The sequence below is a fragment of the Mustela erminea genome, chromosome 6 (assembly GCF_009829155.1).
Source record: "Mustela erminea isolate mMusErm1 chromosome 6, mMusErm1.Pri, whole genome shotgun sequence".
Taxonomy (NCBI): Eukaryota; Metazoa; Chordata; class Mammalia; order Carnivora; family Mustelidae; genus Mustela; species Mustela erminea.
The window spans coordinates 88732972-88804307 of NC_045619.1; the positions used below are offsets into that span (position 1 = coordinate 88732972).

The window sequence follows — 71336 nt, forward strand, 5'->3', positions numbered from 1 at the left end:
CATGCATTTTGGACTTCACTTGACCAATAAATCAATTTCTATTCATTACAACACTAAAATTTTGGGCTTTATGTTTTATAGTTATGTAAAACACTATGAAATAGGAGCGCCTGGGTGGCTCAGTGGGTTAAGCCTTTGCCTTCTGCTCAGGTCAAGATCTCAGGGCCTTGGGATTGAGCCCTGCATTGGACTTTCTGCTCAGTGGGGTGCCTGCTTCCCCTCTGCCTGCCTCTCTGCCTACTTGTGATCTCTCTCTCTCTCTGTCAAGTAAATAAATAAAATTTTAAAACCTTATAAAATAATATATAACTTAAATAATATTTAACTATGTAGTTACAGTTTATGTTTTCCCAAGCAATACATCAGGTTAAAAAGTTTGGATTTGATTCATATTAGGAATAGGAAGTTAGTCTCTGATGATTTTTTAAAAGACTTTATTTATTCATCTATCTGAGGGGTGTACAGAAGGAGAGGAACAAGCAGACTCCATACTGAATGCAGAGCCTGACGAGGGGCTCGATCCTACCACCCTGAGATCATGACCCAAGCCGAAACCAAGAGTCTAATGCCCAACACTCAGGTGCCCCAGATTTTTTTTAAAGATTTTATTTATTTTTAAAAACATTTTATTTATTTGAGAGAGAAAAAGATTGAGAGAATGAGTGGGAAGAAGGGCAGAGGGAGAAGCAGACCCCTGCAGAGCAGGGAGCCTGACATGGGACTTGATCCCGGGACCCTGGGATCATGACCTGAGCCGAAGGCAGATGTTTAACCAACTGAGCTACCCAGGTGCCCTAAAATATTTTAAGCAATTAATTTATTTGAGAGAGAGAGAGGGCATGTGCAGGAGCAGGGGCGTGGCAGAAAGAGAGACAGAATCTCAAACACGCTCTGCACTGAGAGACCAGCTGGACATGGGGTGGTCTCACGACTCTGAGATCATGACCTGAGCTGAAACCAAGAGTCCCGGCACTTAACCCACCGAGCCACCCAGGCGCCCCCGATGAATTTTTTAATAAGGGAAATAATACTGTGAAGACCAGTGGAAGTGACAGTTAAAGGATTGAAGAATGCTTCCTGAGTGAGATTGTGGGATCTTGGGACTGTTGGTATTGTCAGAACACAGGGAAACTCCTGACTGGGGCTAGGGTTAGATTGACATGACCTTGAAAGTCTCTCTAGTGAGTGTAGTAGGAGCTGCTGCAAGATGAATCCAATCATCCTGAAGATTAAGGTCTCTTTTCTCTTTTGGTAAAAGTCCCGTCTCTCCAGTATTGTTCCATCTAGCCCAGTGCCTGATACGTAATAAATGTTTATTTGAAGCCTGTCCCGGACTCTTGGAAGGCTTTGAGGAGTTACCTCTAGCTGAGTGCCAAGAGTATGGAGAGGGCTTATTCTCGCACAGAATCATCACAACAACCATGCAAGGTGCTAGCAAATTTTACAGCTGAAGAAACTGAAATTCTGAGAGTAACTTGCTCAAGGTCTCTTGGAACAACCTTATTCTGAACTCCATACCTTTTTCAATATAACAGGCTGCTTTCTCAGAAAATCATAATGGCTAGTATTTACCAGGTGCCTGCCCTGTGCCAGGTGCTCTGCTGGGTGCTTTACAAACATACAGAAGCAGCTGGTGTATCAGATATTGTAGGCTGTTACTAGTGTTTCCAAACTGTGGACTCTGTGGGAAGTAGGTGTCAGAGTCAGAGTTGCTCAGAGTCAGAGTCGGCTCGGGCTGCCTTAACAAAATATCAGAAGCTCAGTGGTGCAAACAGCAGGAATTTATTTCTCTGATTTCTAGATGTTGGGAGGGAAGTCCAAGATCAAGGTGCTGGCTGACTTGGTTCCTGATGAAAAATCTCTTTCTGGCCTGTGGACAGCTGATTTCTCATGGTGTCCTCTCAAGGAGGACGGTGAGAGAAAGCAGTGTCTTTGGTCTCTACTTGGAAGGGCACCAACTCCATCATGAGGGCCTCAGGCCCAGACCTCATCTAACCTGAATTACCTCCCAGAAGCCCATCTCCAAATCCCATCACATTGTGCTTTAAGGCTTCGGCACATGAATTTTGGGGGGACACGAACATTTAGTACATAGCAGTAGGGAAAACATTAACATAATTTGGGGGTAAAGTCTGATTCTCTTGGACTTTTCTTTAGGGCCCCTGTCCCATTTTCTTTTGTCTCCTTAGTTCTTTGGCTCCATTTTTCTTAGACTGGGTAGAAGGGTGCTTTAGCGTTCTCACTAAGACTCAGGTCCTGCAGCTCCTGCTTCATCCCACAGACCTACCTCATAGTGTTCAGATTGCCTTCATCTTTCCTCTACTAGTAGGGAGCAAGATATGGCTCTGAGTACTCATCCATCTATTTATTCAACAGATTTTTAAAAAAATTTTATCTGAGAGAGAGAGAGAGATAGAGAGAGAGAGAGAATGAGCCCGTGTGGGCAGACAGAGGAAGAAATAGGCTCTCCACTGTGTAGGGAGCCTGATGGGGGACTCTATCCCAGAACCCTGAGATCAAGACCTGAGCCAAAAGCAGAGGCTTAACTGACTGAGCCACCCGAGTGCCCCTTATTCAACAGATTAAAAAAAAAAAAATCTGGGGCGCCTGGGTGGCTCAGTGGATTAAGCCGCTGCCTTCGGCTCAGGTCATGATCTCAGTGTCCTGGGATCGAGCCCCGCATCGGGCTCTTTGCTCAGCGGGAGCCTGCTTCTCTCTCTTTCTCTGCCTGACTCTCTGCCTACTTGTGATTTCTCTCTCTGTCAAATCTTTAAAAAAAAAAAAAAATCTGTTCCTATTTTTTAGTTTTTATTTATTTATTATTTATTTATTTTTTAAAGAGTCTCCACACCCAGATGTGGGGCTTGAACTCATGACCCTGGAATCAATCAGGAGTCACATGCTCTACTGACCAAGCCAGTCAGGCACCCGTATTCAACAGATTTTTTTACTAAGCATTATGTATCACTTGTTGCAATATTAGCTGACATTTGCAGCCCTCTGGTGTCAAAAGCCTTTTACATTCTTGGATTCCCCTGATCCTCACAACAAATACCAGGAATCAGGTCGTGTTATTATTATGCTATTTTTATCATGGAAGAAACCAAGTTTCAGAAATATTAAATATTGCCTAAAGTCACACAGCCAGGATGAGAGTCAAACCAAGAATTTCTGACTTCCAAGTGATCTCCTCTTGCCCTTCATGGCCACCACAGTCCAAATTCTACAGTGCCCTTGGTCTTGCTGCTTGCAATGATGATCTTACTTTGCTTTGTGTATTAGTGTGTATGTAACAGGTGCAAAGGACAACCCTCAGATTTCAGTAGCTTAACATGATAAAGATTTATGTATCGTTATAGTCCAAAGTGGATATTTGTAATCAGGTAACTCGAGAATCCAGACCTGTTCAAGCTGTGGATCTGCCATATTCAATAAGTGGCCTCAGGTAGCACCCAACCAGCAGGTGACACCCAACCAGCAGGTGGGGGAGACCTCACCACTCTCCACTTCCTCAGCCTGGACATTTATATTCCCTTTCCGATAACCAGTTATATGGACTCACCTCACTGCACAGGGGCTGGTGATCAAATTTAACCACTTTCTATCAACACTGGGTTGAGTTAAAGTTCTAGAGTTGATGTAGTTTTCCTGCCTCTGGAAGAATGATTCTAATCTGCCCCCGTGTTCACGCCCCTTTTTGGGTCTTATTCATTCCACCAGAACTCACGGGGTACCAACTTTGTGAGCCACTCACAGTCAAAGATCTCCTGGCTGAAGGACAGATTGGAGTCCAGTCAGTCAAAACGATGGAAGGGCATCAGGCCACAGGCTGATTGGTGATGGAAGTGGTCTTTTCCCTTCAAGAGGCTGTTTGCAGGGGGGCACCTGGGTGGCTCAGTTGCTTTAGTGTCTGTCTTCAGCTCAGGGTCCTGGGAGCAAGTCCCTTGTCCGTCTCCCTGCTCAGTGGGGGAACCTGTTTCTCCTTCTCCCTCTGCTCCTCCCCCTGCTTGTGTTCTTCTCTCTCTAAACAAACAAACAAACAAACAAACAAACAAACAAACAAAATCTTAAAAAAAAAAAGAGGTCATTTTTCCTTCCTATAGTTTTTCTTTATTTTTATGTTAAACTGGGAAGTTTGAAAATGTTTACTCTTCACCAAATAAACAGAGCTTTGTTGTGGACTCAATTGAAGTAGTTGATTTCATGTACTTAACAGTTCTATTACCTTTCTAACATTTTCACAGTACTTCTCTCTGAGAAACCGTGGGTGGGCATATCCCATTTGCTTCCTGGGCCTCCCTAGTACAGTGGGAAGGGAGAAGGTTGACTTTGGAACCTGGGAAAACAGGAAGCAGGTAACTCAGTTATCTTGCTGAGAACTCACTCTCATCAGCTAGAGAATGGAGCAAAGTGGATAGACTCAAGAGTTATTGAGGAGGTAGCATGGGTAGGGAGTGGGGGTAGTGAGGGAGAGGGGGACAGGTACACTTTGATTTGTGAAGTCATTTTGATGCCTGTGGATGTGTGAACCTAAAAAAGTCCAACTTCTAGCTTTTCAAAAAAAAAATCATCAATTAAGTCACTTAATGTGTGCAACAGAGGACCTCGATTCATCTACAACCCAAGGAGAAGGAAGAGTCAATCATGGCTGATCACAGGTTCCTGGTTGGAGATATGTGGATGGTACTCCCTCCTTGAGTTGGGTAACTTGGTGGGAGGAGCAGGTTTTGGGATAGGTCTGGGTGGGATTGGGATGGGGGAAGTTGTTCCTCTACTTCTGGATATAGAAGGTTTGATATACTCCCTGGTGTTCAGAAAGCCATTTCTTGTACTGTAGAGTTCAGCCTCCCCAGGCATCTTTCTTTATATTTTAAAAAATTTGGGGGGTGCCTGGGTGGCTCAGTGGGTTGAGCCTCTGCCTTTGGCTCAGGTCATGATCCCAGGGTCCTGGGATTGAGCCCCTCATCGGGCCCTCTGCTCAGCAGGGAGCCTGCTGCCTCCCTCTCTCTCTGCCTGCCTCTCTGCCTACTTGTGATTTCTGTCACATAAATAAATAAAATCTTAAAAAAATTTTAATTTAAATTTTTATTTTATTTTAAGTAGTCTCCACACCCAACGTGGGGCCTGAACTCATGACCCCAAGATTAAGAGTCACATGCTTTACTGACTGAGCCAGTCAGGCACCCTTCTGCCCCATCTTTTTGCAGCTCCACACTTGCTCTTAAAAAAGATGAAGGATGGGGGCGCCTGGGTGGCTCAGTGGGTTAAAGCCTCTGCCTTCGGCTCAGTTCATGATTCCCAGGGTCCTGGGATCGAGCCCCGCATCGGGCTCTCTGCTCCACAGGGAGCATGCTTCCCCCCCACCTTCTGCCTGCCTCTCTGCCTACTTGTGATCTCTGTCTGTCAAATAAATAACTAAAATCTTAAAAAAAAAAAAGATGAAGAATGGTTCAGAAATTTAGGTTCTGGGAAAAGCAGAGGAGCCAAACATAGGTAAATAGGTAAAGTGTGTGTGTGTGTGTGTGTGTGTGTGTGTGAATACCGTTAGGAGCAGGTTGGGATCACAAAGACAATAGATGTTGATTTACACTGTGCATAACATTTGCACGCTAATTAGCACACATAAGGATGCCTGGGTGGTCCAGTCCATTAAGCTAAGTGTCTGTCTTTGGCTCAGGTCATGATCCCAGGGTCCTAGGATCCAGTCCCTCATCAGGCTCCTTGCTCAGCAGGGAGCCCGCTTCTCCTTCCGCCTGCTGCTCCCCCTGCTCGTGCTCTCTCTTTTGTGCTCTCTAAAATCTTAAAAACAAAACAAAACAAAACCCCAAAACAAAACCCCAAGACACCCACAAAGAACAACCAGACTGGTGGTAAGTTCCTCCCCCAAATAATTAGCACACATAAAAATGCATGGACACCCCTCCAAGTCTCAGTCCCTCTCCTAACTGTAGAATCATCCTTCTCCTCTATACTAGTCATACCCCAAAGCCCCTAGTTCTTGCTGTTTAAAGTAGGGCTGGTCATACTTGAAAAGAAACAATGGTTGGGATCACTCCTGTCAGTATAGAGTAACTTCCCTTTGTGCCTGGGTCAGAATTGTGGGGGAGGAAGTGGCTGTTAAGGGGCAGGATGGGGACAGAGACTAGCTAGCTTAGTCTGGTCTCAGGGGATGTCGTTGTGTCTACCTATCTGGGTCCCTCTTTCTGTCTCTTTCCACTCACAGATTGTGTGGCATTTTGGAGGGTGGAGTGCCTGGGCACCTAGCCCACTACTTCCCACCCCAATCTGGCCCTGGGCACAAGCCACATGGTGCTGTCCATCAGCCTGGCCTCTTGCCCATCCATTATAGCCTCAGCTGCCAGGCTGGCACAGGTATTAAAAGGAACTTAGACTAGGTTCTGCCATCCCCCCAGTTCTGTTCCCGAGGCCAAAGTGGTGGAGAGTCACAAGAAGAGAGTACACACCAGGGCCAGAAACCAATGTCGACACCAACTCCTGGATGCTGGAAAGGGGTGTCTGTGCCTGGGGGAGGACTGCGGAGGCAGGAGGCTATAGCCCATAGAGGAGGAGCACCTTCCCGTGTGCTTGGGCTTGGGCAATGTGGCAGGAGACAGCAGTGGTTGCCATGGTGTAAAGGAAGACTCCCTACTAGATCCTGGGGGAGGTTTCTTCCTCTCCCTCCGTGTCTGTGCACAGCACGTGGACTTGGGCATGTATCCCTAGGTGGGACTGTGGGCAGGGCTCCGATCCCGGAGGGAGGGGCGGTTAGCTGTGCCCAGGCAGTGCCTGGGTGACCCTGGAGTGAATCCTGCAGGTCCGGACATCTGAATCTGTCCCATGTGGGCGTGACAGCTGTGAGATTGCTGTTAGGGCACAGATGCATGCCTGAGGCAGGGACCTTTCTGTCTCATGGTAGGGACCCACTGTATCTGCTCTATGGTGCATAGGAGTATGGCATCCGTGGACCCTCGCTGTGGAAGCCTATGGCAGCAGCCTGGCCCAGGTCTAGCCTGCATCTACGCATGCGCCGTGAGGGGTGGTCTTGGCGAGTGGGATATCCGTGGGAGAGCTGGTCATGCCTCGCCTTTACATGGCCGTGGTATGTTCACATACGTGAATCTTCCGAAGAAATGTTGGGTGGTGAGGGGGCGGGAAGTCTGAAAAAGATGGAGAATTTATGAGCTGCTTTTGTCGGGAGACAGTCGTAATGAAGAAAATTCAATTTTCTGCAGCTCGGAGAGTCAATATGCTAAATCTCGGAGAAGCTGTGGAGTGACAGCGGAATGGCAAAGTCAATGGGACGTGTGTGGGGGGAAGCTGTCTATCTGTGTCTGCAGTGAAGCTGCCTCCTCTCTGTACCCTTGAACTGTACCGGGGGACTGGATGCAACTAGATACTTGTGTTCCTGGGACTGCCCCTTTCTCTCTTCCTCTTCCACTTCAGCGGCCATCTTCTCTTGCGTCCTGCTTATACGGAGAAAGGCTGCTCTTTCCCAGCCCGATCCTACACTAGCAACTCCTTGGGAAGTCCTTCTCATAGTCTAACCAGGACTCCCTCTTGCTGAAGTTACTGTTTGTTTTTTTTTTGGGGGGGGGTGCTGTTTAAGTGTTGTGTAGGAAAATTCTCTTTTCTTTCTAACTTCATTCCCAGTCTCCCTGTAGCTACTCTAGCTGGCCTCCTGTTCTCCAGCAAGTTCCAACTTTTTCCCAGTCAGTTTTCACTTCCTCCCCTTCAGCATCCCGTTCTAGGAGGCAGGAGGGGTGGGGTGGGGGGATGGGACGAGGGAAGCTGGGGATTCCTCTGTGAGCCACAGTGTCACCAGAAGCAGTGATTAGCCGAGCTGCTGGCTGTGTAATTGGTGTGTGCCCGCGTCCCAGGGGTCTGGTGTGTTAACAGCGGGTCCCTGTGGTGAGTAACGAGATCGTGCCTATGGCTGGTTGCACACGCTAATTAATTAGTGCTCCTCTGGTGTTGAGGAATGAGGAGGATCTGGGGGAGGTGGTGGTGGTGGGGCTCAAAGCCCCAGAGCCCAGCTCTTCAGAGGCCAGAGGTCACCTAAGATTCTGCCAGAACCCCGGCGTGTTCAGGTTGGTGTGTAAGGTTAGCGGTCAGAGCTCTGGAAGCCGTAGCTGAAAAGAGGGTATGGATGTGTGGCCTGTACAGTGTGGCCTGGGCTGTTGAGCTGGTCCTGAGCTGGGCTGGGTGGAGGTGGATGGAGCGGGGAGGACAGCCTCCCTCAGCTTAGGGAGGACTCCTTCTCAGGGCCTGTGTTAGAGCACATTCTCTCCAGGTGGCCCAGAGAGGATGGGCAGAGAATGGGGAGGAGACATTTCAGACTCATTCCTGCCCTCTCTACCCTTCCTTCCCTTGCTGAACCCAGCTTCTCAAGAGGCCATTTCACTCTCACTGGGTACACAGAGCTCCAAAGCGCTCTTTGGCATTCTCCCCGAAATAACCATTGCCTTCCCCTTACTGCCCACGCAGATACCCAGACTTCTCAACCCCTGGGCTGATCGATCTCTGAGCCCAGAAGCCTCCTCTGAAGCCTGGGATTCAGAACCTAGATATTCGGGACATACCGGAGGACACGAAGAAGTGGGAGGAAGGGGAGGGTTGGAACAGACCCCCACAGTTTCCCCGGACGGTATGATTACTTATAACAGCAAGAAAAATTAAAGTGAGAGCAGAGGAAGAACTTCCAGGGATCCGACCGCACTACTTGTTTTCTGAAGCAGGAATCAGCCGCCTCACACAGGGAGGGATCAGGCTGCAAGGATCCACAGAGGGAGATCCTCTCCCGTAGAGTGTTGGGATTCAGCAAGGTGTGGCGGGCAGGGGGAAGAGGAGGCAAAATAGAGCAAGCAGGCAGAGGGGAAGAGGAGACTGCGGCGGGGAATCTTTGGCTTCCATGTGGAGGCGCGAGTCCCGTTCCTGCACACGGTAATTGCTAAATTACCCGCCATCTGCTCGGCTCTCAGACATAAATTATCTGCGAGGAGAAAAGACGCAGAGGCGGCGCAGTTTCCTTTCTCTCCTCCAAACCCGCGCTAGGAGCTGGGGGTGGGGGTCGGGAGGGGGAGCCTTCCCTCCAGCCGGGGTGGAAGCGGAGGTGTGGGACGCCCTGATTGGGAATATTCACTATTTGCCTCCTGAGAGGGAGTGGCTTTGGAGTGACCAAGTAACCAGGCCCACCACCCAGGGTCCCAGGGCTGCCAAGGGTCCCAGGGCTGCCGAGGGTCCCTATGGACCCTGGGCAGGGCGGAGCCAAGAGCTGGCGGGGCCCGGCCTCCCGAGGCTACTCAGGAGGGGGCGGGGCTCGCCGTGGTGGGCGGGGCTTCCCCCAGGTGTGACTGAATTGCCTCGCAAGTTTTCCCCTGGTCACCCTGTTCCTCTGCGCACCCCGCCCATCACTTTGCTGAGGAGAGATCTCTTCAGCTCTCGTTAACACCCGTCCGGGTCTCTCAGAACGAAGACAGCAGGGAGGATAAGCAGAGGACATGAGGAGAGAGAAGGGGACAAACTTCCCTTCATTCGTCTCTGAGCCCTGTTCTTCCTCCCTATAGACTCTGAAGGGTGGTGGCGGGGAGAGGTGTGAAAGCTGATGTAGAAATTACTTGAAATGGGGCAAAGTGGTAGGATGCAGCAGGTTAAAGAGATAGAGGTAATGGGAAGGTGGAGCCCGCTGGGAGATGGGGTTGTTCGGGGAGGTGAGCCAGGAGGGGACAGAGGCAGGCTAGGGAAAGATGGTAGGTTGTCCAGGTGGGAGGGACAGCGTGGTTGGTGGGCGGGGGAGGGGTGGGTCGGAGAGATAGAGGTGGGCGGGGTGGGGAGGTGGAGGAACCGGGACGGGGCAATGCCAGATGGGAACTCGGAGATGGTAGGGTAGTGAGTTGTCTTGGAAGGAGAGCTGGAGGAGGATCAGAGTGTGAGAAGGGGAAGGCAGACAGCAGTTCCGAGGCAGGTCAGAGCCTGGGAGGAATCTAGTAGGGAGTAAGGGCTGTGGCAGGGACAGTAAGGGGGTTTGTGGGTCCTTGGAGGGTCCCAGGAAGGTGAGAGTAAGACCTCCAGAGCCTCTTCCCACTCAGGTTGAGGCCTGACTCTGGAGGGGAGCTGCGGAGGCCACCTGAGAGGCAGGGGTAGGGGTGCGGTCCCGTCTGCCCCTGGCCCAAGGCACCTGCCGGGTGTGCCCAACAGGGTGGGGGTGGGCTGGGCCGCTTCCCAGCTCCGAGCGCAGAAGCGAGCGGGGTTTCTTCCGAGCGATTGTTTAGTATTCATGGGGCGACGCAATCTCTCCCACATCTGCTTAGCACAGCAAGTCCTGTCATATAACTGTCTCCCGCACTGTCTGTCCATAAAGAATGTCTCGGAATTGGTGTAATTCAGAGAAATTAATGACGACTTTCCGCGGGACGGCTCCCTGGGGGATGATTAACACTTCATCGTCCATCTGATGCGCGGGGCCCAGCGCTCCATCGCGAACATTTGGGCCGTGGCCAGCCGCATTAAAGGTTATTACGGAAAACGCGACCTGCAAACGGGCGAGAGGCATGATGGACTAGGAGGGTGGGGGCTGGGGTGGGGGCAGGGGAGTCGGATGGAGCCGGCCAAGTCCGAGATCAAGTTTCCCGAGGTGTGCGCACCTGGGGGTCTGAGGCTGAAGGAGACTGGGTTTCTGTTTCAGCGACAGTAGGATTGGAAATGTGTTGGGGAGACGCTCACCGCAGGGGCTAGGGAAGGGAATGCGGTGGCTTTCTATGGACGGACACATTGCTGGACACATTGCTGATGGAAGATTTCCCTGTCTTTCAATCCTCACAGAATGCTTGGGTAAATTTAATGAACCCCTCCTTACAAGTGATAAAACTGAGATTCAGAGAGGTTACATAAAGTGCCCGAGGTAACACAGCTTATTAAAACGGGCAGAGGCAGGATTTGAACTCAGGTCCTTGACTCCTTAGTTCTTCCCCACACCACTGGGCAGAAGGTCTCATTCTCTTTTGTGTCTGCCTCAACTTCAGGCCTGGGGATGGGGGGTGAGGTGGGTTGGGGGGAGGTGCTCAAAAATGCTCAGGAAGGAATGAATTCTCTTTGCAGGTGTCACTTCCATGGTGTGGCCCATGGTCTTAGCAACTCTGGTGGCAGGAAGAGGAATATAGCAAAAGAGTTCCAGTGTGGGGTCAGGAAGCTAGAAATAGGTTTCCCATGGGGTTCCGTGCTTTCTCCTGGATTCTAGACCTCTAGAATCTAGAGGATGGGGCTCTGGATCCTTAGAATCAAGGAGTAGAGATGCATATGGATATGTACACTCGGGGGTTTGAGTGTGTGTGAGTGTGTGTAAGTGTGAGTGTGCATGCCTATCTGTAAATGTGTTTGTGAGTGTGTGTTGCATGCATGTGAGAATGCTCATGACCCCTGGGTGTGTATATGTGTGTATTTTGAGAGTGTCTGTGTATACGTTTGTGTGTGAGCATCTGTGTGTGTGTCTGCATGTGTGTAGGTAGATGTGGACGTGTGCATGTGTGTGATGTCCCAGGGGAGCCTGAAGACTCCTCGCTGAAGATGTTTTTGATTTGAATTGTCCGAATTTCTAGCAGGTTGGGGGCTGTGGCATGTGGTCGGGGGAGGTGGGAGGCCAAAAGAGGAAGGCTGTTGGTGCTGGGGTGCGGAGGCTAGGCCAGCCTGAGCAGTGGGTGACTCTGTCCTGCCAGGCACAGGAGGGAGGGCGTCAGGGTCCTGGGTATGAGGCTGGGGGGGATACCGGGTCCTGAGACCTGCACTCAGGGCTTGCATTGGAAGTGCTTGGAGGCCCTGCTCTGACCAGGGAGGGCCATAAAGAGGTGCAGTCAGGATGGGAGAGTGGCTAGACAATGGAGGGTTCAGGCCAACTCTCTTCCCCCCACCAGGTTTTGGGAATGATTTACAGAGGCTGCAATTCCTAACTGAAGGCTCCATTCCTTCTGCCTTAGGGCAATAGAGTCCACAGAAGTCCTTGTGTGCAATCTCTGACACTGGGAGGGTTATAATCACAAGGAAAGTTCTCTCTCTCGTCAGTACAACCCAGACAGTTCCAAAACAAGTCCTTGTCTCTTGGGGGGCTCTAGTAAGGCCAGGTAAGCATTGTTACTGAGTTTCACAAAAGCTTTCAGACCCCTTGTGCTGGGAAGTTCTTACGGAGTCTAACCTGAAATCCTCTTGCTGCACTTTGTGCCAAATAAGTCCAGGCTGAGTCTGGGAAGTTGGAACCCAGCACCAAGTTTGGATATAGTTTCTTCTGGGTAGGAAAGGGAGTCTGGAGTATAGGGATACTGAGAGGATGTGGGCTAAAGCCTGGTGGCTCACAGATGGGTCAGATGCATCTGTGGCAGGGGGGCCATGATCATCAGGGCAGATTCGGAGAAAAGAGTTCAGTGACCATCAGTTACAACACTCTTTACACGCAGAGCCAGAGGCCCTCCAGGTGGGAACACTCAGTGTCTCCTGCCCGTGATGGCTCCCTCTGGGAAACCCAGGCCCCTGACACCCAGTCTCAGAGTCCTTCTTGTTCCCCGTTTGGAGGACCCTAGGGTCTGTTCCTTTTTTCTTAGTTTTATGCAATGGGGAGAAAGAGAAAGAATACTTCAGCTAGACAGGAGTGCTGTTGCCCTTCTTCTTGCTTAAAATTATAGTGACTCCTTTCCAGCCTTCCCAGCTGGGCTTAAAGGCTGACCTTCTCCTTCCTGCTCTCCCTCCACAGGTTTGCTGGATCTGGTCTCTTAGCTCTACCTGGGCAGTCAGCCCAGTATTCAGCCCTCCTTACCTTGATCCTGACCTCACAGTCTATCCCCAGTCTGAACCCTTCTTCTTTCTTCCTCTTCCTGCAGACCAACCTCTTAGCCCTTTGCAGTATAGCTCCATATTCTCCTCCTCTGGGAGGTCTTCTTTGATTATTTTTCCTGTTTCTGGATCCCAAATCTTTTTCTAGACCACTGCCAAGGTACCTGCAGGCCTTTCCTTGTTCTTCTCTCTTCTCTTTCCTGGCTGTGTTTCTTGTCCCTGCTCCCTTCTCTGACCTCCCTGCCCCTGCCCTCAACCTGTGCCTCCCAGTGGGCAGGGCTGGGTTTTCTCCTCCCTCTCAGGACCCCTCTCCCTTCACTCGGAGTGTTAGGACTTCTGAGAGGACTTGACTGAATCCTTCCTTATTTTCTGTGTTCTGGGAATAGCAGAGATAATGGTGTCCAACATTATCTCTGTTGGACAGACACCTCCCTCCTCAGGTGTGTCAGCCTGAGGAGGGAGGGGGCAGAGCAGATCCTCCCCTGTCTGTATCCTAGACTTTAATTCTGGTTCAGGCTTCATCCCCAGCTCCTCCTCCTCCTCCTCTTCCTGGGTGTCTCTGACCCGACGCCCTGAGATGCTAGGTCTGGCGTGGGGTGTGACAGGCAATCTCAGTGATTTCTCACCTTGGGCTTCACACTGCCCCTGGGTACCTGTTTCCCCATTGGGTCTCTGCACCCCTGTTTTCTCGGTCTTCTCTTCCACCCTCTCTTTCCCTTTTCCACTCCATCCTCACCCAACCCACCTATTCCCAAAGCCTGAGTTCTTGCAGCAAGCTCTTCCTTTCCTGAGACTCTTGGGATTGGAGGATGGGTGGAGGTCCTGGCGGAGGAGAGGGTCCTGGCTCCGGTGAGGCGCCAGGCCTAGCTCGGGACCAAGCGATGCATTGGCCGCCACCTTGTGGCCATATTGAGAACTGCAGGGTGGGGGCCGTGCTGAGAGGGGAAGGGAGAGGGGGATGCGGGCAGGGGTTTACATTACAGGGTAGTGGGCCTCAGAATTTCTTATTGACATTGCCGGTTTCCTCAGGGAGCCTTTGAATTTTTAATTGGCAGGGGAGTAGAAACCTGGGAGGAAAGCCAAGGGGCAAGGACACGTCTAGATGGAGAAAGATAATTGAAACCCTGTCCTCAAGTCTCAAACCTCCTATTCAAATTATCCCTCCCCCAAAAGAACCCTAAAAGGGAAACAGTCTGAAACTAAAGCAGGACTTGATATCTGAGCTGTAGAAGAGCTTCTCGACAAATCTCAAATTGTATTTGGATGCCACTGCTTCTGACAGGTGCACAGCTTTTTCAAAGGAACCTCCCTCCAACACTCCTATTGAGTTGTCCTGCCTTCCCCAGATGCCCTGATCTCACCATGCTCAGCTCATTGGACCTATTCAGAAAAGCTCAGGTTCCTCAGCCTTCCCTGCTCCAGTCTGTGTATGCTTATGGCCAAGATGTTAATCTGGGAAGTCCCTTCTCTGGTCTAACTTCAGTCCTTCCTGTAGCCCTGGAAACAGAAAGATCCCCCATGTAGCTAGAAGAACTACAGATGGGAAGGTGGCCAGAGAAAGGAACCTGTGAGGAAGGTTCTGAGGGAGGACAGTTCTGCCTCAGTTTCTCCTACATCCTCCTTTCCCCTGCCCCATGGGATCCTTGGAGATGAAGGAGATGGGACAGAGTGGTTACCTTCACTGGAGAACTCTCTCTGCCTGGGCTTCACGATTCACAGCTGCTGGGGAAAGGGTGAAGCTCTGAGTTCCAATCATGATCCTCGTTATACAGGGGGTATCTTGGGAAGGGAAGATGGGGGGGTAGGGTTTGTCTCCATCAGCCCGAGTCCTTTCTGGTCTCACCCAGGGTCCTTTTGAAGTCTTTTTTTTTTTTTTTTTGGTCCCTGGCACCCGCATCCCAGTTCCTCAGAAGCCCTCACAAAGATACCTCCTCCTCCACCCCTCCCCTACTCCAGGATCGCTTTTTGGTGGGCTGAGAGTCCCTGAATCCTCCCTGCCGTTCTCCTCTGTTTCCCCCTCACTGCTTGGAGATCTTGGCCAGGAGCCCTGGCTCTGAGGGCTCAGGGTGGGGGCTGGGCCCTGACGCCCTCCCTCTGAGGTGCCATTCCTCCCCGGCCTCATTTGCTGCTGCTGACCTTACTGAGTTAAATTAAAAAGCAATGTTCTGTGTGCGGCTCCAGCCCCGTGGAGCTTGACTCTGGGAAGACGGAGACAATTACCGGCCCCTCCGTCTCCCTCTCGTCTGGCTGCCTTATAATTTTTTCCCCTGCTGCCTGGTATGCAACATTTATGTTTTTAATAACACCAGAATGGTTTTGACCTTGGGAATTCATAGCAGAATGGGCATCGTGAGAGGCCCCAGCGTGATTGGCGTTTGTCTCAGTCCTTTACAGGGAGGAAGCTGTCTGGTGCCTCTTCCATTCTGGGGAAGGCGTGGGAGCTGCACCCAGTGGGTCTAAGGGGAAATTGCAAAAGCCAGAGGGGACAAGGGGGCACATGGTGAGAGGGAAAGAAAAGGGGAGGGTTGCGTCTTTTCTGGTTTTGTGTATGGGATGAAAGTTGCAATGAGGTATTTGGGAGGTTGGCATGGGTTTTTTTCATCTTGTTTTATAAGGAAGGAGTCCTGGATTGGGGAATGGGGTGGAGTTCAGGCGTGGGGGAGTCTATGCGGGAAGAGTGGGGTGTGGCACACCTGTATGCCCACATGCAGCTTGTCAGTGCACAAGTTTGCACACGGGCATGCCCCTGGGATCCTGGGTGGCCCCTCGCCTCCCCGTGTACAGAGCTTCGGTAGGAGGGAGCAAGATTAGAACTGGGAGGAGGCTTCCCTGTCTGCAGCTTTGAGGAGCCTCTGGGGAGGGAAAAGAGCAAATGATAAATGAAGAGACATTCCTCTAGCTAGTCAGGAAGTAGGAGGAGAGGGGCAGGGGCTGTGGGACTCTGAGGACCTGAGGGGTGTGTGTGCTGAGGATGAGTGGTTCACAATAGGTATTTGTGGCATACACGGTGCTCTGGGGTGAGCAGTCCTTTGTGCAGCAGTTCTGTAGGTAGAAACTTATACCATGGGGATGGGTGTAGCTTGGACATCAGTTTTTTTTTTTTTTTTAAGATTTATTTATTTATTTATTTGACAGAGAGATCACAAGTAGGCAGAGAGGCAGGCAGAGAGAGACAGGGAAGCAGACTCCCTGCTAAGCAGAAAGCCGGATGTGGGACTCGATCCCACGACCCTGAGATCGTGAACTGAATCAAAGGCAGAGGCTTAACACACTGAGCCACCCAGGTGCCCTGGACATCAGTGTTTTAAACCCAGGGTGGTGGATGGCTTCCTACTGGGGCCTACGAAGTATGTTTTTCTTTTAGGAGCCACAGTCAGCACCAATAGGAAGACCCCCGTACTGGGAACTAAGAAAAGCTGGGCTTCAGTTCTGGCTCTAGTTATCAGCTGGGATCCTGCGAAGCATCACTCTCTTGGAGCTGGGTGTCATCTCTTGTACAATCGTGGAAGGAAAAGCCATGTGACCCTTCTGTGCCAGGAGCCCCAGAGTTGGGGACCAGAAAAAAGGCATAAGGGGTTGGAGCAGGTGATGGTATTTCAGGGGTCAGAGGGAACAAGCGATGCCAGTGGGAAGGACTGCAAACGGGGTTTCCCGAATCGAATCAGAAATTCATGGATTCTTGGTGGAGCCAAAGACTCTGCCGGCGTCCGCTGCTCAGCTCTATCTCAGCACCAGGGCCCAGGCAGCCTCTGCAGGGAGAGCCGTTCTCTGCCGCCCTCTTGTGGCCACCGAGCCCCTTGCAGGACGCTGCTGAGAAGGGTCCTGTCCAATCCACAGGACTGCGTCCTTCGCCCCCTGGTGGAAATCTCATATATTACAAGAGGAGATCTTGGGTCGTCCAACCGCATCTCCCCAATCCCTCCTCGTCCAACCCTCTCCAATCTCCCCTAGTTTCTGGAGGCCCTCACGACCTCCTTAAGACTGGAAAAGCTTTCCTGAGATTTAACCCTCTGTCATTGCCTGAAGTTTTAAGTTCTGCTTTTGGGGGTGCGCTGTGGAGACAAGGGGCTGAGATCAAGTAACTGAGCAGAGAGAGCAATTTCTCTTCCTCCTTGGGTTCCATTTACAATCCCAGCTTCCCAGGGTCGTCGGGAATTTTCAACGAAAGAGGGCTGGGGCTGGTGACATTCCTGGAGAAAATGGGTCTGGAGCAGACCAGGCATTATGCGTCTATGCTTCTGCGAATTTGCACCTGAGCTCAGTCCGTCAGCGTCAGCAGGGAGATGGATTGGCAGGATCCAGGAGGCAAGAGACAGGGATGATGGAGGGAGATGGTATATTTGACAGATGCTGACAGGACTGGTTATTTGCTAGCTTTGGAATCCCCCGCCCCACCCACCATGCTGCCCTTGGCCCTCCCCTTCTAGTACTCAGTGCTCATTAGTGACTGCGTGTCTTTGGAGAGAAACCCAGTCGGCCAAGTTGCCCTGGGCAAAGGGGGTGGGCAAAAGGGGGAGCGAAAGGGGGGGAGGGACACCGGGTAAATGATGGAGGAGGGGTGGTTGGAATGACTGGGATTTGAGCTGGGGTCCAACGATCACTGGGGTGCTTGGAAGGCTTGTCAGGGGAAACTGTCCTGGGGGCAGACAGTGAGATGCGAGGGTGAGTGAATGGGGGCAGGGGTGGGAAGGGATATTTAAAGGAACTGAGTTCCACTGCTTTAGGCACTTATTTTGGGAGCGCTGATGAAATAGGAGCCAAGGATTGTTTTGAGAGCCTCCTCTGTACTGCGAAGTGTTATAAGTGCTATGAGGGGATTAAAAGAGGGGCATGCATGTTTCCTGTTCTCCTTCCTGTATTTGAAGACCTGCCCTATGTCCTCCCTGGACTTGTTGCTCCACGCGTGTTTGTCTGATGGGTGCAAAGAGCTGCTCGGCAGTTCTCCACCCGGGATGCGGAGGCAAAGCTTCCAGGCTCATTTCTGTTCTGCACACCCCCGCCCCCTCCGGCAAAGCACATCCAGTGGGCCTCCTGCCTCTTCGTACTCCCCTTCTCTCTGAGGGCTCAATACGCAGAGATACCTGGGGGGCGGGGGGAGAGGGGGCCTCGGGTGCCCTCCCCGAATTTCCAATGGGTCCCAGTGGAACGAACTGGGTGGAGGGAGGGGTAAGCCTCACGACCCGAGCGGCCGGCGTAGCAGGCAGGGAGGGGCTCAGTATTTGGAGTGATGGAGGATGTTGGGCGAGGAGAAGAATGCTGCAGTCGGAGCCCGCGCTGCATCCTAATCAGCGCTGCGGAGGCTGCGCGGCGAGCCGTCAATCTTCCACACAAAGGGCCGCCCGCCGCGTCCTCTCCCAGCCTTTGGCGCCGGCCCACCCCTGTCACTGCCCCGCGGTGCCGATTGGCGGGGAAGGGGGAGAAGGACACACAGACTGGGGCCCAAAGGCCCAGGAAATTCAAGCCAAGACCCCTAGAGTGGGAACCAAGAAGGCAGAGCCGGTCAGAGCGCCCTGGAGAGTCAAAGAGACGGAGACCAAGTTCAGAGACAGTCTCAGGGGAGAACGGAGAGAAAGGAGAGACAAGAGAGGAGCCTGGGCGGGGGGTGGGGGGTGGGGGGTGGGGGTAGGGTGGGGGGTAGAATGGAAGACAGAAGAGACACAAAGAGACACCCAGAGGATAGTAGGGGCAGACACAGACTCAGGGACATGAGTGGGACCCAGACTCAGGGGGTACAAGAGCCCTGAACCCAGAGCCAAAGACGATTTGATGGACGTGGGGCCAGGGCTGAGAAGTGCACACAGAGAGGGAGGGAGAGGGAGACAGAGAAGGGAAAGGAGGAGGTGGGGGCCAGAGGCCCAGGCAGTGAGTAGGGGCAGGTAGGGGTGGCAGAGGGTGGGGTGCAGGGTCTGTGTCAAGGGCTCCCCTGGCCTTTCAGGACCTGGGACTCTTTTTGGGAGGAGAGGCTCATAAGTATGTGTGTGTGTGTGTGTGTGTGTGTGTGTGTGGAACACAGCAATTCAGAGCTCTATTAAAAATACCAGAGTCATCTGGTGCTGAAAGAGACCCTCACAGCCTCCCTCTGCCACGACTGCTTTGAGCAGAAGAGGTAGAGGGTGGGGGAGAGAACAGCAAAACGATGGAAGTTAGAGGAAGAGTGAGATAGGAAAAGAAATGGCAGAGCCATGACAGAGATCAGAGGGAGAGAAACTGATAATGAAAGAGGGAGTAGAGACCGGGAGAGGGAGGGTGCCACTCCCTGCAGGAGGGAGAGAGGGGCAGGAGCAGGGGGAGAGCCGTGGCTGAGTGGGCATGGTTGAGAAGGCAGAGTAAGGGGAAAGGTTGTGGGGGGGGAGGAGCAAACAGGACACCTGTCTCTCCAAAGAGGTTATGGGCTGAGTTGAAACAATCCTATGGTGAGGTAGAGAGGTGGTCAAAGAGTGCTTTTTAGGATGACCTTGTCCCTCCCTCTTTTCTAAATACAACGAACCTATTCCAAGGCATGTCATCCTCTTCAAAGTAGTGCTTGTAACTGCTGCTGAAGGTGCCTGGGTCACTCCTGGCATTCCTCCTTGGGGATCGCTTTTACAGCCTGCGGTACAGCTCTGAGCATGCTCACCAGAGGCCAATTTTTATCCTTTAGGAGGGATCTAATTTTTGAAAATTGCCAAGTTTTCTCCGAGGCTGGAGAATAAGGTGAGGACCCAGCGGGGAAGCAGTATTTCCAGTTAAAAACAAAGTAAATGTGGGAAGACACAGTGGAGAATACACCCTCCTCCATGGCTCTGCAAGGTCATTGTCAAGGAGAAGCTTGCAGGATGTGACAGAAGGAGACATTCCTGGTGGCTGCTGGAGCCCCGGTTTGATTTTTCTACCTGTTCAAACCAGGCAGTCATACTCCCAGGAGCACTGGAAGCCTGTACTGGAGGACAGAGGCCTGACATTTGCCAGAAATACTGGGTCAAATGGTCCTGCCCTTGGGGAGCTTACAGTCCCCCTTCCCACCGCCTAATATGCCAAGTAACCTGGTGATACTCCCCCAGCATAGATCAACAAGTGCAAAGGACTAGGGCAAATTCAGTATCAGAGGCAGTAAGTTCAGGGAAGGCTGCCTGGAGGAGGGGAGTTATGATTGGAGTGTAGAAGGAGAAGCCCAACAGGGTATGAATTGAAAGAGGAAATGAACAAGAGAACCTCTCTGTCTGTTGTTTCCGGAGCAGGATGAGCAAACCATAAACCAGGCAGGAGACATAAACCTGGAATAAAGAGCTGGATTGGGGAACCAGCATGAAGGGGAATGGAGAGGGGCAGGCTGGTTGATCTGAATTTGCCAGGAGAGAGTGCCCAATGGAGGGTGCCCTGCCATGTGTTAGGCAGTGATATGTGTGCACACAATTTCTGGAGAAGCGTGTATTCAAGTTTGCACGTCTTCTGTGTGTGTATGTGTGTGTGTGGGGGGGGTGTTCATCCAGGTGGCTTTGTGCCAAGTGGCTTTGTGCCGCGGGCTCTTGTCTTTCCATCTGTGTGTGTGATTGGTATGTTGCTATGTCTGAGTGCGCTTGTTCATTTGTGTGTTTCCATGTAGTCATGTGTGAATGATATCTCGATTGCTTTTTGCCTATTTTATTTTATTTATATGTGAACAGTGTCTCCGTTGCTTTTACGTTGCATGCGGTGGAGTGTGGCGTGTGTGCTGTGTGTGTGTGTGTGTGTCCTGCCCGTGTCTGCAGGAGGAGTGGGGCCGGCGGGGAGGTCTGGCTGCCCACGCATCACCGTCTGTCTCTCTCCCTCCACTGGCTCCATCTGCCCTCGCTGAGGTCGTGACAAGGAGGCAAACAGCAAACGGCAAACTGCTACGCACAGAGAGACATGAAACATTGTAAACCATGCGCAGACTCCTGCGGGGGGAGAAACCCGCACAGAGCCAGAGGGCCGACCGACAGACAGAGCCCTGCGATCACAGGCTGCTCCTCTGAGCAGGTGCACCCACAGGCCCACTACGCACAGAAGGCCACACACGCTTGCTCTTGACATCCCTCTCCCTACCCCTCCTCCGAGCTCTGTGTCCCTGCCTTCCCTCACCTCCAAACGGCTGCGAGGGTTTGGGGCGATGGGGCTGAGAGCGGGCGCACACTCCTCGGAGCCAGTCCGCGGATGTCTAATCGCTCCTTTGGCCGTGGAAGGGTGTGCGGGCGCGTGGATGCGTGGGTGCCCCCTCCTTCACTCCTTCCCCGGTCCCGCCACCTCCACCCCCCCCTTCCGGCCCGCGGCAGTTTCCGAAATCGCCCGGCGGCCGAGAATTCATTAGCGGGGGGCGGATGTAAACGCAGCGCCGTGGAACGTTTTAATTAGGCCTGAACAATAAACAAGCTAAACGAGGCGCGCAGGGCTCCCTGGCGGGCCCTCAGCCTCCTCCGCGCGGCGCGGACTCATTACGGCTGCAGCCAATTTCATGCAGCCGCCGAGCGCGGGCCGGGGGCGGGGGCGTGATCGGGGTCCGCGGGGCGCCGAGCCGGGGCGTCGGGGGCCGGGGCAGGCCAACCGGGGGCGGCACGGGTGGGCCGCTGCCCGCCCCGCAGGGTCCGCCGCTCCCCCACTTCTTCACCATCCATCTGCCTTTCTCAGTGTCCTTGAGCTGAAGGTCCCTCCCCATGCCAGCCGACCGGGCGAGCTTCTGCCTTTCTTTTTCGGTCCTATCTCGTTCTCCTCCCCGCTCCACGACTCCCCCTCCCCGCCCCCCCTTTGCGGCGGACTCCGTCTCCCCTTCTCCGCGCGCCGCCTCCGCCTCTAACTCTCGGTTCCTCTTTTTGCCGCAGTCTCCATATCTCTTCCACGGGGTCTCTTCCTCCCCCCCCCACGCTCTCTGACTTTCGCCCCCACTTTATCTTTCCTCCCCAGGCTGCCGCTACCGTTCCCGCTTCGGCGGCGTGGTAGACCCCTTGGCCCAGTTCCTCTGCGTTGTTGCCCTGGAGCTCCGTCTACACCCGCCTGGGCCTTCCCCTCCACGTGCTCCCTGGGCCTCCCACGCTTTGTCGGCTCCTAGTCTCCGGCCCGGCCTTCGGTCTGTTTGGTCTGTTTCTGCCCGGGTCTTTCTCCGACCGGCCCTTCCCGGGTGCGGTCCCTAGCTTTGCACCCCCCTCCAACCCAACCATGGGGGCTCTTCGGGTCGAGCCAGAGGTCCTGTTTGGCCTCTTTCCTCCTCTCCCTTCCTTTCAACCAGCCGTTGGTTGCTGGTTTCTAGTCTCTGTCAGGACTTCTCTGTTTGTGGGTGGCAGTGGCCTTGGGCTGGGGTTGAACCCTGGCCCTGATCCTCACCGTGTAGCCTTTTAACCTGGACTTACTCACCTGTAAAATGGGAGAAAGGATTTTAGGGGCTTCATGGGATTATAGTGAGAATTAGCACCACGGTAAGAAATGGCCTACTATGCACAAAGTAGGTACTAACTACTACTAGCTCTTGTTATTTGCCCTTCCTCAATCTTCTTCCCTCTCTCCCTAGCCTGGAGTTAAAAAAAAAAAATGTTACCAAAGTAATAGGCTGTATAAGTCAAAGTCGCTTGAATATCATAGGGTTCAGCCTAGCGAATGCTCTAAGGGCTGAACACAGGAAATGCCTGTGAGTGTAGATGAGTAGGAAGGACTGGGACTGGACTGAACCACAGAACACAGGAAACCGTGCATTGGTGCCCAGGATGGAGCAAACTCAAACCCAGGGAGGATGGAGGCATTTCTAAAGGGCCAACCAGCACCTGTCCTGTGGTGGCAGCGCAGGGCACCCTCTGTCCATGCTGTCATGGGCCTGTGTCTGATGGGGGGTTGCAGTGGGCCTGGGAGGCCAGCTCCCCCCAAACTCTCACCTCCAGATAGGACCCGGCCTCCTAGAACCTCAGACCTCCGTCCCCCTGTCCCTTACACGCATGGGACACGCACACACACACACACACACATACACACACGCATACACACACACACACACACACACATGCACAGGTGCCCTGGGATTTCTAAAGGGAAGTACTGCCCCACTAGACGTGGAGTCCTTCCAGCTGCCATTTCCCTGACACAATGTCACAAGGCAGTGGAGGCTCAGAAGGCTGTCCCTGCTTGGGTTTCTCAGTTTCCTTCTCTCTCCAAGGGAGCAGAATCAATGAGTCGCACACACTTTTCCTCTCTATGTGCCCGGAGCACCGAGCTGGAGATCCAGAGGGAGGAGCAGGGGCCCTGTGTGCAGAAGCTCCCAGGCAGCTGGGGAGATGAGGCTGACAGCTGGGACAGAGAGGCACAGTGCTCTGGGCACTCCCTCAGCAAATATTCATGAGCTGAGTAGGTCAAGGGCAACTGGACCAGACCCCATGGCTCGGATGATGGGAGATGGGCAATGACCACAGGAGGGAAGACGCAGGAAGACACAGGGGTCTCGAAGGTTTGCTAGGAGACAAGGAGAATGATACGCAGTTAGCAAGGAGCAGGAAAATGGAGAAGAGAGGATCACATAAGTCAGAGCTCTGAGGAAGTGCATTATCTTGGGGTAAGGAATATGAATCTTGGAGACAGACAGGAGGAAATGTGTAGGTGTGCATGTATGTTAGGGAGGCAGAGGGACGGAGGGGACAGTGTCTCCTGGAGAGGGGATGAGAGGGCTTGAGCGGAGATGACCTAGAGGACCACCCCTCCCCACCCCGTCACAAGGGGGGATGTGATGGGGTGGCAGTGGTGGTGGGGATGGGAGGCAGCAATGTAGAACGTGCCAGGGTCTAGCTCCGGGGTGACGTGGGGCTGGGCGGGCAGGACCAGGACGTTGGAAAGGGAGGCTGACTTCCCTGGCCTTGATGTGTCCTCATATGCTGTGAGGATGAATGAGCCTGGATTTCCTAGGCTAGTGAGCCATGGCTGGGTGGAGACAGCTGCTCAGGTTGTGAAATGTGGGGAAGAGGCCTCTGGGGGTCAGTAGACAGAAAGAGGGAGAGAGAGAGACTGGGCTGGGGATGGGGAGGGGTCATGGGAAGACTGAAGGCTTTGAGACTTTTATCCTGGCTCTCTCCTTACCCTAGCCCTTCCATGGACTGAATTGTGTGTTTTAAAGCTAAAAAAATCTTCAGTAAATGACCTGGCTTAGCCTTTCATCTTCAGAGGGTAAGCTATTACATCTCCACTTTGCAGATGAGGCCTAAACTTGGCAAAGCTCTCCTGGGCAGAATGTGTTGGAAGGGGTGCCAGGAGGCATGTCTTTGTCCTCTGGGGAGTGATTTCTCCCTTAGACAAATAGGCCCCAGGCCTGGCTGCTGCCCAGGGCAGAACCTGCAGGAGGGGGCACCAGAATGTAGTTGTTTGATTCTTTGCTCTGCCCTTTACTGGCTCTGTGACTTGAGGCAAGTTACTAAACACCTCTGCGCCTCAGTCTCTTTACTTGTAAAATAGCAGTACTAACACCTGCTTCTGTAGTTTGTTATTGAGGACAAAATTAGATTTATGTGAAGGTTTGTAAATCCAGTTATATTAGGCGTTTTTAAACCATCCTCATCCTCATCTTTGTTATCTTCTCAGCTTCTTCTCTCCAGATCTGCTGAGCACATCAGCTTCACATCTCCCCAGCTCTTTGTAACCCTGCCCCCCCATCCTCTGAATCTGGCATTTTCTTCCATCTGATCTTGCTTCATCTTCTCAATCTCTGTGTCCATAAGTCCCAGCCCTTGAAGGGTCTGGCTACACTTTATTAATTTATATGCATTTTTTTTTTTCTCTGCAAGGGTTTCTTGTCTCTTGTGTCTCTCTTCTCACATCCTGGAGAACAGGGCCCTGTCTTCTCCTTCTTTGGGATGCCTTCCTTCCCCCTAGGGCTGGATCACAGGGTGAATTCAAAGAATGGACCACAAGAGGTTCAAACACAAGACGGAGGCCATTGGGGGACAGGACCGCAAACTAGACAGCAAAGTGTCTGCTTGTGGGACTCTTCCCTCCAAGCTGTGTCAATCCTTCTTCAGAATGTTTGCCTTGACTGGGGAGGGAAACAGTCATCTCCTTCCTGGAGCTAAGGGTTAGAAGGGAATTATTTCCCTAATGTTTAGCGAGACTATATTTTGTTCCCTGTTGTGGGGCATGTCATCTGGAGGTCCATCCCACATGAAAAGAAAGGGCAGTCAAGAGAGGGCTTTCCTTTTCCTGTTTAGGGTGTGTGTGTGTGTTCTCTTGTCCTAGCATTTATCAGCCCTAGCTCTAAAGAAATCCTTTCCAAAGTGTATTCTAAATTTCTTTTGCTGAAATTAAGCCCATGTCTTTAGTGGAGACAGTTTCTAAAGTCCAGTATCTGGTTCAATGTCTTTCAGAAAAGATATGTGTCCATGGGGGAGGAGGTGAGTAAAGGGTAGAACTTGGAGAAGAAATGTAATTACCCAGCTCCTGGCTTTAATTACATGTAAGCCCTGGATATTCCAAACTTTATTAAACTTCTAAGTGTCCATGGGGGTGGGATGGATCTGGTGAGTTTTGCTCCCTGATCTTCTCTGCAGGACCTCTGGAAGGTTCTCTTTCTAGCCTCCCTCCCCAACCCAGCCTTTGGCTACACACTTTTCACCCTGCTACAGATGGCACCCTGATCGGCTTTTCCGAGAAAGGAGGCGATCACCTGCCCAGGCCAGGTGTCTCACTGACTCTCTTTATTTTATTTTATTTTATTTTTTTTTAAATCTTTTAATTAATTTATTTATTTGACAGACAGAAATTACAAGTAGGCAGAGAGGCAGGCAGAGAGAGAGAGAGGAAGCAGGCTCCCTGCTGAGCAGAGAGCCCGATGCGGGGCTCGATCCCAGGACTCTGGGATCATGACCTGAGCCGAAGGCAGAGGCTTTAAACCACTGAGCCACCCAGGTGCCCCATGACTCTCTTTATTTTTAAGATCCTCTGATTCCAGGGGCACCTGGGTGGCTCAGTGGGTTAAGCCGCTGCCTTGCTGCCTTCGGCTCAGGTCATGATCTCAGGGCCCTGGGATTGAGCCCCCCCCCCCCCCCCCCCCCCCCCCCCCCCCCCCGCATTGGGCTCTCTGCTCAGCAGGGATCCTGCTTCCCCCTCATTCTCTCTCTCTCTGCCTGCTTCTCTACCTACTTGCGATCTCTCTCTGTCAAATAAATAAATAAAATCTTAAAAAAAAAAAAAGATCCTCTGATTCCTTCTCCCCAAACCCAAATGCTCTCCCCCAACACCATGTTTTTGATAACCCACTTGGCTGTTCTGGAGGGAGGGGCTCTTTCTGCAGGGAGCCTTGTCTCCTCCTAAGCTGCTTACTAATTACAAACAGAAAGTCTGGTCTGTGAGGTTAGTCTCTCCCAAGCTCCCCGGCTTGATGGAGGGAGCCAGGAGCTGGGGGATTTAAAGTGCAATTTCCTGTACCTTTTTCATTTCCTGCTGGGGGTTGTGGAGAGCAATAAGCAAGGTGGGTGGGCAGACTGAATGACCTGGCAGCTGGGGGATGGGCTGGGCGAAGCATCCCTCCATCACTCTTCTGCCATCTGCTCTTTCCAGGTCTCAAGGTGAGTTCCTTAGGGATGAGACACTTGATAAATCAGTACCTGGCACTCCTTCCCTATCTTCCTCTTCCCTCCCTGAGGTAAAGAAACTGAGTAGAGAGGCTGGGAGATGATCCAGATCCCATGATTGGAATAATAGTTGAGAGGACAGGAAGGAATCATAGCTATGAGTTGGGTCTCCTCAGGTAACAGATGGGGAAACTGAGGCCTTCGAGCGGGCACGTAACCTACCCCAAAGTCACATTTCTAATGGTGGGCTTGTGTGACAGGGATTTGCCCGACTTCCATGACTCTCAGTTCAGTGCTCTTTTACTCAGTCTGGCTGGGCTGTGGGTTGCTCGTGTGTCTATGTGTGCGCGTGCACATGGGCTGGGATGAAATAGGAGAAGTAGGGAGGTGTGGGGAGGTATCTAGACAGCTAGGGCTCTAGGTTCTAAAATACTCACTCTTTGGTGGGTCTTGTCGAAGAGCACAGGGAAGTCCCACCTTGTGGAAGGCTTTTGTGAGTTCATCCAGAAAACAGACAGGTGGATAAAAAGGAGAGAGGGAGGGCGTGTGGCCCTTGGAAACGATTAGGCCCACATCTCATCTTACCCTCTCCACAGTCAGAGGTGGACGGGGTGGGGGAGGGGGCACGGCAGAGGACAAAGGAGCCAATTATTGAGTGAGTGAATTAATTGATTAATTGTCCAGAAGCTTCCAATGCTCCCCCAACAATGACATCCCCTCCCCCCGACCCCAGTCAGGCATGGCCTCGGTTGGCCCAGATTATTAATTAGGGCTTGAAGTCATTTAACGATGATTTCATTATCGACGTGCTGTCTGTCTCGGGCTCAGCCCGGTTGCCAGGGCGACTCTGATCGATTGCCTTCCTACAAGTCCGCCGGCTCCTGCCTCTCCGGAGCCTGACTGTTGGCGAGCACCCCCTAGCGTTCCCCTCTGGTACTGCAGAGCCTCCTAGTTGCTGGCTTTGTGGGACCCAGCCAAAAAACAGTTATAGAACTGCTTAGGGTGTTGGTGGGGGGTGGGGTGGGGAGGTGTCGTTCAGCTGGCCTGTAGCCTGGGCTGCCCAACTTTTGGTACTTATTCTAGATATATTGACCTACCTAGCTGTTGTCAGGGACTCTGGGGATGGAGTCCTCCTTTTCCCTGGTTTGTGGAGTCCTTCTGACCCTGTTCCATGGCCATCTACACATACCTCTTTGGAATGTGTTTAGGAAGAGTAGGTGACCTCAGTTCTTTCCTGCAACCTCTGAACTTCCCTTGGGGAGGCCCAAACCATCTGTGATAAGGTTATCCCCCACCCCCTTTTTAAAAGATTTTATTTTTTTGAGGGAGAGAGAGAGAGAGGTGGAACAGAAGGAGAGAGACACAAGCAGACTCCGTGCTGAGGGCAGACAATGACCCGGGTCTCGATTCCAGGACCCTGAGATCATGACTCAAGCTGAAATCAAGAGCTGGTCACTTAACTAACTAACTAGCTGCCCTGTTGAGGTTCTTCCTGCTGCTTCTTCTTGCTGCTAAAGAGACTCCTTGTGCTGTAGCTATAACCAGACATCTGGCCTCTGGGACCTTAATAGGGGGCTGGCAGGGAAGGGGGTGGGTAGAACATTTCCCCTTTAGATTGCTTGAGTTAATGTTCTTAGAGTCTCCCCTGGTCCTGAGAGGAGCTAGAGGAGCTAGTCTTTGCAGAGCCCCAAGAAAGCTTGGGGGAAAAGGCAGGGGCCAGCTTGCCGTGCTAAATCTCAGGTCTTCAGAAACTTAGCTGGTCGCTTCATCACTGGTCCCTTAAAACCTAGATTCACACATGTACACTGGCCTCAAGGTCTCTATTCTCTCTCACTTTCTTCTTTTGTGGGTTTCATATGTATATCTGTGGGGGCCTTTGGTGGAGCGTTGCTTGAAGGCATTGATCGCGACTGCTCGGAAGGTGTCTTTATTGTTGATTTCAAATTAATGGACAGTCCCTAGTATCTTATTTTGCTTATGCTTTGCACGGTTCTTATTCAGCTCTCAATGCAGATATGGTCCCAGTTCTTCACATCTCCTCACTCTTCTCCATTTTGTCCCCAACACTTTTTCCAGCGTTTGCGTGCCTTTCTTGTCTGCTTTCTCTTTCTCCTCAGCCCCCGCGCCCCCGTGCGCTGGGTCTGCCAGGCTGCATTAACTCTGAAAAATTTAGGGCTGAGCTTCAGGCCTCTTTTGATTGCAGCATTTTGGGGGCGAGGGCAAGGGAGGCCGTTTTTCTATCCATGCAGGGGTCCCTGAGATCCCCAGGTTGGCATTGGGAGAGAGCCCGAGGGCAGCCAACACAGCAGCTTCCCCCCATCAGCTTTCTGGGCACATCCACCACCCAGCAGCACCTGAGAGGGGAACCGGCTCAGCAGCGAGCCGAGTGAGATTGAAGAGGATCATAAAGAAAATATATATCCTCCTCCCCGGCCTCGCTCCCTCCTCCTGCTCCACACTTGCCTCCTTCTCTCTCTTTGTCTTGCTCCCTCCCCCTCCTCACCGCATCCCTGTTTTCTTTGTTCCTACTTTGCCTCCTTCACCTTCATCTCTGTCAGGCAGATCTGTCTGTCTGTCGGTCTGTCTGTCTCTCTGACTCCAGATGTATTTTGGTCTGAGTTTTTCCAGGGCTGGGTCTGCCATCAGCGCTCCCTTCTCCCTCTTCCCTCCCTGCATGCCTCCCTCAGTCTCCGAGGGGCTCTGTTCCCATCACATCTTTATGAGGTTCACCGTGTGTGCCTTTTAGTTTCGCCATCCACATCTCCTCTGCTCTCTCTCCTTTTGCTGCCTCCCCCATCCCTGTTCCCTCTCTTGCCACTCACCCCCCTTCCGTCTCTCTCCCTTGCTTCTCTTACTTCTGTCTTTGAGCTCTTCCCCTGTCTCTGGCTCATACCCCTGCCTCCTCTCCACCTCTCTCCTCCCACCCCTCAAGGTTCAGATACTTCGTGTGAAATCACCTGGATGGGCTCCAACTACCAGGTCCCCCCATTCTGTACCCCTCCTCCAGGAGAGATTTATGGCCCCAAATCTGTGTCCTCTGCATCCCCCCCCCAGCCCTGGGCCAGTTCTTTTCATTACCTCGTGATTATCTGGGGGCCCTGGCATTTCCCCCAGCCTCCCACCCTCTACCCAGCAGGCAGTGAATAGTACAGGGAGAAAGGGGAAGGGATAGCTCTTGGGACCAGATGCAAGGACATGGAGACCCTCCCCCAGCACCCGCCCTTCTTTCCCTGAAGCAGATGCACATCTGGGAAAATCCCAGCTTGAGGCAGGGGAAGACAGCCTAGGACTGTTGGAACAGACATAAATCAAACACCCAGATGCCCCTCCCCTACCGTGCTGTCATTACAGCCATCCTTCCAATTCCTGCCTGTCTCCTTTGCCTCTAGGAATTTTGGCTTTATAGTCTTGGCTGGGCCACTCATCCACTGCCCAGAATAGGGCCTGGAATAAAGGAGGTGCTCCTTTAATGCCTTTGGTCCGTGCCTCACGGAGATGTGTGAGAGCAGGGTCAATGTCATTTTCAGGTTTTCCTCAGTTAGAGGTTCTTTCTGAGATCTGAAGCAATCCTTTCTTCTCCAATTTCAATGTTCTGTCTTAGTATAGCTTCTGTTCCCTTGTGGTCCCTTCTCTCCCCTCCCTACACCCTAATTGAGGGTTTAGAGGAATCTCAGTGCTATCAAGTAAAGGCAGTGTTGCCCCTTTTCCCTGAGACCCATGGCTTTTGGGCCAACTACATGTGTATTCAGCCCCCTTCTTTTCTGTTCTTGACTCTGTTTGAAGAAGGATCACTGGGAAGTAGAAGGCACTTTCCTTTGGTCACTGTTTCAGGGTCTTGGAAACCCTACTTTTTTTTTTTTTTTTAAAGATTTATTTATTTTAGAGAGAAGTTGGTGGGGAGCAGAGGGAGAGGGACAAGCACACTCTGTGCTCAGCGGAGAGTCCGACATGGGGCCTGAGACCCTGCAACCTCAGGGTCTCAGGCCGCAACCCGAGAGCATGGCCTGAGGGGAAATCGAGTCTGATACCTAACTGGCTGAGCCACCCAGGTGCTTTGGAAACCTTAAGTTTTGAGTGTCTGGGGCAGGAAGTTCTCTAGGTAGGGACTGTATCTTTTTCTTTATTTCCTCCAGTACAATGATCAATGCATATCTGGTTAGAATATGCTATGACCATTGAATGACTATCTCAGGAAATCCCTCCTGGTGAACTTATTCCAGTTCCCTTTTAGTTTTATTTCTGGAGGGATATGGAACATGGATGAAGGGGCAGGGACTGGTGGTGGTGGTAGGATCTAGCAGGATATTCTATAACCTAGTAGGATATTCTGGGTGAGGTTGTTGGAGGGTGCTTCTATCCTTGCTTAAAGAACTCGTGAGTGGGTTCTTTAGCTGGATCTGGGAATGGCCCCCAAATCACCACAAGTTGGGCTCCATCTGGCTCCCCACACTCCCCTGCCAACTGAGACCTCCTCCATGCATAGGATTCTGGAAACGGTGTTTGCTTCTGAATTCCCATCTTGCTACCCAGTCTCAAACTCCCACCTCTTTGCCATGCCCTCTCTCCTGGCCTTTCCTTTCTGGCCTAGTGCGGAGCTTGCTTTCTTCCTCTTTGTCTTTCCCACAGGGCCTAGCACATAGGATGCTTAGACCCTTTCCTTGAAGGAATGAAGAATCTTCCACCTGACTCTGCTGCCCCCTCCATCTTACATCTCCTTTCTCACTGTTGATTCTGAAAGTCTCTGTGTCCTGCCTTCTTAGGGAGGGCATTGGTGCGGACTTGGAAGAAGAGCCGGTTCAGTTTGATAACGCCGTCCGCTGGGAGAGAAGACTTGTGGGTCTCCTTTCTCCAGTCTGAAGGAGCTAGGTATCTATTTTCACAGCTGCTGAGTGAGTGTATCTCCTCGCCTTTCTTATCTAATTTAAAAAAGCTGCGGTGGGGATTGAGTATCTGCCAGGTCAGCCTGGAGGAGGAAAGATTTCCAAGTTCCTCTGGGGTGTGGCTGCCTAGTGGTCTTTAAAACACTGTATGGAGGCTTATCTGAGGTCCCAAATATATTGTAAACGGGCCAGTGGTAAATAAACATTGAAACTTGATGGCTCTGTCCTCTCTCTCTTGGAATCTATCAATTTTATGTACATAATAGGCATATTTATTGATTGATAAAGGCTTGGGGGAGAAGTCTGAAATAGGACTGGCTTTCTGGGTCTCCACGAGGCATTTTGCTGTTATCACAAAACATATTTGTTATCTTTAATTTCTAAGGCCCTTGGAGTATTAAATTGTTCTCAGGCCAGCCCCCCCCACCTCCCCCATGATGTACCCTGTACGAAGTACCTCGACACCAGAAGCCCAGACACCACTTATCCACGTGTGACATCAGTTGTATTGATTATATGTGGCAAATGTTGATTTCTAGGTTGTTTTTCTCTTGCCCTCTAGCAGTTCTTGGGCAACTTCTCTCATTATCAATTGATATGGTTTATGTGCCTCCAGAAAGCAGGCTCATTTTGATCTTGGTTTAAGCAAAATCATGTGAAAGGACAAATTTCCTTTACCAAGTATATTCCAAAGTGATAAAAAAATGATTTTTGGATTATGTTCTTTTGGTTTACCCTCATCCCATTTTTCTTTTATTATTGCAGAAATCACAAAGCAGATTGGGGATTAGAAAGAGCAAGGGAGGGGCGCCTGGGTGGCTAAGCGGGTTAAAGCCTCTGCCTTCGGCTCAGGTCATGATCTCAGGATCCTGGGATCAAGCCCCACATCCTCCTCTCTCTCTGCCTGCCTCTCTGCCCACTTGTGGTCTCTATCTGTCAAATAAATAAATAAAATCTTAAAAAAAAAAGAAAGAACAAGGGAATAAGGATAAAGTGTTTCCCTTAAAAAAGGGGTGGTGGAGGCTCTTTGTTGTACATCGTGATACATGAGTTGGGAGTGGCAAATGGGTCTTTTAAAAATATTTATTTATTTATTTTTTAGAGAAGGGGAGAAGGGGTGTAGGGGCAGAGGGAGAGGGAAGAGAATCTTAAGCAGGCACACCCAGCGCAGTCTGACACAAGGCTCATCTCACAACCCTGAGATCATGACCTGAGCTGAAATCAAGAGTTGGATGGTTAATCAACTGAACCACCAAGCACCCCTGTTTTTTTTTTTTAACATTTTAAATTATTTTTACAAATTTCTTAAGTAATCTCTAAGCTCAACTCATGACTCTGAGATCCAGAGTCTCATGCTGTACCAGCTGAGCCAGCCAGGTGCCCCCAGATGGGTCTTGATGGAGAAGTCACATTGATCTGTATTTGGATAAGAACTCAGGACTTTGAGGCATGATACAACTTTCATATGGTTCAGAGAATCTGGTGTCTTTCCTACAGCAAAACAAAAAACAAATTAACTTTCCAAAGGAGCAGGTGGCAGTGTGGAGCGGTTAACTAGGGCTATGGGAGCAAGCAAACAAATTCTGGTGAGAGAGGACAGACGGAAGACAACAGCCAAGTACTTACATGGGAAGACAAAAGGACACATTTAAAGATGTGAGGAAGGATAACCAGAGAGATAGTTGGCCTTTCCTAAGCCACCTTGTGTGCATTGTATTACTACTGAGGGTGTATACTGGGAGGAGGTACATGGAAGAAGGATCCGTGGACTCTGACCACACACAACCTCTAGTCTCAATGTAGAGACAGGGCATAGTGATAGATGGGACCACTGGAAGGATTTCCAGAATCTATGCTTGCAAGGAAAGGAAGGATTTTGGGGGAAAAATGAATGTGGATCAGTGCTCATTGTAGACAAAGGCCATCCTACCTTGCAGTGGTAGTTTGGAAAATAAGTGGCAGGCAGATGGATTTCCTTCTATTGTTTTATCCTGAGGACTTTTATTAGGTGTTCTGGGCTGACAGGATTCGGGATTGAGAAAAGGGGAGTTAGAGAATCATACGGGGAGGAGAGAAGAAATTGATTTTCACTGTTGACATCAACGTATCACATCACTTTCTAATCCCTTAATTTCACACCTTTCTTGGCTTTACCCAACTCTCTTTCGTCTTCCTTTTTTTTTTTTAATATTTTTATTTATTTATTTGACAGACAAAGATCACAAGTAGGCAGATTGGCAGGCGGAGAGAGAGAGAGGAGGAAGCAGGCTCCCCACTGAGCAGGAAGCCCAACACGGGGCTGGATCCCAGGACCCTGGGATCACGACCCAAGTGGAAGGCAGAGGCTTTAACCACTGAGACACCCAGGTGCCCCCTTCTTCTTCTTTTTTAAAGATTGATTAATCGATTGATTTAGAAAGCATATGGGTGTGGGGAGGGGCAGACAGAGAAAGAGAGAGGGAATCAAATAGACTCCCTGCTGAGAGTGGAGAAGTGGGGCTTGATCTCACAACTCTGAGATCATGACCTGAGCGGAAACCAAGAGTCCGGTGCTCAACTGACTGAGCCAGTCAGGCACCCCTCCCCATCTCTCTCTCTGATTTCTGTTTGGAAAATCTAATTCTGATTCTTCCTGGTAGCCCATCTAGTTTCTGAAGACATCTAAAAGCAGAGGCTCAGGATTTTTTGATTTGTCAACTTGATCATCTTGTTTTGGTGTGATAGAAATGTTAAGAATTTCCAAAACTGGATTCTGACTGAAACCAAACCTGTATATGAATGAGGGTCATTGGATTTAACTCTTGTTTTTTCAGAAGTTATCCCAGAATGTCTAAGAACAGCCACTTGTTCATAACCATTCCAGAATGATATTAGACAATTTGGAGTCTATAGGGCCTCTAGAGAAGCTCTGGCTATTTGATTGTTTACCCAAATAATGGTGCAATGAAACTAGTGTTGTGTCTGCATGTAGCAGGAACTCCATAGATATTGAAGGAAGAAAGCACAAATGTTCTGGTCTATATCTACATAGATTTTGGTCTATGTTTGGGGGGGATGGACTTGGTTTATATACAGTTGATCTGATGTGTGTTAGTCTGCATCAGGACGGGTCTTCACTTACTTGGAATTCAGCCTCTGCCAGACTGAGAAGGGATTTGCGAGGTGTAGTGCTGGGGGTAGGAGGGTAGGTAGGTGAGTTGGAGGAGTGACTATGTTTCCTCTTGGTCTAATGAGCAGACAGACTAGGGGCTGCCATGCCTTCAAGTTCAAGTCTAGGTTGCCCCTAGTAATATTTACTTGTAGAATTATGGTTTCTCACCTCATTGATAGAACATGAATCATGTTCTACCCTAAGGAGTTTCTATTTATTTAATTTTAATTTTTTAAAAGACTTTATTTATTTGACACAGAGAGAGAGTGAGAGAGCACAAGCAGGGGGAGCAGCAGAGGGAGAGGGAGAAGCAGGCTCTCCCCCTGAGCAGGGAGCCCGACTTGGGACTTGATCCCAGGACCTCAGGATCACAACCTGAGTTGAAGGCAAGACACCCAACCGACTGAGCCACCCAGGTGCCCCTATTACTTTTTTAAAAAAGACTTTATTTATCCATTTGAGAGAGAGAGAGAGAGTGACAGAGCACAACTGGGGGAAAGGGCAGAAGGAGAGGGACAAGCAGACTTCCTGCTAAATGGGGAGCCGGATGCAGGGCTTGATCTTAGGACCCCAAGATTATGACCTGAGCCTGTCAGATGCTTAACTGACTGAGCCACCCAGGTGCCCCATTTTATTAAATTTTTAGGAGTTTTTATTTTATTTTTAATCTTTAAAAAAATATTTTATTATTTATTTATTTGAGAGAGAGAGAGAGAGAGATGAGGGGAGGGGCAGAGGGAGAGGAAGAAGCAGACTCCCCATTGGGTGAGGAGCCCTGACGTGGGGCTCGATACCAGGACCCTGAGATCATGACCTGAATTGAATTCAGACCCTTAACTGACTGAGCCACTGAGGTGCCCCAGGGGTTTTTATTTTAGAAAGGGAGACAATGGATTATTCCAAGTAACATTGAAACAGAATATAGTACAAAGTAAGATAATAGGTGGGAAAATGCCTGGTAAGTGATCCATTTGGTGAGGTTGTTCTCAGAAGACTCCTGGGAGATAAGTTGGGATGTTTATTTTCCTTAGCATGAGCTGTATTTGGTTACTTGAGCTTCAGCATGGGGGAAGGGGCAGAAGGAGAGGGAGAGAAAGAATCTCAAATAGGCTCCATGCCCAGCATAGTGTCTGAAATGGAGCGGAGGCTGATCCCAGGACCCTGAGACCATGACCCTAGCTGAAACCAAGAGTTGGAGACCCAGCCAGCTTAGCCATCCAGGTGCCCTACTTCAGCTTTCTTTGCAACCTTTCAGGGAAACTGCCCGAACTTTACTTATCTTTCCCCTGGGGAGAAGTAACACTGAAATGATTCTCTCCCTTTTCCTTTTCTGCACAGACCAAGACTGAGAATTATTATTGTATTTTAACATCTAGATCTCTATTAGTATCTGTAGCAAATACTTAACTGGATCTGTATCATTGAGCAAACTAACTGGATTTACTGGTTTAGGGTATGGTGGAGTTTGTTTTGTGTTTTTGGTGGGGGGCATGGAAGGAAGGCCAAAAAGAGGCTCTATTTATTATATCGTGGCCCAAGCTGAAGATGTAGCTGGAACTGATGTTTTCCTGGGAAACAGTTACACAAAATGCTGAGATGGGGTAAATGCCACTTCTTACATGGGGCCTTCTCAGGCTAACCCACAGTGCACAGAAGATATTCTCCAGTCTTGCCAACACTGGAAAACGAGGTCTTTATTATTCTAACTTCCCACCAGCTATGAAGCCATCTGGGATTTTGATATACCCTTGCCTTAACTATTCATTTTTTTTTTTTTTAAAGATTTTATTTATTTATTTGACAGATCACAAGTAGGCAGAAAGGCAGGCAGAGAGAGAGAGGGGGGCAGGAGGAAGCAGGCTCCCTGCTGAGCAGAGAACCCAATACAGGGGCGGGGGGCTGGCTCTATCCCAGGACCCTGGGATCATGACCTGAGCTGAAGGCAGAGGCTTTAACCCACTGAGCCACCCAGGTGCCCCTTAACTGTTCATTTCTTTTCTTTCTTTCTTTTTTTTTTTTTTTTAAGATTTTATTTATTTATTTGACAGAGAGAGATCACAAGTAGGCAGAGAGGCAGGCAGAGAGAGGAGGAAGCAGGCTCCCCGCTGAGCAGAGAGCCCAATGCGGGGCTCGATCCCAGGACTCTGAGATCATGACCTGAGCTGAAGGCAGCGGCTCAACCCACTGAGCCACCCAGGCGCCCCAACTGTTCATTTCTGACTTAGGAATGACCTTTCCGGTTCATAGTTTATGTGTCTTTTACTTTTTTTAGCAGGTGGGGAAGAATTCCTTCAGGAGAAAGAAATATCCAGGAAATGCCCTTAATTTTAAGTTTCCAAGAGTTCTCTGTTTGCCTCCATTGTCTTGCATAATGTGTAAATGAGTGCCTGGTGATTTGGGGGTGACAGTGCTGGTGTTAATAATTAAGGGGGAAGAAAAATGTTGCTTTTGCTTGAATTCTTTTCCACAAAGAATCATTGTGGTGCCTGGATTTTCTAATTTGGAATTTGCCTTTATATTCATTTACACTTAGTTGAAATCTGATCTTTAATAGATTGAATCCAGTCTTTCTCACTTAAAAACTATTTGTGGTTTCTACTTGAGGGACCATCCAATTTCTCAGTTTAGACCCAAACCAAAGTCTGCAGAATCTATCTGTTTAGTGATGTGCAGACAGTACAGGAAAAATGGTAGCAAACACAGGAAATCCTTTTCTCTGGGAGCTTACAGGACGAGGGCATTTCATGGATACTTCCCTCTCCTGAAGCAAGTGAAGTCCTGTTCTGTACACCATTTGGTCATTTGACTATTGTCCTCTTTCCCCACTCTGCAGGCAAGCCTTACATATAGTTATTATACTCGGAGTTGCCTAATGCCAAAACACGAGGTGACTTATTTTCCAAATTAAGTAAAGCAGTGGAAGTAATAAACTCTGCGTTGTCTGTCTGTTCGGTTGTCACACATCAAGGGGATGACATAGGAGCAAATCATAAATGGCACAGATAATGCACCTGGTCTCAGCCAACTTGGGTTATTTCCTTTCGACTTTCACTTTGTTGTAGCGAGAGAGATTTGGGCCTCCATTCTGATTTTAGATCGTTGACATCACCACAATGGGCTATAGAGCCCGGGGTTTATTTCCTTGGTGGTGGCCAGTTAACTCTTTGTACGTCAGGCTTCTGCTGGGGAAGGTAAGGCCAGCTGAAGGTCATCAGGCAGGAGCTCTGGGCTCCACCTCTTCACCTACTACTCCTGCCCTCTTCACTGACTGGGTGTTCTCTCAGTGCAGAGTTCTAGGTCAGTGAGATATGCCACTGGATTTTCATGAGGAGAGAGTGGGACACAAAGAGAGCAAACTAGAGAGCTCAGATATCTATCTGTAGGTGTGGCCAGAGAAGCTTCTGGAAGGAGGGTCATGTTGAACAGGGTTTCGAAACAGTGAGTTCTAGGCAGAGAGGGACAGTTTGTGTGAGGGCTGATGTTAATGATATCAAGTAATGTGCATGTGTGGGGTAAGGATTTGTCCTAGTCAAGCAGAAGCCACAGAAAAGGTTAAGAGCAGGAGCAAGCGGTAGAAGAACAGTGAAAAGAAAGCCTTGGAAATGCAATCTTGGAAGTTTGGATTTAATAGAGAGCAGGAAACTGCAGTTCTGGTTGGGGGAGAGATGGGGAGAGGGAGTGAGAGAGAGACAGAGTCTTTTTAAGACTTAAGGAAAGTGTCATTTTCCAGAAGGAGGGTAGAGGGCACTCACACTTCAGTTATCTGCTGCAATGCAGAGTAGTCAGGAAGAATGTGATTTAGGGCTTTATCCTACTTCAAGGAAGGGCAGCACTGTCTGATGGCTGCTGGGTGAATCTGAGAGCTGAGAGGATCTCATTTTGTAGAGTTACCAATTTTATGGACCAGGAGGGTGGACCGGGAAGTATGGCAGGAGCCTGGCTCTGGGTATGCACTTATTTTCAAGCTGTAGGAACCTACTAGATGGAGGTCTAGTGTGGACAAGGTGCTAAGTGTCTAAGTGACTTCATGTCAGCTGAATTGAATTGAGGGCTAGGTTGGTGATCAGCAAATATCTGAAACCAGTGGCTTTCATTTGATTTCATTTCCTTAGACTTAATCCAAATTTTTATGCAATTTCCCTGAATAAAGTCAGGGTCCTTGGGAACTGCTTTGTCAATACTCTTGTTCTTGGACATAATTGGGGTTTTCTTCTTTTTGAAACTAAAATAGAAAGGCAATCCTTTATCTTCTTTTTTGATCTTCCTATACTAACAGCCTGTTCAGAATACTCATTATTCCTTATCTCAAGTCCATATATATTTTTTTAAGATTTTATTTATTTATTTGACAGAGAGAAATCACAAGTAGATGGAGAGGCAGGCAGAGAGAGAGAGAGAGAGAGAGAGAGGGAAGCAGGCTCCCTGCCGAGCAGAGAGCCCGATGCGGGACTCGATCCCAGGACCCTGAGATCATGACCTGAGCCGAAGGCAGCGGCTTAACCCACTGAGCCACCCAGGAGCCCCAGTCCATATTTTTTTAATAGCCTTAAAAAATAATGAGGAGATACAAGAATAAACAGAGAAGTCTATATTGGTGGCTCATGTCTATTGGTCTTTGTGCTTGTTTCCATGGATGATTAGTAAATACTAACAATGCTCTTAGGTCTGTGAGTTCAGAGTTGGTCAGAGACATGGGTCACAATGGGGAACACTAATGCTCACTTTTTATATTCTATTGGGTCAGGTGTCTGTCAACAACAATCAAACCAGAACGATCAGTCTGACAGAGCTCAAGTCCTTTTTCCCAGCATCATCATGAAGTTTTGGATCTGCAATGGGGAAATCATATTTTGGAGTGACTGGAGAGCTGACATTTTTCTGGTACTGTGTCCTTCTGGGTTAAGGATAAAGAGGGGATTGCCATTCTCTGGCAAACATTCCCAGTCTGCTCCTGATTGGCAGCCAAGTCTGGGGAACAAATGGCCAAGTGAATTAGAAAACTTAAAAAGATGTTTTGTTAAACCATCCTCATTAAATTGGCACCGTCTGCCTTCCTACTCTCCTTTGTCCCAGTTGGGGCTGTCCTTTGAGACAGATGTTTCCTAACGGTGTGTGCCAGCAACATCTGGAAGCCTTGGGTGATGGCTGAGGTTTGGGAAGGGCAAATCTGGAGGTTTTTAGGTTTTCAGGGAAATTGCAACTATCTTCCTGCTATTGAGCTCACATTTTTAGAAATATCCGGTCCCCATCCCCATTTTCCTAATGCAATGAGAGTGAAGACTTCATTTCCTTCTCTAGCGCTCCTGACTCCACTGAGGATTTTTTTTTTTCTTCTTCTTCTTCTCAAGAATGAGGTAGTCACTAGAAAAGATTTGGGATAGAATGATGAAAGAAGTCTCAGGTGGGTGACATATTTGGCAACTAGAGAGCTATTATCTTATATTTCTACTAAAAGCCAAGCAAAAGGAGATGGATTAAAGTTTTGGGTAGGAATTATAATTAGTTATAAAATCATAACTGGGAACTATTAGAATAGGTTTGAGGATGCTTTGGAATATTCCTTGGCATCTAAAAATATAGTCTGGAGACATTTTGACCCTAGATTGGGTTAGACTTTGACTTTTTTTTTTTTTTAAAGTAATCTTTACATTCAGTGTGGGGTTTGAACTCAAGACCCTAAGGTCAAGAGTCAGATGCTCTATTGGAGGAGCCAGACAAGCAGTCCACCACCCCCACCAACCCCCACCAAGACTGGGTTAGGATTTTGGCAGGACATGGTTAGATGGAGCCTTCCGATTTAGTGATCCCTTTAGTTTTAGCTCTGGTTCATTAATATCTATTTAGGATGAAAGGGAAGACATCGGCAGAGGGTGACCTGGACTCAAAGATAAGAACTGGCTCAAATACTCCTTTAATGGCCAAGTTCTAGAGTCTTGACTCTTTGTGGAGGTAAGGTGCTTCAGTAGAAAAGACATGATCTTTGCGTGTCATCCTTGCGCAGGGGCCATGCTAATCTTCTCTGTATCGTTCCAATTTTAGTATATGTGCTGCCGAAGCGAGCACAGGACATGATCTTTGAAGTAACAAAGAGCAGAGTTTAAATTCCAGCTCTTCTTTTTACTGGCTGTTATGAGCTTAGGACCGTTGTCTCACCTCTCAGTCTGTAAAGTGGAATAATAATACTTATTTCATTTGGTTGTTAAACTAAATAACATATGTGCATTTCTTATAGCTCAACAAATTCTGGTTCTCTTTCACCCCTCTCTCCCTCTCTCCATGTATCCCTAATTCTTACACATATACCTGGTCCCCTGTTTGCCAGATACTATTTTTCTCTGCCTCCAACCTCTGCACATGTTCCCCAGTGCCTCTTAGAGCTCAAGCCTAGGGCCCTGATTTATTAATTTGTGTTAGTCCCACAAAATGACAATAACAGTATGTAGTTTTTATAACTGTACTAACCTGAGCCAAGGTTGTGGTTTCTTTCTAAGCATTTTTGCTTGCTGACAATTTTGGTTGTAAATCAAAGACAAAGGATTTCTATCTTCCCACCCACTCCTCTGATCTAAAGTTCCTGATTTGGGGCTAGATCATTCTGGGTAGGATTTTGTTCCAACCCAAAGTGATGGCATGCTGGTTTATAAAGGTCATTCAGGGAATAAGAATCCATAACCTTTACCACTGGGACAGTCTTGTTTTCTTCCTAACTTTTCTTTTTAAAGACTTATTTATTTATTTGATGCAGAGAGAGAAAGAGAGAGAGAGATCACAAGTAGGCAGAGAGGCAGGCAGAGTGAGAGGGAAGCAGACTCTCCGCTGAGCCCAATGCGGGGCTCAATCCCAGGACCATGAGATCATGACCTGAGCCAAAGGCAGAGGCTTAGCCCACTAAGCCACCCAGATGCCCCAGTCTTCCTAACTTTTTCGTTTGAAAAATATTAAACCTACAGAAAGTCCTAAGAATAGTATATTGACACTCATTTATCTTTCACCAGCATGGCTTGTTAATATTTTGCCACATTTGCATCCTCTCTCTAGTGTGTGTGTGTATGTGTTTATATGAATGTGAGGTATGGTCTATATTCAAAGTTCACTAATAGTCCAATTATTATTATTATTTTTTTAGTAGAGTGTTTCTTCCTGATTCAGGTGCAATCCAGGGTTCTACATTATGTCTCATTTTAGTGTCTCTTGATTCTCCTTTAATCTGCAGCCGTTCCTCAGCCTATCATTCCTGGCATTGACAGTTTTGAATGGCACAGGTCAGTTGTTTTATAGAAAGTCAACTTTCTATAGAAAGTTGTTTTGTAGATGGATCATTTTTTATCATTAGATTTAGGTTAAACATTTGGGGCAGGAAAATCTATAAGAACATTATTATTTTTTTTAAATTTTTTATAAACATGTATTTTTATCCCCAGGGGTACAGGTCTGTGAATCACCAGGATTACACACTTCACAGCACTCACCAAAGCACATACCCTCCCCAATGTCCATAATTCCACCCCCTTGAACATTATTTAAAAAAAAAAAGATTTTATTTACTTGAGAGAGAGAGAGAGTGAGAGTGTGAGAGAGAGAGAGAGAACAGAGAGAGAGTGAGAGGGAGAGGCAGATGCCTCGCTAAGCAGAGAGCCCAATACAGGGCTCAATCCCAGGACCCCAAGATCATGACTTGAGCTAACGGTGGATGCTTAACTAACTGAGCCACCCAGGTGCTCCTATATAAGAACATTCTTTTTTTTTTTTTTAAGATTTTATTTATTTGATATAGAGAAAGAGAGCACAAGTTGGGGGCGGGGGGTGGAGCGGCAGGCAGAGGGAGAGGAAGAAGCAGGCCTCTGTGGAACAGGGAGCCCAATCTGAGGCTTGATTCCAGGAGCCCTAGATCATGACCTGAGTTGAAGGCAGATGCTTAACTGACTGAGCCACCCAGGTGCCCCATGAGAACATTCTTAAAGACAATGAATGGCATATAGGCAGGGAACAGGTGTTCCTCCCCATTGTGTTTGTAGGGTCAAGCTTAAGGACTGGCATTTAGAAGGTGCTTAATATTTACTGGATGAATGACTGAATGAATGACCTAAAAGTTCCCCTTCTACTTAGGTCTACTATTTTTCCACTTGAGGAGAGGAAAGAGCGGCCTTCTCCTATATCCTAGTCCCACTTTTATTATACATGTGTGAAGGCTTAAAGGTAACCTAGGACCTCTGTAATGAGCCCACAGAGAAGGGAAAGGAGTTGGCAACTATGATGTGAGGCAAGCTGTGGAGTCTCTTTCTCCTGGGGGATGAGTCGTGATCATACTAGGTTAGGACTGGAGGTTGAATAAGGTGGTCCTCAGATGGAGAGAAAAACAGCACACAGAACCTAGGGGTACATGGCCTGTTTCCTTGCTGAGAGAAATTAGTTATTTTGGTTTCTAGGTTTTACTATACTCTCCTCCCTTAACCCCCATTTGAATCCTAAGAATGCCATGGTGAAAATTGATTTCTGTCCCTCCTCCTTTCCCAGTGGGGACAACCCCATAATTCTCTCCTTCTCTACCCTCTATTTCCCTCCCCAGCCCACACACACAAGTGTGTATTTTCTAACATTTATAAACGGTGGTTGGGCGGCCATTCTCTCCAGATTATTTATTGTTGAGAAAATCTATAACTCCTTGGACTTCTCATTTTGATGTAGGAGCTTTCATCCCTGTCGCCCGGGGGAAGGGAGGTTATGAGAGGTACTCTTTGCCTCTCAGAAATGTGTTTTCAGGCTTCCCTTTGGGGCCCTTTCTCTCTCCAGCCCTGATCATCTCAGACATTTCTGACAGTCCTTCCTGAGGCATCTGGGGCTTGGGACTGGATTCATCTATTTAATTCTGCAAGGATTACAAGTGCCTGATTCACATAGTTCCTGCCCCCTTTCTGAGAGTCTACCTACCTCTGTCTTTGCAGTCCTGTATTTCACTAGGTTCCAGAAAAAGCGCCCTTTATCTCCATGTCAGCTCTTGATTATCCACAGTAATGGTGGGAATAACCCAAAATAGTGAATGACGCTAAAATGACTTTTGTTTGATTTTTAAGTGATTGAATTCTGCCTAGAGATAATTCATAACGTGAACACTTTCAATGAAAGCAATCTATCATGTTACTATCCCATGGGACTCTGTATGGCATCTCTTCTTTGGCATCTAGAGAGGGAGATAGATGCAAGAACTCAGCTTGTTCAGCCCTCCTCTGTTGTCAGAGCATCAGACATCTATTGAGGTCTCTGCAAAACTTGTCTCCATGCCTTGTTTCCAAACTCTGGAGAAAGCCTTTCCTTAGTTTGAAAACCCAATACTTTGTCCAAAAAACATGAAGATCAGTAGCCAACATATGAAACTATCACTTTTTCTAGGGTTTCCATCACACTCAGAGTAAAACCCAAAGTCCTCACAGTGATTCTCAGGCCCTACATGAAGGATCTGCCTTCCTCCTTTCTCTCTGACCTCATCCCCTACTGTTTCTTGCTGGCTCATTCTGTCCCAGCCCCATAGGCCTCCTTGTTGTGCTTCAAAAATAGCCAAGTACCACTTCACACCCATTGAGTTGGCTGCTATTAAAGAAAGAGAATACAACAAGTATTGGTGAGGATGCCAAGAAATCGGGATGCTTGTACATTGCTTGTGGGAATGTAAAATCATACAGCCATGGTGGAAAACAGTGCGGTGATGTCTCAAAAAATTAAATATGCAACTATTGTGTGATCCAGCAATCCCACTTCTGGGTATATATCCTTTGGAATTGAAATCAGGGGGTCCCCTGGGTGACTCGGTGGATTAAAGCCTCTGCCTTAGGCTCAGGTCATGATCCCAGGGTCCTGGGATCAAGCGCCACATCAGGCTCTCTGCTCAGCCGGGAACCTGCTTCCTTCTCTCTCTCGGCCTGCCTCTTTGCCTACTTGTGATCTCTGTCTGTCAAATAAATAAATAAAATCTTTAAAAAAAAGAACTGAAATCAGGGACTCAGAAAGAGATTTATACACTCATATTCACAACCCACACAACCCACATGCCCATCAGTGGATGAATGGATAAACAACAGTTGGTACATACATACAATGCAATATTATTTTACCTTAAAAAGGAAGAACATTCTGATACATGCTACAACATGGGTGAACCTTGAAGACATCAAAGTGAAAGAAGCTGGGCACCAAAGGACAGCACTGTATGATTCCACTTACACAAGGTACCTAGAGAATTTAAATTCATAGAGACAGAAAGTCAGATGGTGGTTGCCAGGGGCTGCGGGGAAGGAAGAATGGGAATTTACTGTTTAATGGGTACAGAGTGTCAGTTGAGGAAGATGAACAAGTTCCAGAGCTGGATGCTGTGATGGTTGCAGAGCATCCATGAGGCTGTCTGGACCACCCATCTCAAAATCACAACACCCACCCAGAGCACATCCTAGCCTTCTCTTGCTTTACTTTTCTCTGCAGCACTGATCACAAATCTGACACAATCTATATTCTTATTACTCGTTTATGGTCGGCTTCCTCCTGCAGGCATGTAAGCAACTTGAGTGGAGGGATTTTTGTGTTTTTTAATTTGCCATAATTATAGCAGCGTTGAATAATTGGGGACAAGTATATCTGTTGAATGAATAAATGAATGACCATGATCACACACACACACACACACACACACACACACACACACGCACACACACTTCTAGACAAGGCACCAACAGAAAGAGAAAATTCCATTTTTTCTTTGGGTTGTTAACAAATTCCTTCTACGCTTGGGTATGAGCCTTGGCCCCAGCATTCATGGTGGCTTTTGCTCTGTTTACTTTTTCGCTTGTATTCTGAACTGTTTCCACTTTGGAAATATGGGTGTACTACGTACATCACACTTGCTGTTATTTCAAGCTCTTGACCTGAACCCAAAGCCTCTACTCTCGTATTCCTGTCTTCCCCCTTCCAGAGTTGCAGGGCTGCTTGGATGAGGACTTTGGAAACTCTTGGAAAGCTCAGCTATCCAGAAAACTTTACACTTGTTTGTCTGGGAGTCCCTGGTTTGATTGGCTCTGGAGTTTTCATTCTCTGGAAATTTTAAGGTGGATGAGAGAATTTATGTAATTTGGTATCAGGGAAGGAGCTGGGCTTGGACAGAAAGAGATTGAGATGATTTCTGAAGATGTTGTGTTTAAAGTCCCTCCTCTCAAACTTTGAGCACCTGAAAATAATTATTGAACAGGCTCATTAGCCTTCCTCTCAAGTCTTTACCAAACTTCTAGCAAAGCAACTGGTATCCAAACTATATTTGAAGCCATTCAGGAGGAGCCACAAGGCCAACTTCCTGACTGGCAGGAGGGTTAACACCCAACCATGGGAACCAGTGGAACTTACTGCTTGGAAAGGAACTTAACTTGGAAGAGTGTTTTGAAAAGGAAAGGTCCAGAGTGAGGGCAGTACCCTTCTCAGAGAGAGAGGAGTGAACACAGTGACCTCCAGGATGGAGGAAAGTGGGTGGGGCCGGCTGGGAAAACAAGACAGCCTGCAATTTAGTGGGTGGATTGTTGGATTTGACAGGAGTTCTTGGCGACTTGGGATGGAACTTTTGTTTTGGAGTTTGGAATGAGCTCAGAGACTGAGAGAGACAGAGGGAGGAGGAGGGAGTGAAGGGGGGGAGCTGGGGGCATTATGGAATTCATACAAGCTGGCTGCATGTTCCCTGGCCTCTCTCTGCGTTTCTTTAAGTACCTCCCCTGCGCCAAGCACCTCCTTTGGGAGAGACTGTTTCCTAATTAGACTGAGATTCACAGACCCAGAGCCCTCATTAGGAAATGTCCTCAGGAAATGCTCTTGAAATCAATGATGGTGCATGTTCCAGTCTCCTGTTTCCATCTCTCTTTGGCCCTTTCTCTCTTTCCAAAAAATGAAAAAGTTAAAAAAAAATCCCATTTCTAGGAATCTCAAGATAAACGAGTCGATCAATACATCTATATATTCATATCCTCTGTCCTAAATGCCTCTTTTGGTTACTTGGTACAATTATGAGCAGGTCCTTGTCCTGGGGAGTGAGGGTTGGGGATGGGAGTGTGGAATTCAGAAGGAGGAGGTACATGGATCCTGGCCCTGCCCTCTGGAAGCTTTTAGACTGTAAAGGAATTTAAGTGACACACCCAGGACACCACCAGACTGAAAGGGGAAATTAGTTTCAGCTGAGCATCAGGACAGGCTTTAAGTGCTGGCCGAGAGCAGAGGAAGGTTGGAGATGGGGGATCATTCAGGATGGCTTAGGAAAGGCTTCCTAGATATGGGGGGAAATTGTAGAATAGGGCTGAGAAAAGCTAGAGGGTCTAAAGACTGGATGGAAAGCAGAGAGGAGGGCATCTCTGGTAGGGCAGGATTCATCCCAGGAAGGGTAAGTCAGGATGTGAGGAGCTGAGTTAGGTAGCAGGTGATGGGCCGGAGGGAAGGGGGGAATTAGGACGGGACACTGACAGCTGGGTCAGAGAGTCTGGACTGAATATAAACCATTGGAGTAACTGCAGGTTATTTCATGGAGAAAGGGCGTTTGAGGAAGATTGTTATGAACTGGATTGCAGATAGACTTTCTCAGGATTCCCAGTCATGGGTTTACTTTTTCCTCTGTAAGTCTGGTTGTTCATCTGTTTGTTCTGCCTGCTTCTGCTGGAGTCATAAATTATGATTATTTAATTCCCATGTGTTTTCTTATTTGCGTTGCTTCCCTGGTATCTTCCTACTCTGTCTGTAGGCCCATTTTCACTCATCTTCAGCAAAAGTGGGGAGAGCCCAAGGACCACCCTGCATGACAGAGTTGAGGGAAATGAATGATCAAAAGCATGTCCCACCCTGCCATTCAGTTGGTCCTCCTCTGAGATTCTTGCCTACGGTCCATGGATGGACCTCCGAAGAGTATGACGACGACTACTACTAGTTCTTCTTCTTCTTCTTCTTTTCTTCTTCTTCTCCTTCTCCTTCTCCTCCTCCTCCTCCTCCTCCTCCTCCTCCTCCTCCTCCTCCTCCTCCTTCTTCTTTTTCTCCTTCTCCTCCTCCTCCTCCTTCTTCTTTGAGCTGAGCAACCTCAGAGGAGTCTATGATTCAGCAAACATGAAAAACCACTGTTGTACTCTTTGTGGGGAGGTAGGTGGCTGGGTCGGTTCCCCAGAGAGAGAAAACTGTGGTGCAGGCATCCTTAGTACCAGCTACAGGACCTTCCAGAGATAGCTGAAGGGAATAAAGGAGAAAGAGGAGTTGGGAAAAGGGACATGGGTTCAGAGAGAACTAGTAAGAGGGGTGCCCCATCTTCCCTTGTTTTCCACCCTCTTTCTAGCAGATATTTCTTCTTTGTATATTCCACATCCTGATGATTGCAGGATTCTGGGTCCCCTTCAGTTTAAATCTATTGAGTCTGCCATTGATCAGGCTCTGTACCAGGTACTCTCACAGCATTGTCTCCTGCAATTCCTTTGTTGAACCCGCAGTGCCTGGAGGGGGTCAGTTCCCTCCCTCAGTCGTGGCATGTTGGCATCACCGCTTCCCGTCAGGCCCCTTTTCAAAGCATTTTCTTTTTCCTTTTCATCTTTATCTCTAGTCTCATTTCCCCTCCTCACTAGAGGCATTTCCTTTAGTGCATTTAACAAATGCTCCTCCAATCCATGCTTTATAGGTGTATTTATTTATGTTTATGTTTATTTTATTTATTTATTTAAAAGATTTCATTTATTTATTTGACAGAGATCACAAGCAGGCAGAGAGGCAGGCAGAGAAAGAGGGGGAAGCAGGCTCCCTGCCGAGCAGAGAGCTCAATGCAGGGCTGGATTCCAGGACCCTGAGATCATGACCTGAGCTGAAGGCAGAGGCTCAACCCACTGAGCCACCCAGGCGCCCCTATTTATTTTTATTTTTAAAAAGATTTTATTTATTCTAGAGAGAGAGAGAAAGAACCCAGGGGGGAAGTGCAGAAGGAGAGTCTCAAGCAGACTCTGCTGTAGGCGTGGAGCCTGATGTGGGTCTCGATCCCAGAACCCTGAGATCATGACCTGAGCCAAAACCAAGAGTCAGACATTTAACCGACGATGCCGCCCAGGCACCCCCCTATGTATATTTAGATACACTCATCCATTCACCAAATACACAGTGCCGACTGTGTCAGGTGAAGTTGTAGGTCCGAGGAATACAAGCAGGAGCAAAATAATAAAAAAGTTCTGCTTTCGTGGAACTTAAATTCTATTGGAGTGAGACAAATCATAACACATAAGTAAGTAAAACAGTACCTTAAATAGTGATAACTGTCTGTGGTGGGTGGTCAGGATCAGACTGCAGTTTTATATGGGGTGATCAAGTAAAGCTTGCTACAAAGGTGGTGTTTCACCAAATGCAGTGAAGGGAGCAACCACGTGGCTCTCTGGGGTGGAAGTGGTCCATTTATAGGGGACGACAAGGACAGAGGCCCTAAGGTAAGATCTTGCCTGGTATGTTGGAGCCCAGAATGGTTAGAAGGCCAATAGCTGGAGAGTAATGAAGGGGAAGAAGGAGAAGCAGGAAACTGAGATGTAGCTTGGTCAGTGCAAATACTGTAGGACTTTGTAGGCCATTGTAAATGCAGACTTTGGCTTCTACTCTGAGTAGAAAAGCGACACCAGCAGAAGGCTTTAAGCAGAGGAATGACATGACATTTTAGCAGATGTAGGTGTATCCTTGACAAACACATAGCATTTGGGGGCTGTTCTTAACATGCATATAAATGGCATTGTGCCATACACATACTTTTGCTTTTCCTAGGTAACGTTGTTTCTGAAATCTACCCATGTTGCTCTGTAAATCTACTTTATTATTTCCGACTGCTGTGAGTTACTTCCTCGTGTATGTATAGCACATTTTATTTATAAATTCCTCTAGTAACAGATGCTGGCATAGCTTCCAACCTCCGGTGACCACAGTTGTGTAACCCCACAGGAGAAGGGTTGTGGGGTGGGAAGGTCTGTGCATTGTAAATTCCACTAAGACTGTGCTTCGAGATGGTGGCATCAGTGATGCTCCCAGTAACAGTGTGTGATAGTTTGTCTCTTCTCATTGAATTCCCATACTGATCCAGGGAAGTAAAGTAAAATTCCTCAAGGACAGGGAAACTGAGGTTTAGAGAGATTGGGCAAATTACCAGAGTTTATATAGTCATGTGAAAGAGCCAGGACTCAAATCCGAAATTTTTGACATAATGTTCTTCGCTCTTACCACTTTGTATCCAGCACTGCTTCTTCTAGAAATAAGATGAGGCATCTGTGGACAAAGATAGTATTATAATTATTGTATTGTATTATATATTATATATATACTATATATATAGTATTGTATATTATTGTATATAATTATTATTGTATTTTTAAAAGATTTTTATTTATTTATTTATTTGATAGACAGAGAGAGATCACAAGTAAGCAGAAGGCAGGCAGAGAGAGAGGGGGAAGCAGGCTCCCTGCTGAGCAGAGAGCCCGATGTGGGGCTTGATCCCAGGACCCCGAGATCATGACCTGAGCTGAAGGCAGAGGCCTAAACCACTGAGCCACCCAGGCGCCCCTTATTATTGTATTTGAGCTTTGTATTTTTCTTTTCTTTTTTGACCTCTGTTTTTATTTTTCAGTGGGCTCCCCACCCAAAGTGGGGCTTGAACTCACAACCCCCAGACCAAGAGTCAGAGGTGCCCCAAGCCTTGCATTTTTCAATGCTTGGTCTAACTCAGTCAGCCTAGGACCACAGAGTGTTTAGCACCAACATGTATGAGGATGTCTAATTAGAGTCCTTAAAATTTCAAAGTGAATTATATGAAAAAAACAGTTTTCGTTTTCTCTTGACGGCTAGTTAACAAGTTTGATTTTCAGTGCATGATTTTGAGGCTGGACATTTATAAAGATTATTTATAAAGATTAATTGCTTTTCAAAGTTTGGGGACTTTGGATCAGATGTTAACATTAAATGTTAGGTAGATTATATTACGTGCATATGGTTACCAGGCACTGAGCTGAGTACTTCCCAAGCATCATTTCATTTACTCCTCACAACAACCCTATGAACTATTTACTTTTACTTCCATTTGTGGAAATCAAAGCACTGAGAGGGGAACTAATTTTTCCACAGATTGAGTTGTGATTTGAAACTGAACAGTCTACCTGCACAGCCTTTACCCCTAATTGCTAAACTGGGCTGACTTCTTGTGAAGGAAGCTTTTAGAACATCTTGCCTTTGAAAGGTAGGACAATTTCTTGTCAGTTGGGGTGGCTTAGACCAGTCCTGGGAAGTGAGGGGGTAGGTGGACAAGAATCTCCTGAGGGAAAGGATCTGAAGTTTGAAAATGTTCCCCAGGTGTCTTCATTAGGCCTCCTTCTGTCCCTCATGGTGTCTTCATTAGGCCTCCTTCTGTCCCTCAAGGTGAAAGATAACCTTTGCCTTAGGGCATCCTGCCTAGATGATAGGTCCTGGACATGATGCCTTCGAAAAAGTGGGGATTCTCTATCTGGGTGTGGGTGGCTCGTTGCCTATAACCCAAGGTCACCTGATATTTTTTAAAACAAGCATCCTCAAAGACAAGCAATTCTTTATCACCTATGTGTGGCTTATACCTGCCATGAATGGTCTGTGGTCAAGGTTTTATCACAGTTTGTTTTCCCTCCACACTTTCCATTTTGATTGCCTTCTACAAGGAAGGTAACACCATTTATATATTTACCTGAGTCAGGTTTATAAAGGTGCTTGGTTACAAGGTGTGTATCTCAAGGTCAAGTAGATGGGAATTCTGGATTATGTGCTTTTTCAGGTTTCTCTCCTCAATTTGTACATTTGTTCAACAAATATTTATTGAGCACCTAATTCACAGGAGGAGACAGGCAGCTGAACTGGGTTTTTTAAAAAAGATTTTATGTATTTATATGAGAGAGAGAGAAAGAGAGAGAGCAAGCAGGGGGAGGGGGAGAGGGAGAGAATATCAAGCTGAGCTCAAGGTTGAGCCACAATCAGGAGTTGGACACTTAACTGGCTGAGCCACCCAAGTACCCCTGGAATTTTGATACCTTAGGATCGATGGGGGTAGCCCAGCTGCTTTGAGAACACATAGGAAAGTCAGCGTAAGGATCAGGGAACCTTCCTGGGGAGGCAGTTTCTGAGCTGAGAATTCAAAGATAAGGAGGGCTTAGCTAAGCAAAGTGGGCTTAAGAGGGCATTAGAGGCAAGGGAACAGAGTGAGTGTAGCTGGAACAGGAACTGGGTAGGGGATGAGATTAGAGGAGTAAGCAGAGGTCAGGTTTTGAAGGAAGAGAGGATTATAAAAGCAGGGCAATAGGGAAACCACTGAAGGGTTTGAAGCCTGGGGTGAGTGGGAGACACCTCAATCACATTTATAGTATAGAGAGATCCCATGAGTTAAGAATTGACCCTCCTTATCTATCTCGTGTGCTTGTTAGTAAATCAGAGCACTGGAACTGGTGGGTGGCAAATAAGGAGTCTTGATGGATTTGTAGATGGAAGGTCTGACCCAATAACCTAAGGGTTCCTTTTGAAAATCTGTAGGGAAGATTTTTCGGTTTTGACTTGATCTTTCTGTCTTTAAAAGCCCCTGACAGCATTTCCTAAAATTCTCTCAAAACTGAAGCCTGAGTAGGGAGGAGAGTGGGGGTTGCATGACTTTGTTCTATCCCTTCTGCACTACTCATTTCCGGGGCATTGCTGTGAATTGCTCATCCAAAGCCTTGCTCCCTATGAGGAGGGGACCATTTGAATAGCAGCAGGGGAGTAGGGGAAGGAGGAACCACACGCCGGGTTCGTTCATTAAGAAAATATATTTGGCATATTCAGACAATGGTTTGAGGGAGTTAAAAATAACTCCTCGTGAAAAATTAATAGGGAGTTATAAGTGAGTGTTTTAATACAAGCTCACAGAGCAGGGCAGATTCTCCAGGTGGCTGGCAGCTGACATCACAGATGGTATAGGGTGTTTATAGAGCATGGTGTGGCCAGCGAGGAGCATTGTCTACAGAAGTGAGCTCTCCTTTTCTCCTGGAACCTAGAGAGGGAGGAGACGGAAGGAATTGTTTTGGTTGTGAGCGACTGAGCTAGGTGACATTTCTTTTCTCCCTGCCCATCACACTCTCATAACTGTGGACATAAAAACTGTAGTGAATTTTGCCTGGTTGCTTTGGGTGAAGTTTACTGAACGTCTGAATTCATAAAATGGCCTTTCTGGCTCTTCTCCCTTCTTAGTCATGGACCTTGGGTTGACGGCTGCACCCATTTTTCCTGTGCTTCTGTACCCAACAGCCTGTTCCTCCCATTCTGGCAGGTAGTTAGGAAGGCCCTGCCCCTTCCTCCCTCTTTCTCTCATCTCACAGTGCCCCGTGGGCCTATGTGGGTAAGGTGAAGGGTTGGACTGTACTTCTTTGGCCATCAGCACAGCTAAATGGATAATGCAAAATGAGGAGGAAGGGGGCCAAAATGCCATCTGACCTTGGCTAGCTGATTTGGGGGCTAAGGGTTTTAAGACTGGGGGACCAATATTTGTATTTTAAATTCAGATGATATTTAAAAAATGGGTCTGTAATTGCAACGAGGCCCTCTAGGCCGTGAATTAATGTGTCATAACTCACGCCCAAGCACTGCGCAAACATCCCGCGTGTGAATTATTGCACAATAAATTCATGCCCTGTTGTGTCTTACAGCTTAATTAGTACATGAAGCTACATGAGTTAGACGAACCCAAATGGGATTATGTCATGTGGTGCGTAAAAAAGCAGAATGTTGGGAGGTATTTGGCACTTTTTCTGGGGGGAAAGCAGAGCTGATTTTTTCTGTAATGTCCTTTGGTGTCCGTTTCTGTGATATTTAGGCTGCAACAGGTGACATGTGACTCCTGAGCTTTGGTTGTTGTTGAATATGGGTTCAGTAAATATTTATTGTTTACTATGTCTTAGGCATCCTGGAGGGAGAGCACACGTAAGATGAAACACGAAGCAGCAGCTCTGAAGCCTGAGCACCCGAACTTGGCAACCCCAACCCAGCTTGGCTTAACTCAGCCTCACTGAACCCAGTCGGAGACTCTGGGCTCCCTGGACTTGCTACAGTGCTCTGATCCTAGACTCCTCTTCAGTTTCATCTAGGATGTTGTGCAAGGCACTTTGCAGGTTTGGTAAAAAGCTGGTACATAGACATACACAGGCGCAATACGTGGCTAAGATTTCTCCTGCCAGAAGCCTGAGCACTCTGGATATAGTGGCCCTGGGTGTGGGCAACACAATGGGTGCAGGTGTGTATGTCCTGGCTGACGAGGTGGCCAGTGAAATAGCAGGGCCATCCATTGTGATCTGCTTTTTGGTGACTGCCCTGTCTTTTGTGCTGACTGCTCTGTGCTATGCAGAGTTTAGTGCCCGGGTTCCCCAGTCTGCTTCTGTGTATCTCTACAGCTATGTCACTGTGGGTGAACTCTGGGCTTTCATCACCGGCTGGAACCTTATCCTGTCTTATGTTATTGGTATAGCAAGTATGGCCTGGGCCTGGAGTTTAGCTTTTGATGGCCTGATTGGGAACCAGATCTCTTGGACCTTGAGTGAGAGGATCTCACTGTATGTTCCCTATGTCCTTATGGAATATCCAGACTTCTTTGCTGTGGGCCTGGTGGTGTTGTGCACTGGATTGCTGGCTCTGAGGGCTAGTGAGTTTTTCCTGGTTACTACGGTGTTCACGGTGGTGAACCTTTTGGTTCTTGGTTTTGTCATCATCTCTGGGTTCATTAAGGGGAACCTGCACAACTGGAAGCTCACAGAAGAGGACTACATAATGACTATGTCTAGACTCAGTGACACTTCTAGCTTGGGCCCTCTGGGCTCTGGAGGGTTTGTGCCTTTTGGCTTTGAGGGAATTCTCTGTGGATCAGCTACCTGTTTCTATGCATTTACTGGTTTTGACAGCATTATTACTGCTGCCGAAGAAGCCCAGAATCTAAAGCATTCTGTCCCCACGGGCATTGTGATTTCAGTGTTCATCTGCTTTTTGGTATATTTTGGTGTCTCTGCGGCACTTACGCTCATGGTGCCTTACTACCAGCTTCAACCTGGGAGCCCCTTGCCTGAGGCATTTCTCCATATTGGCTGGGCCCCTGCCCGCTATGTTGTGGCTGTTGGAGCCCTCTCTGCTTTTTCTACCGGCATCTTGGATTCTATGTTCCTCATTCGTTGGATGATCTATGTGATGGAAGATGATGACCTCCTGTTTTGTGTCCTTGCCAGGATGTACACCAGGACAGACCTCCCATCATAGCCACTGTGGCCTCGGGCATTGTCACAGCTTTTGTGACATTCCTCTTTGGACTCACCGATCTGGTGGACCTCATGTCGATTGGGACCCTGCTTACATATTCCCTGGTGACTATTTGTGTTCTCATCGTCGGGTATCAGCCTGAAATGAAGGATGAAGATGATGCAGCAGGGGCGCAGCACAACAGCGGACCTGTGCTGGAGAAGCTGACCATGTGGGGACTCTTTTATCCAGGCAGCCTCACCCCCACCACACTCTCTGGCCTGGTTGTCTACATTTGCTCCTCACTCCTTGCCCTGCTGCTGACTCTTCTTGGCCTGGCGCTGGCTCAGTGGCCAGTTCTGCTGCTTTCTGGAGATGCAGTACTGATTATAGTGGTTTGCTGCTTCTGGTGCTCATCACTGGGATCACTGGGGTCATCTGGAGACAGCCACAGAGCTCCACTCCCCTTTACTTTAAGGTCCCTGCTCTGCCTCTCCTCCCACTTCTGAGCATCTTTATGAATGTTTACCTCATGATGCAGATGGCAGCTGGCACCTGGGTCCGATTTGGTGTCTGGATGCTGATTAGGTTGGCTATCTACTTTGGCTATGGGATCCAGCACGCATGCAGGATTAAACCCACTTCAGTCAGGGTGCAAATGGACGACCTTGAACTCAATGGTGCCAGTACAAGTTCGATTTAACATTGCACCTGAATGCTGTCTGGTCTCCCTGCACAATGGTGGAGAGTACTCCTAAGCACACAGAAAGCTAGGCCTCCCATGGGATGTTGGTGGGGAAACACTAATAGAACTCTGTGCTTATTGTGGAGTGAAAGTTGTGTCTTTGCTCTGTCTCATATATATATATTTTTAACTTGTCTACTTTTCAATTGTGTCTGCTTACTGGCTTTAAAAAATTATTATTTTTTAAAAAAAGATTTTATTTATTTATTTTTGACAGAGAGAGGCACAGCAAGAGAAGGAACACAAGCAGGGGGAGTGGGAGAGGGAGAAGCAGGCTTCCTGCTGAGCAGGGAGCCTGATGTGAGGCTCGATCCCAGGACCCTGGGATTATGAATTGAGCTGAAGGCAGATGCTTAACGACTGAGCCACACAGTTGCCCCTCACAAATTATTATTAAAAGAAACTAGAAAGAGTGTTTTTGTTTTTGTTTTGTTTGGGTAAATGCCCACTAGTGGAATTACTGGATCTATGGTAATTCTATTTTTAATTTTTTGAGGAACCTCCATACTAGCTCTATAGTTGTTGTACCAACAGCCACCAACATTGTATGATGGTTCCTTTTTCTTCTCATCCTCACCAATACTTGTTATTTCTTGTCTTTTTGATTTTAGCCATTCTGACAGGTATAAAGTGCTAAGTCGTTTTAGTTTTAAATTGTATTTCCCTGATGATGAATGATGCTGAATATCTTTCATGTTTCTGTTTGCTATCTGTATCTCTTCTTTGGAGAAATGTCTTTTCAGGTCCTCTGCCCATTTTTAAATTGGATTGTGTGTTTTTTGGTGTTGAGTTATATAAATTCTTCATGTATTTGGACATTGGACATTAACCCCTTATTGGATATATCATTCTCCCATTCAGTGGGTTGCCTTTTTGTTCTGTTCATGGTTTCCTTTGCCATGTAAAAGGTTTTCATTTTCACTAAATTGAAAGGATGTATGCAACCGTATGTTTATTGCAGCATTATTGGCAATAGCCGGGGTACGGAAGCAACCCAAGTGTCCATCAATAGACGAATGGATGAAGAAGATGTGGTACATATACAAAGTGAAATATGACTCAGCCTTAAAAAAGAATGAAAACTTGCCACTTGTAACAACATGGGTGGACTTATAGGGTATAATGCTAAGTGACATAAGTCAGTCAGAGAAAGACAAATACCATATGATTTCTACTCATATGTGGAATTTGAGAAATAGAACAAATGAAATAGAAAAAATAAAATAAAATAAGAGAAAAAAAAAACTCTTCCTAGACTCTTCAACAGAAGGAACAAACTGGTGGTTACTAAAGGTAAAGTGGGTGGGAGGAAGGGTGAAATAGATAAAGGGAATTAAGAGTGCACTGATCTTTTTTTTTTTTAAGATTTTATTTATTTATTTGACAGAGAGAGATCACAAGTAGGCAGAGAGGCAGGCAGAGAGAGAGAGAGAGGAGGAAGCAGGCTCTCTGCGGAGCAGACAGCCCGATGCGGGGCTCGATCCCAGGACCCTGGGATCATGACCTGAGCCGAAGTCAGAGGCTTTAACCCACTGAGCCACCCAGGCACCCGAGTGCACTGATCTTGATGAACACTGAGTACTGTATAGAATTGTTGAATCATTATGTTGTACACCTGAAACAAATATGATAACACTGTATGTTAATTATACTTCATTAAAAAATGTACTAGAAACAGACAAAAAAAAAAAAGCTGGAATATAGTCCCTGCCCTTAAGGAACTTATAGTTTGTTTTTATTTATTTTTTAAAAGAGTTTATATTGGCTTTTAAAAAATTTTTATTTATTTATTTGACAGACAGAGATCACAAGTAGGCAGAGACGTAGGCAGAGAGAGAGGGGGAAGCAGGCTCCCCGCTGAGCAGAAAGCTGGAAGTGGGGCTCATCCCAGGACCCTGAGATCATGACCTGAGCCAAAGGCAGAGGCCTTAACCCACTGAGCCACCCAGGCACCCCCTATTTTTTTTTTTAATAAAAGTTTTATTTTTAAGTAATCTTTACACCCAATGTGGGGCTTGAACTCACAAGATCAAAAGTCACATGCTCTACCAACATAGCCAGTCAGGCAGCCCTAGGAGCTTATATTCCACTACAGTGGGTAAAGCATAGCTGCCACGCAAGGTCGAAAGTGTCATAAGAAATATCCAAAGAAAGTGTCTAGGAAATTCAGATTGGAGGATGATCATTTGTGGCTGGCACAGTGAGGGTTGGGTGGTGAAACCAGAGAAAACTTTGTAGAGGAATGATATTTGAGTGGCAAAGAGAGATTGTAGGCAGAGAGAACAACACTAGGAAAAGGATAGGAAAACTAGGCCGGGTTCAGAACTCACTGAAGCTCAGCAGTGTGAGGGGGCAACAGAACATGCGTAGTTGGATTGGAGCCAGAGTTTCCCTAGGAGCACAAAGCACTTTGGCTTTGAACCCACCACCCATGCTGAAAATCCCTGGGGTTGGTTCTCCTACTTGGTGATATCTGTATTCCTGGACTTGGAAAGTTTCTCTACCACTGTCTGCTTTAGTCCAGCTGCTTAGAAAGTGCAGAGCTGAGAGCCAGGTGTCCCGGGTGTAAGTCTTGTTTCTACCACTAACTAGTAATGTGACTTTGAGCAAGCCACTCAGTTCCTTTAGCGCTCTGCTTATTTATCTGTAACACGAGTGGTCAGAACGGATTATTTCCCAAGTTGTTTAGTTAAAAAAAATTAAGAATTTCATCTTTTTTTTTTTTTGTCCTGTTATTCTCTTAACTGGGTCTCCCTACTGCATGAAATCTGAATCTGTATTCTGCCCACTTTTCTCTGTAACCCATTGTTGGAGCTGTAGCGATACAATAAATGACATCGCATTTCCCTCCTATGTTTGGAACCAACTGATAATCAAGACATACAGACATATGGTTAAACCATCCGCTTTAGAGCTGCAGCACAGTTGGCTGGCGAATACCGTGTCACTAAATTAGAAAGACATACTCCTCATCACAAGGAGAGCAGCCCCTTCCTCTTACCACAGGAGAGAGCCTGCTTTTATTAGATTTTTTCACGTGTGAGCAGGTTGAATGCATGTGTCCTGTGGGCAGGTTGGTTTTGGATAAAAAACAGAAACCAACAAAAAACTGGAAGAGGCTGAACTGGGCATGCTCAGAGCTGTCTCTCCAGTTCACTGATCAAAGTCACAGTGGGAGAGTGGGGCTTGAGAGCAGCCAGGAATAGTACTGCTCACTGGTGCTCAAACTTCATGGGGTGTCACCTCACCTGGAGGGCTTGTGAAAACAGCTTGCTGGTCCCCGCTCCAGCGTTTGGAATTCAGTTGGTCTAGGTGGGGTCCAGGAACTTCTAACAAGTTCCCAGGTGATGCTGATGCTGCTGGTCCAGGGACCACACTTTGAAAACTGAAGCTCCATCTGAAAGCCTGTCCCCATGTAAAGATAACCCTTTGACACTCACCCTCATTTAATGGAACATTCAGGTTAAAATACCATTGTTAATCCTTTCACAGTGGGGAAATCGTAGTGAATCATTTCACAGTGTGTGTATATATGAAATCACCACAACGTACCTTTATTTTATAATTTTATATGTCTATTTTAATATCTTATAATTTTAAATATCTTATAATATCTTATGATTTTAAATATCTTATAATTCTAAATATCTTATAATTTTATATGTCAATTATGCTCCCTCACTAAAGCCAAAATAAAAAAAATAAAACACTACAGTTATCTTTATTTATTTTGTTCCCTAGATTGTAGATCATAGGTTAAGGAGTGTATCTTGTTCACGCCTCCAGAACATATACCTGCGGTGCCAGGCACAAAAAGAGCATTCAATAAATTCATATTAAATTGAATTGAACCTTACACATGCCTTTGGTACAGAAAATTCTCCTTCCTTTCAGGCTAGTACTATGCTATTGCTTTCAAACTATCTTCTAGGAAAGTCTCCTTGCCAAATGACATTTCTGTCCATCCAGAACTATACCAAGAACTGTATCTAGATCTATGCCCAGCATCTAGAACTGTACCAGGCACTTCTAATTTTGCCCTTGTTTGGCTATGCCTGAGTTCTGGTGATTGTCCTGTCCTGTCTGTTCCATCACAGTGGAATCTTGCTCAGGGCAAGGGGGAGGTACTCTTCTTCTTCTAGACCCAGCAGTAAGAACAGTGCTGTTCATTCAAAGAGCAGCAGGGAAAATACAGCCCTGGGGCAGGAGAATGCCTGAAAGGACCTCCTCTGGTCCCTCTCCAACAATTCCCATGGGATTTGGGGGAGGGGGAGGAGGTAGCAAAACTGATAGAAGGCCCAACCCATTCTACCTGACTCCACTGAATCCTTGAAGTCTAGACTGGCTCCAGTGTGGGCACAACAGGCATCTTTCTTGAAGCAGAGTTATGTGCTGTGGCATAGACAGGCCAGTGTTTTTCTATTGTATTTATGTATGGGACCTGCCCTGGGAGGGAGAGATAGGAAGCTACTTCTTATTTGCAGAATTTCTCATATTCCCAATAGGGAGCAGGTGACTCTAGGGGAGCCTGCCTGGATTGCCTGTATATTTACCAATTCCTTTAGATGCTGTTTTGAGAGACCGGTGCAAAAACCTTGTGAGAGTATCTAAGATTCTTTGGAGAGAGAGATTTTACACCCCAAATGGGGGAAAAATGGACTGAAATAAGAAGGATTAGGAACTGGATAGGGATGGAGGCCTCATTCCTTTGGAAGGGAAGGTCTGAGTAGAAACTGAGAGAGAGGGGCGCCTGGGTGGCTCAGTGGGTCAAGCCTCTGCCTTCGGCTCAGGTCATGATCTCAGGGTCCTGGGATCGAACCCCACAGGCTCTCTGCCCAGCAGGGAGCCTGCTTCCCACTCTCTCTGCCTGCCTCTCTGCCTACTTGTGATCTTTCTCTCTGTCAAATAAATAAATAAAATCTTAAAAAAAAAAAAAACTGAGAGAGAAGTATTGGCCAAGAGACACTTCCTGGAGGAAGATGCCTATGGAGCAATTTGGGAAATAAGAGAGGGATAGGTGAGTTACAAAAGAAATGGGACAGTAATTCTAGGCTGCATGGACCTTAAAGAGTCATGAAAGGATGAGACTGTTGTGAGGGATGTGTTTTTTCACATTTGAAGGGAATTTATGAGCCAAGTTTGTATTGTATATTGTGCCATGGAGGGAGATTTCTGAATCAGGAAGGAATGAGATACGATTCTCTTTGCCATCTGGTGGATAGACAGAGAGAAGGATATGGATAGACAGACTTCTTGGGAGACAGTTGTAGAAACTATTACAGTCATCTAGAGCTTTGCTTTTCACAGTATGGTCTGTGGACCACCAGTATGAGTATTACTGAGAGTTTGTTAAAAATGCAGAATCGTAGGCCCCAATCCAGACGTACTGAATCAGAATCTGCATTTTTAATAAGCTCCCAAGTGATTTGTATGCTCTTTCAAGGAGGGACCTACACTGGGGAAATTTAATTTGGGGAAGAGGGAGAAATGTGGGCCCTGGCTCCCCTCCTGTCTCTAGGCCTCCCACACCAGTCACTATGCCAGGGTTTGGCGCTCTGCCCACTTTGGGAAAATGCCTGCCGTGCCCACGCTGGAGTCTGCCTGGTCCTCAGGGGCTCCCCTGGGGCGAGCTCTGCGTGGGTTGGGAGTGCTGCCAATTTTATTTCCCCTACTTCATGTGATGGACTGAAAGGGACTGGGGAGGTCATGTTAGTCATGCCCCGCCTCAGGGTTGTACTGTCCCTTAATCAAATGAGTGATAATTTGGTGATGCTAATTGAGGAGCCTATGGGGGTTGGAGGGATTGAAATAGGAGTTCTTAATTGTCATGGGAATTAGGATATTTTCATGATATTTTTACTTTCAAAGATATTTTCATCTTTCAAAAGCTTTAAGGAAAGACCAGATGACTGGGTAAGGGGTTATACCCCAGTAGCGACCAAATCAATGCTTTGTAAGGGATCTTTTGATGATTTCTAATGGGTTAATAACAAAATACATGAGACCTATAATTCTGGAGACTTGGGGTAATAGGCAATGCAACAATTTTACCAGGTGGGCATTGAGAATTTTCTTCAAAATTTTTTTTTCCAGAGATTTTATTTATTTATTTGGCAGATGGAGATCACAAGTAGGCCGAGAAGCAGGCAGAGAGAGAGGAGGAAGTAGGCTCTCTGCTGAGCAGAGAGCTTGATGCAGGGCTCCATCCCAGGACCCGGGGATCATGACCTGAGCCGAAGGCAGAGGCTTTAACCCACTGAGCCACCCAGGCACCCCTTTTCTTCAGCTTTTGAGGGTTTGTATACCTCACCCACAATTATAATGAGTGATAAGAAGAGGCCAATATTGAGAGAAAACATCTTGAGATTGAACATTGGAGAGAATTTTCTGAGATTAGAGGGTGACTGGAGGAGTTGGGAAGGTGCAGTCTCTCTGGTCATTCACATGGCTGTCTCACTTGGGTTTGGAATGCCTCAGATGGGCTCCTGCCCAGAATGAGGGAAATGCACAAAATGAACACTCAAATTCTTTTTTCTCCCAAGAATTCTCCAGTCAACTCCTTAAATGAGAGCCTGGAGTGAGAAAGAATGAGAGTCAGGTGGTGAGAAAGAAGAAACAATCTTATTAAAGCAATGAAATTTGTTAAAAATTTTAAAACAGGGTTTGGGTTTAGGAGAATATGTTGCATTTTCAGGTTCAAAGAAGAGTTTTAGGTTGCCTTGTCCTTCCACTCCAGTGTTTCTCTTGCCTTATTGATGAGATTGTAAAAACTCCTAAGAGAAAATAACATTTCTTTTATGAATTACTTCTCTATATCTCCAGTGCCCCTCAAATGATCATGATAATAATAGTTCCTTCACCTATCCCCTATACTGTGTTCTAAGCACTTTCCATCATCACCTATTTATTTTTTAGTTTATTTTTAAAAAGGATTTTATTTATTTATTTGACAGAGATCACAAATAGGCAGAGAGGCAGGCAGGGAGAGAGGGGGAAGCAGGCTCCCCTCTGAGCAGAGAGCCCAATTTAGGTCTTGATTCCAGGACTCTGAGATCATGACCTGAGCCGAAGGCAGAGGCAGAGCCACCCAGGTGCCCCCATCACCTATTTAATACAGAAGTTCTATGAGGTGAGTGTTGTTATCCTCATTTTACAAAAGTAAAATCTAAGGCTCAGAGAGGTGAAGTGATCTGTGCAAAGTGAGTAGTGAAGCTAGGATCTGCACCAAATTTGAGCAAAACTCATGCTGCTCAACCCTGAGCTACAGTCTGCAAGGAATAGTGGCTTAGTAAGGGATAGATGACCACTGAAACTTGATGGCATAGAAGTAACTGAAAGACAGTGGATAATTCCAAATAATGAATAATGAAAAAACAATTTCTATTTGTTTTATGGAATGTAGTCAGAGACACACTTAGTGACACATGCAAGCTTATACTCAGACATTCTCTCATTCACCTTCACTGTGCCCCACCCTGTAGTCAGGAGCCTTGGGAAGGGGGAGAGGCTGGGTATATTATGGTCATAAAGCAACTCATTGAAAGTCATGTGTGTGTGTGCATACTATATGGACATAAGTGTTTGAATTTGAGTGGAAATATGCACGGAGGAGTGGGGTACATTTATCTCCGTAGGTCTATAAACATGAGCATATTTGGGTGTGATGTGCATGTGTGCTCTGTGTGTGTGTGTGTGTGTGTGTGTGTGTACACAAATCCTGAAGGAGTTAAACCAGCTATAAGGAACTGGCTGCCTTCCACCCCTGGCCCTGGTTGATGTGTTTGTACCAAACCCTGATATTTATTTTTCATCGCCTCTCAAGGGAACCTCAATGAGTTTTCTTTCTGGGAAGTTTATGGCTAAGATGCTGGGCTGCTTTGGGGCCCCTATAAATCTGCTATAATCAGAGGAGGTTTGCAGAGAAAGAGAAACAGCAGCCGCAAGGCAATCCCCTCCTGTCTTTTACTTTCTAGTCTAATACACAGCTGCCCTTGTATGTACACCATTCACGTAACCACCTCCCCTCTCCTAGAACCCCCTGATGGAAGGTACTAAGAGAAGTCATTTTATTTACTTCTTTGCTTTCAAGTGGAACTCTCCATTTGAGCCATCCCGGAAAGAGGAGAATTAAAAATTATACTAATTAAGGGGGCACCTGTGTGGCTCAGTGGGTTAAGCCTCTGCCTTCGGCTCAGGTCATGATCTTAGGGTCCTGGGATCAAGCCCCACATCGGGCTCTCTACTTGGTGGGGAGCCTGCTTCCCCCTCTTTCTCTGCCTGCCTCTCTATCTACTTGTGATCTCTGTCTGTCAAATAAGTAAATAAAATCCTTTAAAAAAATTTTACTAATTAAGAAATCTAGGGTTGTGATTATGAGAAACAAATCATTTGTGAAACTAATTTCATAGAAAGCAATGAGCTTTGACAGAAGCAGGGATGGCAAGAGGAGTTGAATGCGTCTGTTTACTTCTCTAGAAAACCTGAAGCAATTAAAAAAAAAAAAAAGAAGGAAAACCTGAAGCAAAGCTCCTGGAAGCAGGAGGCAGGACAACCTGCACATGGTTTGAAGGCAAACACAGCCCAGGAACTCTCCTCCTCCATTTGCCAAGGCTGGTAGTTGGGAGATTTTTTTATGAGGGATTTTTATGACAAACTTTACTTTACATTTGACATTTAACGGCATCTCTTGTCCAGAGAAGGAGGAAATATAGATATTTATTGACATATAGTGTCAGAAGATTGAGAAAAATTGACTAGGATAGAAGGAGGAGAGGTTTCTCCCTTCTCCAGGTATGCAAATTACCTCACTTAATTTGTGTAGCATATGCTTTTCTGTGCTTTGTGTTTTTCTCAGTAATGAGATTAAGAAATCATTTTGTTGTTAATAAAGAACTCAGTGGGGGGAGAGAGGTGATGAGAGACATATAGATGGAGGCATCATGGGTACCCTGTCCCACTTGAACCGCATACCTCTTAAATAAGACAGACGCAAGAGAAGTGAGAAATGGATCCTGAGCCAGGGTCCAGGTCCTGGCTCCTGTCTTCCCTAGTCAAAGCCTCCAGCTTCTGCATTTTAATCTTCAGTTTCACTGGTCCTTGCAGTTCACTTTCTAATGATGAACAAAATTCAATATCAAATAATGCCCGAAGTAAAAAGTCCTTCCCAGTTGCCATGTCTTTTCCTTGGAATTCCATCCTCCCAGTCACTGACTAGTGAAATCCTACAGTCATCGTGCTCCAGTTTAGAAGTTACCTCCTGCCCAAGCCTTCCTGGGTAATACGTACCAGAAACAATTTATTTCCTTTGACCTCCTCTACTCCTTTTGTCAGTCTTCTCATAGCTGTCTTTCTGCACACTGTTTTCAGTTGTGACTACCTCGTGTCTTCCCTTTCCCCACCATTCAACTCTCCACCTCTGGAGTGGGGAGACTGTGCCCTGTATATTTTTATATTCTCTCCATGGCGCTTAACACAGAGCAAAAGAATTGCTAAATGACTTTCATGCCTGGTAAAGAGTCGTAGAGGAAGAGGCCATGGGTAGGGATGTAGAAGTAGGGGCCATTATGATTATTGATTAAGGATATTATTATTTATTTTTTTTATTATTTTTTAAAATATTTTTTTAAAAGATTTTATTTATTTATTTGTCAGAGTGAGCACAGGCAGACAGAGTGGCAGGCAGAGGCAGAGGGAGAAGCAGGCTCCTGCTGAGCAAGGAGCCCGATGTGGGACTCCGTGATCCCAGACGCTGGAATCATGACCCGAGCCGAAGGCAGCGGCTTAACCATCTGAGCCACCCAGGCATCCCAAGGATATTATTTTTTAAAAAGATTTTATTTATTTATTTGACAGACAGATCACAAGTAGGCAGAGAGGCAGGCAGAGAGAGGAAGGGAAGCTGGCTCCCTGCTGGGCAGACAGCCTGATGCAGGGCTCCATCCCAGGACTCTGAGACCATGACCTGAGCCGAAGGCAGAGGCTTTAACCCACTGAGCCACCCAGGCGCCCCAAGGATATTATTGTTAATAAAGGTTTGGACATGATACTTCCAGGTATAGATATATAACTAGGAAATTTTTTTTCCACCAGTAGATTTACTCACATATAGTTTATTTATTAATAATTCATTCTTTCCCTCATTCAAATCTAGAGCTTTTCCTAGTGGGAAATAGATAAACAAGAAAATGAGTGTTCAAATAATTAGTGTTTGATAAACACCTGAAGAAAATGAACAGGATATTGTGATAAAGAATAACAGGGAATTTTCTTTAGATAGGGAGGTTAGGAAAGGCCTTTATGGACACTGTAATATATTTACCCTATTATTATTATGAATTAATTCAATTTATAACCTGAAGAGCAGTAATAATAAAATCAACGACAGAATGAGAACAGCAGCCTTCCCACCAGGGGGCGTTTTTGTCAACCCAACCTTAGATTTGGTTCCTCCTTTGGTCCAACTTCCCAACCTCCCAACTGCCTTGGGAAGAGGGGAAGTCAAGGCCCTCCCCTTGCCTCAGGATGGACCCTGCCCCCTCTTCTCTAGCCCAGGAGTCGGCAAGCAAAACAGGTGTTAAGAGCTTTGATCTTATTAGAGACTTGGAGACAGATCAAGGTAGAGGCCTCTGAAATAATGCCCCAGGATGTGAGAAGCTGGGGAAGAGATGGAGACAGAAGTACACAAAGAGAGAGGCAAATTGCTGTCACAGAGACTCCCTTTTACCTCCCACCTCAGTCTCAGTGGGTTCTGGGTTCTGTCCTTCTTGGGGGAGCTGATCAGGGATTTTGGATTTGGGGGAGGGGGAAGATATCCCCTGATTGACTTTCGAGACTCACCCTGGTCATTCCTGGATCTGTGCTCCAAGGTTGAAGACAACTAAAGCTGTTAGGAGCATGCGGTCTGCCAATCTCCAGGCAGCCTCAGCTAGTTCTTTCATTACCCGGGTCTTCTTTTTTCTACTCTCCTGCCCGCCTCCTGCTGGCACAAGTTGGTAGCATTAGCTTTTGCTTCTTGTAGAGGAGTGGTCACATTAAGAAAGCCTTGGGAATGGGTAAGGAGAATCTGAGACTGGTACTGGTACTGGAGTTTTTACACCTGCTTGAGCTCTGCTTCCTGTTAGAATAACACAGTTTGGTTGCTAGCTCAAAAGTAATGGTTCCTCTTCTCACAAAGGCCCTGACCTCCTTGGTCATGCTGAGGGACCCTCAGATGGCTGAGAAGTCTTACTTACGTTACCGTAAGATCCTCTGATTGAAGCTGCAGCCCTCACCTCTCTTCATCCCCACTGGGACCAGCTTCCGTGCAAGGCTGTCCTGTACAAGGGTAAACGCTGTACATCTGCTTCAAGAGAAGCCCTTCCTCTATGCTCCATAGTCCAGAATTATGCCTAGAGGACTCACATTGCTTTGTTTTGAAGAGATACTTGTTGGAGAAGGAAGAACTATACTTTGCACTGCTCAGGGCATACAAAAGACACACTTCTCATCTTTGGAGACCGACGGGCACTTTGGAATAGTGGTACCTACAGAGCCCTTGAAGTCAAACAGCCAAGTTCTTGTCCAAGTTGGGCCTCTTGCTGCACCTGAAGCAGGATCTAACATCTGCATTAGGGCTGGCACCTGAGATGGGCTCAAGTGGGTTTCACATCTGGCAAGCGACTTCATGCTATGGGTACAGGTAAGCGAGGTAGGATAGAATGAACACTACTTGGAGGAGGAAAAGGAAGAGCAAGGCCCAAAGATACGTGGAGGCAGGGGAATGGTGAAGCTGACTCCTGAACCCTGGGAGCCCAGACTTAAATCCATGGCAGAGTTCATAATCTGTAAACTATACCAATACTCTAGTTTCTAGCTGAAGGTCCTTTCTGGAGTCTCTCTCTCAGTGGGCAGCAGCATTATTGGCTCCCTTCTGAGGCAGACAGGATGGGGCATGTAGCTCAGGGCAGGCCAGGACAGATTCTGGTGCCAGAGCTGACATTAACGTGGATGAATATGGACAGATTTTCCCAAGGAGTTTTTTTTTTTTTTTTTCAAAAGATAGAGGATGAGAGGATGGCAGATAGAGGAAGGAAGAGGGTCCAATTATCTTCTCTTGGTTCAGTGGATTAGGGGATGGAAGAGAAAGAGAGGCTTCGGTCAGAATCATGGACTCTCTTAACTACCTTGCTTTCATACTTTATCCCTTTTTAACCATCATCCAAGTGATTGAAATAGGAAATAGCTTGCTAATAACTTCCCCGATCCTCTATTCCACAGCACGTGAGTTTACCTTGTCAAATTTCCCTTCAGCAGGTGCTCCTGTGACCCGTCACTTTCAGGGAGAACAGCTTTAAGTCCCAAGTCCCTTCCAGAAAAGACTCTGCAACACCAAAGCAACGTGTGTATTGGGGATTTCTCCCTTAGGCCTAAACTCATGTTGTTTTCCTATAGAACAGCTGTCTGCCTCCCTCTCTATTCCTCTCCCTGAACCCTTTTCCCTCCTCACCAGGTCTATTTCTTTCTACAACCACTCAGTGGAGTTGGGGATAATGTTCTATAAATTTCATTTACTCTACTCTTGCTTCTTCATTCTTTTGATTCTCCCCTTGCAAACTCTCCCTCCCTCCCTCCCATCCTTTTAACCCCTCTTCACCCACTGTCTGTTCAGTTCTTCCTGCCTTAATTCTCCCTCTTTTCTCCTCTTCTTTTCCTCTTAACCTTCTTCAGCTGTGATTCCAACTTTGAAGAGATGAAAGGATACATTTTTAAGGGCTGCATCTCTGAGGGAGTGAGCTGTGGGCACTTTTGCCACCCCGCAAAAGGCATGGTGGTCAGACATCAAGAAGAACCTGATAGACACGGACTTGTGTGGTAGTGGCCTTCTGACCCATCTTCTCGAATAGATGGGGCTGAGAGGCAAGTGACAGATACTTAAATAAAGTTGGTTAGATTAAGGGGTCCAGGCAGAGGGAAGCTTTGGTCCTCCTTTATTCAATCTTTCTTCTCAAGTTCTTTTCTTTTTTTTTTTTTTTTTAAAGATTTTATTTATTTGAGAGAGAGAGATCAGAATTAGGCAGAGAGGCAGGCAGAGAGAGAGGGAGAAGCAGGTAAGCAGAGAGCCCGATCCAGGGCTCCATCCCAGCACCTTGAGATCATGACCTGAGCCAAAGGCAGAGGCTTAACCCACTGAGCCACCCAGGCGCCCCTCTTATCAATTTCTTAATTTGGACTTTGTTTGGTGGACTTATTGGGGAATTCTTAGGCATACAGTATGGGCCAAGGTTATGGCCCCAAGAGCAGCTTTATCCCACCTTCAGTGGAGGTTACCTTCTTGGGTTCATATTGTTTCTTAGATATAGCCTGAGCCTTCCAGCTTTACTTCACTGACAGTTAGCTCATGTTTGGAAGTTGGGTGGCCATATAAACTTGGGTTTTTTTGGTGAGTGTTTCCATGTTTTGATTTGTCCATTTGTCCATTGCCTAATTTTGAGCAGACCAGAATCATAATAGTTATGGTGACAATAATGACAGCAGCTATTTTTGAGCACTTATGTTAAGATCCTACACATATCATTGCACAATGTATACAAATATTGAATAAATATATACAAATATTTAAAAAATTCCACCTCCGGTAATTCTATAAGAATTCCACAAAATAGGTGATGTTGTTTTCATTTTATAGATGAGAGATGGAAGCTTAGAGAGGTAAAGTTTTTTGTTCAAAAAATTATGCTTATGACTTGAAAGTCTTGTTTTTACCTACCTCGGTGCTATACTGTACAAGTACATTTTGGAAATCTTTACATATAAAGACTTCTCATCCTTAGTGTTACTGATTGGCCTGAAAGCAGCATCAGAAAAATTTAGGATGTATTGACTCTTGGGAGTAGAAAATTGATAGATTCTGAAAGAAACCATGGAATACACTTTTCTCAGTAATGACAAGAGTGTGGCTGAGAAACCCTTTGACCAAAGACAGGGCTGCTTTTGGCCATCCTGAGGACAAATGGCATATGATAGAACTTGGGTCAGTGAAGAGAATGCTCTTAGTCAATTTAGAAATGGGGGTACTTTTGAGAGCCCAGGGTAATGTCCATGCTCCTCTAAACCAGCCACAGAGAGACAGTGACTCCAGGGTTATCTGGGGTTGTTGGCAGAAGAATGATTATCTGCCTTCTAGGTTATTTGTGGTAGAGTTTGAATTCTAGACTGGTTTTCCAGAGTGACGCTCTCCCTGCGCACTCCCTTCAGTTTTTTTCTGCTATTTTACTCCCTCTACTACCTCTGAAGGGGTGTGAATTTCTAATATTTATTTGAGTTGAATGGTACATTTGTTAGAAAATATCAAGTAGTACTGTCTGATGTCTCTGCCTTGACTGAGGGGGGCAGTTATGGATAATCCTTATCAGAAGATCGTCCCAATTTTAACTAATCAAAGTATCATTTTAATTTGGAAATGATCTGCTATTGGAACAAGATACATCTTCTGTTCTTGGAATTCACGAAATTTCAGATCAGATCATGGAGCTTCCCTGACGGGGTTCAAATCCACTTAGGGAGCTGGACCCACTCTGGCTCTCCACCTGGCCCCCTTGTCTGCCCTTTTAACTCAGGATCTTTATTTTTGTCAATTAAATTAAAACATTTTAATAATTTGTTTTTAACTGTGTCATCTGAAGGACAGATGGGTGAGTGCCCATGATGACCTGCCCTGGTTTGGGAATGTGAGATTCTCAGTCACTGGAGTCTAAGGAAATAGCTCTGCAGCTGGCAAAGGTGACAGAATCAAGCTGCTTTATAGACCTGAGACAACTTAAGTGAGGGGAGGATGTGGAAGGGGGGGGGTAGGCTGGAATAAGCAGGCAGCTTGGGATGCTCCTTGGTACTGGCTCCTAGGCAACGGTTACTTAGCAACCCTCATTCACCTCTCTTGGCTGCCTTCTCCCCCTCCTTCCCCCCCACCCCCTTAGCTGCTGCAAGGAGCTGGAGAGCTTGGAGTGAATGACAATTTGGAGAAACAGCCGCAGCCTGAAGATCTAAGAGGCTCTAAAGAAGATGGATAAGAAAATCGATGCATAATAAAAACTGCAGGCAAAGCCACCTTGACGGAGGGCGGGTTGCTCTCTCCTCCCGCCCTCGTTCGTCTTTCTGGGCCCAAGGCTTCCATCTTAGCCTAGTGTCCTCTCCTTCCTTCTTTCCATCTACCTTTCACTGGTTTAGAGAGGGTTTTTGCTTTTGGGGTGCAAAAAGGGAGCAAGGAAGCAGAAGAGAAGAAAACAATGTGTATGTGGGAGGTATGTAGGGGGAGCTGGGATAAGATAGGGAGAAGTATAAGGGAAGGATTATATGAGAGAAAATTTGAATGAAAATGAGTTTAAATTGTACCATAAAGTATGGCCCTTAGTCAAAAGGAAAGCCTTAAAAATGGAAGTAGGAAGTTACCATCTCTGCGGGATATTAAAGGAAAAAGTATAAGCAGTCTTTCTGGAAGGGCTGGGCTTGAATATGGCTTGCATAAATGAAATACTCGATGCATAAGCACCTACTACTGGCACATAGTAGGGATATAGTAAGTATCACCTTCCTTCTTTCTTAGAAGTGAGAGATGGAGAACAAGACATTTTAGAGGTCCATGTTGGCCTGAGAATCTGTGGAACAATTTTGTGCCTATAAATGGTTTTGGCTCTTACTGTCTTCCCATTCATGCAGGCAGGAAGTAATTTCTGATATCAAACTTCACCCCATTCTGTTGAAATTAAAATACTTGATCAATTAATCAACCTTTTATTCCTTGGTGTTTATTGAGCACCAGCTATGTGCCAGGCACTGTGAAATAGGAACTCGAGCCCTGTGTCTATTTGTGATACGGGGTCTAACTATTATGCATCATGCTCGACTCCAGGCAGCCATGGGAGCCTGGGATTACAGTGCTGACTGGTGGAGGATTGAGATGGGAGCAGAAC

At 47.3% G+C, this 71336-nt stretch overlaps 1 protein-coding gene and 1 pseudogene across 1 annotated transcript; one reads left to right on the forward strand and one right to left on the reverse strand.

Annotated features, from left to right (window-relative positions):
* The first annotated feature begins 10416 nt into the window (after nt 1-10416).
* LOC116592430 (cationic amino acid transporter 3-like) lies at nt 10417-55422 on the forward strand. Its single transcript, XM_032345633.1, is given in 4 exon segments — nt 10417-10508; nt 53327-54645; nt 54648-55043; nt 55046-55422. Coding segments are annotated over 3 exon segments (1833 nt in total). The 5' UTR covers nt 10417-10508; nt 53327-53513; the 3' UTR covers nt 55351-55422.
* LOC116594570 lies at nt 40335-40433 on the reverse strand (annotated as a pseudogene).
* Nucleotides 55423-71336: the final 15914 nt, after the last annotated feature.